The sequence below is a fragment of the Ursus americanus genome, chromosome 25 (assembly GCF_024610735.1).
Source record: "Ursus americanus isolate L20-20 chromosome 25, mUrsAme1.1.p, whole genome shotgun sequence".
NCBI classification, from domain to species: Eukaryota; Metazoa; Chordata; class Mammalia; order Carnivora; family Ursidae; genus Ursus; species Ursus americanus.
Genome location: NC_142151.1, coordinates 45,439,009 through 45,511,097, shown reverse-complemented (window position 1 = coordinate 45,511,097; position 72,089 = coordinate 45,439,009). Strand labels below are relative to the sequence as shown.

General features: G+C 44.8%; 1 protein-coding gene across 8 annotated transcripts; it reads left to right on the top strand.

Moving 5' to 3' along the window:
• The first annotated feature begins 13,677 nt into the window (after nt 1–13,677).
• TESPA1 (thymocyte expressed, positive selection associated 1) lies at nt 13,678–49,000 on the top strand. Of its 8 annotated transcripts, none has more exons than XR_015721702.1 (12): nt 13,678–13,834; nt 14,246–14,509; nt 16,630–16,781; nt 23,689–23,903; nt 24,931–24,973; nt 31,130–31,179; nt 31,749–31,802; nt 32,556–32,592; nt 32,862–32,960; nt 34,942–35,150; nt 37,040–39,005; nt 48,095–49,000. XR_015721702.1 is itself a non-coding variant. In XM_087855903.1 (12 exons), exons 5-12 carry the CDS (start codon nt 23,741–23,743, stop codon nt 37,996–37,998), a joined length of 1,614 nt encoding a protein of 537 aa, XP_087712029.1. In that variant the 5' UTR covers nt 13,678–13,834; nt 14,246–14,509; nt 16,630–16,781; nt 23,324–23,497; nt 23,689–23,740; the 3' UTR covers nt 37,999–40,075. The 8 variants fall into 8 exon arrangements, 7 of the variants coding, with proteins under 7 accessions (XP_087712029.1, XP_045656787.1, XP_045656788.1 ...); XM_087855903.1 differs by lacking the exon at nt 48,095–49,000 and adding an exon at nt 23,324–23,497 and having other exon boundaries at nt 37,040–40,075; XM_045800831.2 differs by lacking the exon at nt 48,095–49,000 and adding an exon at nt 16,232–16,375 and having other exon boundaries at nt 37,040–40,075.
• The last annotated feature ends 23,089 nt before the right edge of the window (nt 49,001–72,089 follow it).

Below are 72,089 nucleotides of genomic sequence, written 5' to 3'. Positions count from 1 at the left end.
TACATGTATAGACCAAGGAAAGCCAATGATGTTAGCAAATCACCAAAAAGTAAGAAGAGGAAAAATGGATTCCCCTGGCATCAGGGGGAACATGGCCTGACCGACATCTGGATATTGGACTTCTAGCCTCCAGACAATAAATATCTGTTGTGTTAAGCCACCCAGGGTTTGGGACTTGGTTACAGCAGCCCTAGGAAACAAATAGGGTGTCTTCCTCCACGCTTTTGCAATACCTTCTTTTTACGTATCTACGCATAAGTCTATCTTCCTCTAGACTGAATTCCTCAGGGGAAGGACTCTCTTACCATCTCTAGAATAGTGCTTGACACAGAAAAGGACTAAAACATATGTGCTGAATCAGCATGTACATGAATAAAGAGGAAAAGGAGATTGGTGACTGTATGAGAAGACATGGACATCCAGTCCAAGGTTTTTGTTTTGTTTTCTTCTATTTTTAGCAACCCTACCGCCAGCACTTTTCCATTCAAATCCTTGGAAATCTTAGCTTCTTCCTTAAATGCAACACCAAAGGAGATAGTCATCAAGAATGGGAGAGTCGGGGCGCCTGGATGGCTCAGTCAGTTAAGCCACTGCCTTGGGCTCAAGTCATGATCACAGGGTCCTGAGATCGAGCCCCACGTCAGGCTCCCTGCTCAGCAGGGAGCCTGCTTCTCCCTCTCCCCTTGCTGCTCCCCCTGCCTGTGCTCTCTTGCTCTTTCTCTGTCAAATAAATAAATAAAGTCTTTTGGGGAAAAAAAAAAAAGGAATGGGGTAGTTACGTGTGGGAGGGATTCTTGCACGCAAATTTGAAGAGCAAAGTTAATACAAGGCACCGCCCAAACTAGAGCAGCTCAGGACTTTGAGAAACAGAGTTGTTCTCCCTGAGTGAAGAAGACATGAATTTGGGACCCAGAAAGATCTAGAAATAAAACATTCCTCCACTTCCCAAGACTCACCGTCCTGGCTACTCCTTTTTGTCTTATTCCCCCTATGCTTGCAGGTCACAAAACTGCTCTACCTTCTTGCCTGTTCTCATCCTGTTGTTGTTTCTGAGCAATTTTTCAAAGCTTCCCTCGAAAGACCTCTTTAATGATGCCTTTTCTGGCTCCTATCCCAAGCCTCTTGCACCAGCACTGCACCCCGTACGGATCTCCTGAAAGGCCTGTCTGCACATCTACATATAGTTAGACCAATCATGAGGCCCTCCTCTTCTTGAGAACAGAAATTATGTCTTTATTTCTTTAACATGCGTCTCACTGCGAGGCATGTTAGTGGAGTAAAGATATGAAGGCCAGGTAAGCTGTGTCCTGGGCAAATGGCAACATTTATTATGTTGCAGGCATGAATACAGGAAGAAAAGCATTGGAGAGAGGTTATGAGACAGGACTCTTTAAAGGGAGCAGCATTCTTTTCCACACACAACAGAACTAGAAGAATCCCGCAACGATACGGCAGGACAAGCGGCAGTGAGTATTTGCAGGAAAGACCTAGGAGCTGGGAAGAGTGGAAGGACCAGGAGAGAGAACAGTAGAATCTCAGTCTTGAGAACGAGCTCCATTCTTCCTCCCTCGGCCTGATGATGGCAATCAGGCAGCAGAGTGGTGGGATTTAGGAAGGTCCCTCTGAGTACAATTCTCTCCTCTCATTCTAGTCTAATCTAATTCGAGGGGCCCAGATTGGTAGGGGAGGACAAAACCACCCAGGCAAGAGGAGTCAAATATCCTCAGCAAATATTGGCAGTGCTCATTTACTCTTCACTGGCCCAGTACCCCAAAGGTGGGGGAAGAGAATTCCGGGCCAGAAAATAGAATTAGTCAGCCTGCTGGTTTGGGCTCTAATTTAATCTGGACAGCTGTGCCAGGAGCCTGTATTAGCATGACACTGGGAGGCGGAGAACATAATTACGGAGCAATAGAGAAGGGGAGGAGAGGTGGGACAGTGACCAGTTTGTGCCTGTGTCCAGGGTGGGGGCGGTGGGAGGGTGATGTCAAGGGGGAGTGAGGATTCCCCTGGGAGAAGGGGATAGGAAATAGGCTTCTGTCAGTGGATGGATGGCAACCTTAATTTGGCTTTTGAGGAATTATGGATGTGGTGTATGGGATGCGTGTGTGTGTGTTGGTGTGTGTGGAGGGCCTGGGCTTCGTAGCTCGGGGCTAGTCCACTCTGCATGACAAAGGTGAGACTGAGGGTTGATGGATGGCCTTGTTGGTTACCTTGGAGGGGACGGCAGAGGGGGTGATGGAGCAGGTTATGGCTGAATTCTGGACCCATCTTAGATACTTTTTCAGTGGGTCCGTCTAAATGGGGAAAGCAGAAAAAGGGTTTTAAATTTGCACACTCATCTTCTTTTTGCCTTTGGCAAAAGAAAGGCGATTAAAAGAATACTTCTTAGGAAATTTCATTCATACTAAAAAGCGACCAGCTGCTAGTTTTACTTCTAGGGAGTCGACTTTGTGCTGGGATCTGGGTTAAGCAGTTTATACTTTATTAAGTAGTTCTTATAAAGCTCGACAAGGTATTTGGTATTATAATCCCCACTTAACAATTGAGGAAACTGAGGCTCGGAGAAGTCAAATAGGATGCCCCCAGTCACTCAGCTAGTAAATTGCAGAAGGGATGGTTGAAATCAGGCCTGGCGGACTCTGTTGACCAGCAACAAACTAACAACCTCAGTTGTGAGTTAGTATCACAATTGGAAATAGAACTTGGATCTCCCACAATACTGCCTTTCTGCATAGAGGACTTACAGGGGAAAGAAGCAGCTATTATTTGCCAGGTAAGAACTGGATACATTAAAGAAATAGAAATAGGGGCCCCTGGGTGGCTCAGTCGGTTGAGTGTCTGATTCTTGATTTCCGCTCAGGTCATGATCTCAGGGTCATGGGATTGAGTCCCATGTCAAGCTCCACTCTGAGCATGGAGTCGGCTTGGGATTCTCTCCCTCTCCCTCCGCCCTTGCTCCTGCTCTTGTGCTCTCTCTCTCTCCAAATGAATAAATAAAATCTGGAAGAAAGAGAGAGAAAAAGAAAAGAACGAAAGAAAGAAAGGAAAGCAGGTTTTTCTCACCCTCAACCCAATGCTTTTGTCACTAGAACTGAGAAGCATGATAACAACCGCGAAGTTCTCTGCTCACGTAGTGTGTCCTGGGTGACGCACCCTCCCATTTCATCCCTACAGCACTTGGAGGTGGGCACTAGTATCGTCCCATGTTTTGTGAGAAGACAAAGGCTTCCAGGCTACACCACTTGCCCATTCTCTTCATCGCTGTCTCCCTGTGAGCCACACTCTTTTCCATCAGGTGTCATTGCCCCCTTCCTTCTGTGTCCATGACGGAGCCAAGAGGTTTATCCATTCCATGAGGTGACATGAAACTTCAAGGACCCATAGAAATCTTCCTTAATTTTAAGCCTCAGCCGGTACAAACCACATTTCAGCCTATTTGAGGGAGTGGAAAGACATATAACTGTATTAGGGATCTTTTCCTTTACTCTCACAGTCAAGCTTCCCTGTTCCCTCCCCTGCAAGGACCTGCAAAACCGTTCTGTCCTATCCTGGGGTCCTCTTGTTGTAGAAAAACACGAACCCCAACAGCGGAGAGGCCAGATTCTTCTTTTTCTGTCAGTTCCATGACTCTCCCAGCTCTCTTTTTCCCAGGCCAAGGCCTCCCTCCAGGGCCTGGAGAGCCACTGGGAGTAGGAAGAGAGAGAGACCAGCTTCCTCCTCCCAAAGGAGGAGAGGAGGGACGCCGGGCTCGCCGAGGGACAACAGAGTCAGCAGAGCAGATGGCCCTCCCTGCCTGCCTGTCCTGCTTGCAGCTGCTCAGCACCTGCCCTGCACCCAGGACTGGGGTTTCTCTAGGGTCCCTGCCAATCTCCTGGGCTCTGGCAAAAGGAGCCAAAAAGGGCGCAGATGTGTCCTGCGTCCCGATGCCTAGAGGCACCGTTGGGCGGCTCCACGGTCCGTGTCTAGGAAGCCAGGAGAGGCATCCCAACCTCACAGGTCTCCCTATCCTCTGACATCCTCCACTCATAGAGCTTTTATTCCCTGTGTCCTCTCTGTCACTCCAAAATCTTCCCTGGCCTGCTCGGAAGAAGGCACACGCTATCATTGGAAAGAGCTTTTGGCTGAACCTCAAAAAGCTTGGGTTGGCCCCTAGCTGTGTGGGCACTAACCTCATCTGTAAAATGAGACAAATGGCATCTGCTCTGTATTTCTCACAAAGTGGTGAGAATGACAGGAAAATGTCTGTGAAGAACCGGTTATGTCAGTTACCGAGGCAATGACCGGGATTGCTCTCAGTATGGTCACCACAGTGAACGGGGCTACCCAGCAGCCCCAATGACACAGGTCTCAGAATCAGACAGACCAGGCCTGAAATCCTGGGCTCCTCCTGAGATGGCTGGAGCTCATTTCCTTTGTCTGTACACTGGGGATGAGATTGCCTGCCTTGCAGAATTGCCACAGGCTTCAGTGAGGGGATGGACGGTGACACCTCTAGAAGAGACGTAGGTGGCTCGTGAGAGCTTGAGACGGGTCTGTCCTCTCCCAGCTTCCAGTGTTCCCCAAATCCAACCCAGGGCTGCAGGCCCCTGCGCTATGGCTGTGCTGGCTGGACCTCGAATAAAGGTACTTCCCCGAGAGAGCAAATAGAACCAAGGCACATACTCTGAGACCCAGCTGCATCGTCCTGGAAGAAAGGTGTCATTTTTGCCCCCCAATCTACCAAGATTGTTATGTGCTAGACTCAAGCATTAAAAGGTTTCCTGAAGCCAGCTGGGACTCCAGTACCGGAGTTCCAGGCAGAAGGAGGACACCGTGCACAGGAGTTAGAGACAGTGAGATCAGCACATGCACCTGCAAGCACACGTGCTTTCAGCATGACACGGCCTCCAGGATGAGACGTCTGAGCATGGCTCCGATTACATCTTGCCCCATTCAATCTAGTTTTATTTTTGACTCTCCACTGTTAAGAAAATGAAATGCTAGAATGAGCAGGCGAGAACTGAAAGTTCGATAACGAATAGGGTATTTCATAGTCCTGCAATCTTTAGAAGTGCATTGTAATTTTAAAAAATTATAAGTTTACAATAAAAATCAAGAGAAGGAAAGTAGCATCTTATGTTGCCAGTAATGGGAAAAGTGGTACCACGTGCTCCCTAATGTGATGCACCAAGGGCACAAGAGAATTGTCTGACCCACAGCGACTCACGAGAAACAGCAAGCAAACCAAAGTGAGAGACGGTCTACAAAATAGAAGGACTGTGCTCTTTAAAGGTCAGCACCATGAAAGAGAAAGGAAAGTGGAGGAGCTTTTCCAGCTTAAAGGAGACGAGAGACATAAATCCCACATGCACTTCGGGGTTCTACGCATTCTTAGGAATATTAATGAAATCCGAGTTAAGTCTGCAGGTTGGATAATAATATTGTATCAGTCTTAAGTTTCCTAATTTTGATCATTGTACTGTGGTTGTGAAAATCAGTGTTTTTAGGTAAGGGTAAAGGGGCGTAACATCTGCAAATGATTCTCAAAAGCTTCAGGGGAAAAAAAAGGCAATGTAATAAAGCAAAATATTTTTTAAAAATCCAAGGGACAGGTGTACCAGAGTTCTCTTTACTCTCCTGACAATTCTTCTGTAAGTTTGAAATGATTTCAAAAGAGGAATTTACAAAATTAAACAGAAAATTCAAACCCTAAAAAGGGACATTCAAGGATTTCTTAGATATAATCTCAAACTATCTGAATAATCTTATGTTCCACTCATTCTTGGTCATAAAAGTCACATTTAGCCACACAGAGCTGCTTGACTTTTCCCAAACAAACCCTACGCTTTCCACCTTGGTTTTCACGCTCGCTCAGATCTCTGCCAGCAAAGACTTCTTTTTACTCCTTGAACTTTTGAAATCCTATTCAACCCTGGACATCCTTTAAAAAAAATCACCCAGGGGTGCCTGGGTGGCACAGCAGTTGAGCGTCTGCCTTCGGCTCAGGGCATTATCCCGGCGTTATGGGATCAAGCCCCACATCAGGCTCCTCCGCTGTGAGCCTGCTTCTTCCTCTCCCACTCCCCCTGCTTGTGTTCCCTCTCTCGCTGGCTGTCTCTATCTCTGTCAAATAAATAAATAAAATCTTAAAAAAAAATCACCCAATATTAAGAAAGAAATCCTCGTTAGCTCCTAAATCCATCCAGTCTGCTGGGTTTACTCCTAAGTCTGGGTTAAATCAACCTTCAGAGCAGGGTGGGCTCGTCTTAGATTCCGCCCAGGAAACCACACGCGGAATTCAGAGACCGAGTCTAGGCTGCCAGCTAGTGGTCATTAGGAATACATGCGTTCATCTGTGAGCCCGTTTGCAGGATGGGAAGTCAGGACACAGATTCTGCTTGCAGTCTCATTCAACCCATCTGTGGGTTATAAAAATCCACTTCATGGATTGTTTGGAGACTACAGTTAAATATGTTCATTGTTTTTCACAGAATATTTACTCAATAAATGAGAGCTATTATAATTAGAAACTTAAAATAGTATACTTAAATCTCAAAGACCATTTATTTCCGTTTTATCATTTTATAGTTAAGGAAAATGAAATCCAGGAGAGGTGCAGAGCCAGGCCTAAAAGACAGATTGCTTGGCCCCTCACTCCCTTAGCAAATGTAGGTCAGGAGAAGCAAGTTCGTTATGAGCACGGCAAAAACTGTGATAGGTAATCGTAGAACGCTTTGAGTGGTCTAAACCTTTCATACCCGACCCGTCATTTACTTCTACCTTCTAAGGCAGGCTGCCAGCTGCTAGCTCCGAGTGGGTAAGGGCAAGAGGGGACTCCAGAGCAGGAGGGAGGAGGAGGATGGTTGCGGCAGGGGCTGCTGCCCGGGGAAGGGTGCTATGTCTCCTCCGATGAGGTAGACCAGAACGATCTGGGTGGTTAGGCCTCACTTTCACTTTCTCTGGTGTGTGAATCTCTTCCTTTCAGATTCTCCCTCTGTGCTTCTGTCTGGTTCAGTGTCTCTTCTTTCTTCTTCTCCACCTCTTCCTCCTTTTCTCTAAAACTAGCAAAGAAATGTCTCCTTCGCGCCAAGACTCCTGCACAGACCAAGGGCTGGGGTTAACACAGACACCATTTCCCCTCCTGCAGCTCTCCCTCTGATCAGCAGACAACAGTTATCCCACTTCCTCTGATTAACTGACACAACACTGATGCAGCATGATAACATCTTTCCAGAAATCCTAGTTTGTTCTCCAGTCCATCACTGGGTTCTGCTCCACAACCTCTTTCTCCTGCCAGGGTCTCTAGTCCACTGTGACTGCAGAACAGTCTGACTTTGGTGGGATGGTCTCCAAGCTTCAGGGCTTCCCTTCTGGAGAGATGAGAGAAGGACACAGGCTTAGAAAAGAGCCACAGCTGCCTCCGGTCTATTCACCTCTTGCCCCGTCTCACCGAAACCCAAGGGCTTGTGCTCTACCGCCACACTGGACCCCATACTCACCCCACATTTTGTCCCCTTACACCAAATCTACAGCAGCCCCCGAATTCTATCTGCTGTTGTGGCTTTTCGTGCCTATCCTTTTAAAGATGTTAGAGTGTTGGACCCAAAGACCCCAGTTTTAAATGTTCCTCAAATCCATGAGGTCACTAACCTCCTGGCACTTATTCCATAATTCCTCCAAGGTTCAACCCACCTTAAATGCTTTTTTTTTTTAAGGGCAACTTTGTTTATTTACTTACTTATTTAGAGAGGTAGAGAATGTGTGCATGAGCAGGGGGTAGGGGCAAAGGGAGAGACAGAGAGAGAACTTTGAACAGGCTCCACGCTCAGCACGGAGCCCAACACAGGGCTCTATCTCATGACCCAAAGATCATGACCTGAGCTGAAATCAAGAGTCAGACACTTAACTGACTGAGCCACCCAGGTGCTCCCTTCAATGCTTTTTTACTCAAAAAGTTATATTGCTTTTCTCTCACCCTCTTTCTTTTCCTGCCATCAATGAAATCATTGTCATGAGTGTCCACTTTGTACCAGGTACCTGGTAGAGAGGAGCCCTACGGAAGCCCTCTTTTCTTCTAGACAGGGAGACCAAGATGAAAATTTTTCCACACTGCTTGTTCCTCGAGTCCATGGGGCTGACCTAGCCCCAAAAGAATCCTGACTCTCACCCACCTATATCCCCAAGCCCTTCCTCCTCCACTACACTTACACGCCATCCTACGGGCCCCAGGCTCTGTCCTCCTCAACCGGCTTGTAAAGCACTGAGCATTCACTATGTGAGTCACACCTGAGACCGCAGTGAGGCCCTGTGCTTCTAAATTAAACGGGCTTACTCTGGAAAACAGTATGGAGGTTCCTCAAGACGTTAAAAATAGAGCTACCCTACAACCCAGCAATTGCACTACTAGGTATTTACCCCAAAGATACAGATGTAGTGAAAAGAAAGGGCACATGCACCCCAATGTTCATAGCAGCAATGTCCACAGTAGCCAAACTGTGGAAGGAGCTGAGATGCCCTCCTACCGATGAATGGATAAAGAAGATGTGGTTCATATATACAATGGGATATTACTCAGCCATGAGAAAGGATGAACACCTACCATTTGCATCGACATGGATGGAACTTGAGGGGATTATTCTGAGTGAAATAAGTGAAGCAGAGAAAGACAATTATCATATGGTTTCATTCGTTTGTGGAACATAAGGAATAGTGTGGAGAACCATAGGGGAAGGGAGGGGAAACTGAATTGGAAGAAATCAGAGAGGGAGACAAACTGTGAGAGACTCTGGGCTACAGGAAACAAACTGAGGGTTACAGAAGGGAGGGGGTGGGGGATGGGGTAACCGGGTGATGGGTACCAAGGAGGGCACGTGTGGTGATGAGCACTGGGTGCTAGACACAACTAAGGAATCGTTGAACACTACATTAAAAATTAATGATGTACCAAACATTGGCTAATTGAACATAATAAAAAAAAATGAAGTAATTACTTCAACAGGCTTGATCCGAAGAAAGGTAGAACGCAGCTCACAGGATAGTCAAACGGTCTCCAACCATTTGAGTGTGATGGAAGACATGAATGTCACCATTTAATCTAGAGAAGACAGGACTGGAGCGGCTTTAGTGGAGGGCAGCTTCCCTGAAACTAATTTCCTTGGGATGGTCCTCAAGCAAAATAAGTACATAATAAATAAAAATAAAAAATAAATGTATATAGAGACAAATATGTTTGGGAACTACAAACTCCTTCTAGGAGAGTCACATTCTCAGCAGCTTTACCAGAATCTTCAGGGAGTTGTGCTTCAGTTTGTGTTTTCTTAACCATATGTTTCCCCAAACTGTTTAATCAGACTGGAGAGTAAGCTCTCTAAGGGATAGCATGTTATACTGCTCTCTTCACATGCCCCTGGATCTAGCTTCTTCCTGGTACTACGCAATAAAATACAACTTGGCTAGAATTCTAATTTCAGATCTCTGAAGGAATACTCTCGGCAGAGGCCTGTGACAGATTGCTCTCCCAGTCTGCAGGACTTAGAAACAGGGAAGCCAAAACAGGGCAGAAGGAAGGACTTTCCTGCGACTGAGTTCCCTCTGAGTGATTCAGAGGGCAGGGTGTGTTAGAAAAGTTACCAAATCCCATTTGTTGGAACCCTGAACTCCCAGAACACAGAAGCAAGGGGAAGGAGATGACCGTGGTGGACCCTCTTCCGTCTGCAGAAACTCTAGAAAGCCCTGGATTAGTCGAACCACAGCCTTCTCCCTGAAGGGTCTATCCACTCTCCCCACTTTTGAGCGTTTGGTATGGCAAGGAAACAAACTCAAACTCCCACATCAGCAATGTGAAGGAGCCAGACTCAGTGAAGAACGGGTGTTGGCAGAGCCTCGCATCCAAGAGAGGGGAAAGCTGAGGACGGAAATGAAAGCAGGTCACTCGCATCTGGGCCTGGGTGGAGGGGTCCAGCTGCGCGGCCGAGCTGGGCTTTGGGCTGCAGCTTCTCCGTCACCAGACAGCCTCTCTGAGCGGCTGTCCCAGGTCCGTGGCCCGCATCCTGCAGCCAGAGTCGCTCCCAACTCCAGCTCAGCTGTTGGAGGGGCGCGTGGGCATCCAGAAATCATTCTTCCCCATCAGTGTTGTCAGGCTTCCTGTCTGGGGGGCAATATCATTCACAAGCAAGTTTTACTTGGCTTTGTCATGGACAAGAGTTGTTTTCTGGTGCATCCTCTGTTACTTGCATGATGGTTTCTTACCAAAGGTCTGTCACTTAATATTTTCATTTTCCACAGGAAAGCACATGTAGTCAGGTGAGAGAAAAGAACACTAGTGCCTGTAGAGATGGGAGATGCCTAGAGGGAAGAGAATCTTTGAAAATATTTCTGTATTTGTCAGAAAAGGAAACTGATGTCCATGAAACTAAGTAACAGCCCCACGGTTAATGTTAAAGTCGAGGGTCCTTTCTACTCCCCGTCCAGAGTCTATGCTGAGTTCCTGAGCAGCCGAGGGAGGGGCTCCCGGAGGGACACACGCCCGGGACCAGGCGCTGTGCTGCTAATCGCAGGGCCGCAGAGCTACCTGCTGGCCTCGTTCCCTATAAGGATTTTTGCTTTTAACCAAGGGGGAGAAACGAGCAAAATCTCATTTAAAAACTCTGAAATCCGGGCCCCTCGGTGCCTCAGTCGGCGAAGCGTCTGCCTTCCGCTCGGGTCATGATCCCAGAGTCCCAGGATCGAGCCCCACCTCGGCTCCCTGCTCAGCGGGGAGTCTGCTTCTTCCTCTGCCCCTCCCCGCACTCATACTTGCTCTCTCCCACATGCTCTCTTTCTCTCAAATAAATAAAATCTTAATTAAAAAAAACCAACCAGAGGCGCCTGGGTGGCGCAGTCGTTAGCGTCTGCCTTCAGCTCAGGGCGTGATCCCCGCGTTCTGGGATCGAGCCCCACATCAGGCTCCTCCGCTGTGAGCCTGCTTCTTCCTCTCCCACTCCCCCTGCTTGTGTTCCCTCTCTCGCTGGCTGTCTCTCTGTCAAATAAATAAATAAAATCTTTAAAAAAAAAAAAAAAAACCAACCAACCCTGAAATCCAAAGGGCAGCTGGTTCAGGACGCACGTGGGGTAGGTGATGGGAGCGTTTCACAGCGTCGGCGGTGTAGAGGCATTTAATGACTTCAAACACCAGAAAGAGTAGATGGGGGGCGGAGAGAAGCGGACATGGGGGGGAGTGGGAGAGAGAGAGAGACTGTGGGAAAGGAAACACTCAACAACTGAGAAAGAAGACCATCCCACAATGTGAGCATTTCCTTTTGCTCCTAGGAATCTCTGCAGGCTTTATTTGCATCTGCCAGCCACTGCTGGTACAGAAGAAAACAGTTTTTAAAATCCCACACAAATAGCAATTTTCTTTCCTTAATTAACAAAAAAAATCTCTAGAAACGTGCTTGGAAAAGGGCTTACTTAAACAATGAAGTGATTCTGATGTATAAAAGTACATAACATGCTGGATAAATTGGAAACAGTATATAAAAGATCTATAAAAAATAGCTGCGATTTTTTAGCATTTGTGGTGAGTAAATACTCTACATTCCTTTATTCCTATAGCTTTGCAGCCTTTCCTTTAGGAACATTGTCCCCATTGCGCAGACGAGGAAGTTGAGGCCGGGAGTCGGCCGGTCCTGTGCACAGGACTACAGAGCCACCTAGTAGCAGAGTCTGATGCTGACGCCTGCTGTCCTGACCGTGACACTACCTATGTCGATCAAAACGTTAGCATTTTGGACAGGACAGCCGACCGTTCATTCCTGTGCTGAAAAGTCCTGTACCTTCAGAGGCACTCAGCATCTCTGGCCCTCGGGCACTAAATACGGGAGCGGCTCGACTGCCCCTCTGAAGATTAAATTGCCCTTCCGTATTCACAAACTGCCTCTGGAGGTCTACTCTCTAGACCCCAACTGTTAAGGAAAATATTGCATTTCAGAAGTGCAGGGCTGAAAAGAATTTTAAAGAGCTCCACTAGTTTAGTTGTTTTTGTCTTTGTTTTGTGCTGTTGTTTTTATTCTTGTTTTTTTAGAGAGAGAGAGCAAGCCAGAGAGCAGGAGGGGCCGAGGGAGAGAGAATCTCAAGTAGGCTCCATGCTCAGGATGGAGCCCAACGCAGGGCTCGATCTCACGGTGACTGAGCCTGAACCAAGAGTCAGAAGCTCAACCGACTGAGCCACCCAGGCGCCCCTACTATAGTTTTTGTAGTTAATTTGTACAGAAAAGAATAGTGATAAAGAGACCATGAGAATGCTGAGTTTGGTTTTTTTCACTTGTGGACTTTGAAGGAATTCTCCAAAAAAAGCACCTACTATGTACTGGGAAACGGTCAGACGTTTTCATCCCCACGTGTAAATACATGCTGTGTGTGTGTGTGTGTGTGTGTGTGTGTGTGTGTGTGGACATATTTGAAAGAAAAACAGAGAATTATTATTTTGCTAATATTGTCCTTGAGGAAAATAATATTTAGAGCACTTCATCTGCTGAGCAGGAATTTTATGTAGGCTTCTCTCCACCACACTACAGCTACACTGTGGATAGCCAGTGAAGTCGTCCCACTGGCAATTGGAATGGAATTCGGGGACGTGGTGAAAAGAGACCCAAGTGTAGGTACAGCCATACAATTAGAAAGAAAAGAATGGATATGTGGAAACCTGTCTCATTCAGAACATTCGAGGTGTGCGTTGTGCACGAATATTGTGATAAATATTTGTAAATAAATGCTACAAGGAAGGGAACAGAATAGGTTTGAGAGAGAGGGATGAGAGACAGCTGGAACGGAGGGCATCAAATGGAGAGCGAGGGAGGGCGCAGTCTTGGCAGGTGTTGGAAAAGTGGGGAGACAGCTGGTCACCAGTGCTGAATGCTAGCCAGGGGTGACAGTGGTTGAAGGTTGGGGAAAACCTTTCAGAGTTTAAGAAAGCTTCTTGGAACTGAAAGCCAATACATTGGAGACATCTCCAGGTTGTGACCGAGTTTTAAAAATTCAGCTTTAAAAGGTCCTTGAAAAAGCAATAATTTATTTATTTTTTTGTTTAGGAAGGAAGGAAGAAAAGAAAAGAAAGGAAGGAAGGAAGGAAGGAAGGAAGGAAGGAAGGAAGGAAGGAAGGAAGAAAGAAAGAAAAAGACTTTAAAGTGGTTTGAACATAAAAACAAAGGGCTAATAAGTCAACCCCAAAAGAAATTGTCCACGATGGCACACAGTATTTGAAAATAAGCTCCTAGAGAATTTACCAGAGTGTGAAAGAATTATGCAAACTGATCAGTTGTGGCTCAGAGCTGTCTCAAGTGCGATAGGCATTTTCTCAGATGAATGTGAGATAACTTTTAGACACCCCTCCTCCTGGGGACAGAAAGCTCTATCGCAGTCACGAGATTCCAGTAACATGGTAGGAAGACTCCTACACACGCCTAGTTCAATGGGTTGTACCTTTCCCTTAATAGGAAAAGATCTCTTGTTTCACAAAGGCCAAGGCAGCCCTCTGACAGGAAGGGCTCCTTACTGGTGAGCTCAGTGACTTCAGGTCTTTTGTTCTTCAGTCTCCTGAGCTACAGCAAAGGATGTGGCTGGGGTAGGAGGCGGGGACTACGCATGTGTGTGTGTGTGTGTGCATGTGTGTGTGTGTGTGTGTGTGCGCGTGTGTTCTCATTTCCGCTTCCCCTTTCTGAGCTGGCAACAGCAGTTTAATGAGGACAGAGAGAAAGGTACAACATGCAATATGATATTTTGTCATTGTCCTCACTCAGACCCCGATACCTGGGAAGGGCTTGGCCCGACTTTGCTAACTGCTCTGCCTCAAACTCTGCTCTCTGCCTGCAGACCCGTGAGTATAATTTCCACCTCGATTTTAAGACTATACTGATTTGGGACAGTGCCGGGAGATAGAGAAAACAGGTAGGAGAGAAATCAGGTTGCCAAGAAAAGGGAAAAATCAGGAGAAAATCTCCCACATCCCTGACTTCAATCTTAAAAAATTCATCACTGTGCCTCTTGGAATAGAAAGGACACTTTACTTTTTTTTCTTCTTCTTCTTCCAATTACAGGAGAGGTACTCTATTTAGGGCCACAAACTCATGGGTTCTTCGGATGGTCCGAATTACTATTTAGGAATGTTTCACCTTTCTCATGTGGGAAGTTCCTCTCTGTGTCTTGCTATACTCCCTTGTGCTGTAATTTCAAGCCGATTCTAACTTTGAAAGATTCTCAAGGAGACAAGTTTCTCACTTCCCTGCAGGTCCCATTCTCGTGCTTGTAACTGTGAACTAGTGGAAAGACCCCGCCTAAACCGGTGCTGCTTTGTGTGGGGGGACTACTGTCCTCCGAAGCTGCAGGAGAAAGCTGGCCAGGAGATAAGCTACAGCAAGACAGGCTGGGCGTCGATAGGAGGGAGAAGTCACACGCTGGACGGTGCCAGGCCAGCTTCACTGGAAGGCTCAAGAGTGATAACCATCTGTGGGGGTTGTCTCTCAGGCTGTACATCTCAGAGGAGGATGGAGGGGTATGTTGACCACTTAATGACTTACGTCATCTCGGGTGGGGGAGGGTCTGTGCCCCTCCAGCATCCCTTGTCTTACTGGCAGCCGGGCTCAGCATGTCACCACCTACATGACTTTTGGGGAAGGTAGAGGAGTGGAAAGATGGTCCACACTGGGGTTTTCCCAGGCCCCTGCTATGCTGCTGAGCTTTCCAGTGGGTGGAGAAGAGGCGGGTCCCCTACACAGAACAGCGACAAGATAAAAGAGCCCCCCAGAAATGGTTTGATAAGATCATGAGCATTTATAAGTACCAGTGACTCTACCACAAGTGGCTGCCTGTCTAGGCGAGAGGACTTTTGAGACAGTATGTAGCAGGTGCTGAGGGCAGGAAGTTGGAGGTGGGAGGCTTTCAGCTTATGTGTCTGAGCTGCAGATTGCCGGGTGTTGGGCTTGAGTGATTGGAGCTGAAGATCTGGTATGATTCTCCTGTAACGGGAAGCAGTACTAGGAGGAGGGTAGGCCAGGTTTATTATCTATCTCTACTAGAATATCATCAGAGATAACAAGCAGAAGATGTAGCAAGAGAGATAGAAAGAGACCTAACAAATGATTTCTTATTCACGGGCACCGCGGGGAGTTTAGAAACTCTTTACAGCCCTACTCACAGCTGTTTCTCATAACTCCCCTGGCCCCTGAAAGGAGGATGGAGCCCTGGGATTAAGCATTACGTAGCAGCCCTGGGAATCAACACAGTCATTTTTAGTTCAGGGCTTCTAATAGAGAATGGAGAGGAAGTTTTGTCCCGCCTTAGACCATGACTCATGGGTCCACCCTGGGCTACAGTAAGGGAAAAAGATCAGACACTTACACCACTTGATAACTGGCAACTATTCTGCTTTCCACTGAAAGGACAAAACCAAAGTGGTTATTCTAGTACCCACAGTACTTTGTACCCTGCCCACACCCAAGCCCAATGCAGAAACAAACTGAGGGCTTCAGAGGGGAGGGGGGTAGGAGATTGGGATAGGCTGGTGATGGGTATTAAGGAGGGCACATATCGCATGGAGCACTGGGTGTTATACGCAAACAATGAGTCATGGAACTTTACATCAAAAACTAGGGATGTACTGTATGGTGACTAGCATAATATAATAAAAAAATTTTTAAAAAAAAGAAAAAGAAAGAAAGGCCTAAACACAGATTCAGAGAAGAGAGGGTGTAGATCATTGTGAAAGAAAAAGAGGGGAGAATTAAAATGAGCACATGAGGGAAAGAACTGCATTCCCATGGAAACAGCACTGAAAAATTGAAGACATGGAGTCACAGAGCTAAGAAATCTGCTCACGCTCACTCCTGTCTCCAGACCAGGCCATCTGCAAACCAGGACAGGTTAAACGTATGTTTCTTCGCCCTGCTGTCTTTGTAGCCCATCCAGGTGAAAAAAATTCCATGCCTCCCAACACTGAGAGCACAGGATTACTCTTTTCCAAATGTATACCTTTAATGTTTCCCATGGCACTTTATGAGGCTCCCATAAAACTCATTCACACCGCGGAGGTGGGCATAGGGAAGAAAAGGAAGGAGAGAGAAAGAGGTTTTAGATGGTCTTCTTTCAGTATTTTTCAGCTGAAATTATTTATGGGAGAGAGAGGGTAAGAGCGGAGGGTAAAATAGTTATATTCATTCATTGGAATTTTTCTTCATATTGTTTATCAAATAACATCCCCCTTTTTTCCCTGAAATAGATTGAACGGCTGCTTTAGACCATAGGAGTCTCGGAATGCTCCAATGCTAGGCTCAGGGGAATTTTTGTTCTGAAGATCTTCCCGACTGCAGTGACATGGACGAGAACTAGAAATTAGGAATGTATTTCCTATCTATGAAGGAATGTGAGAACATTTTGCAGGTTGGGGTGTGTGCCGAATGGGGTGCAGTCAACCTGGCTTGAGGTGGAGGTTGTCCCATCTGCAGCAAAATGGCGGTCCTGGGGTTTCCCACAGCCCTTTGCAATGGAGCTGATATGTGCATATCTTGGCTGTAAATGGGGATAAGATGCAGAAGGTCTTGTGGGCCCCATCATGGAAACTCTGTTTCCTTCTTCTCTCCTCCCACGCTTGTTTTCACTCTCATTCCCCGTTTACAGGCCCTGCTTGGGTGTAGGCACAATACAGACAGAAGAGAAGAGAGGTCTGTCTGATACATGTTCCCGGGAGGAGGCCAAGAGTGGAAACTACAGGGGCATGAGGAAGGCGCTGTGGTGTAAAGGAAAAAGCAGAGACCTGGGGCTCAGATCTTGTGAGTTTCAGTCCCATTCATAACCTTAATAGTCTATGTGATTTCAGATAATCCTCCCCTTGTCTCTCCCTCTCCCTCTCTCTCCCTCTCTCTTTCTTCTCACTTTCTCCCCCTGCCGCCCTTTCTCTTTTTCAAAATGACTGACCAGGATTAGATGATCTCTCAGGTCCGTCTGGGCATGAAGGAAGAAGGAAGGAACTACTTACAGTTTATGTTTTATCTCTGCCCAGCAGCTGTGTCCCTCTTTCCCCATCTGGATTTTACTTTATTATTATTTTTTTAATTTTAATGTTTTTTTATTATATTATGTTAGTCACCATGCAGTACATCCCCGGTTTCCGATGTAAAGCTCGATGATTCATTAGTTGCGTATGACACCCAGTGCACCATGCAACACGTGCCCTCCTTACTACCCATCACCGGTCTATCCCATTCCCCCACCCCCCTCCCCTCTGAGGCCCTCAGTTTGTTTCTCATAGTCCATAGTCTCTCATGTTTCATTCCCCCTTCTGATTACCCCCCCTTTCTTTATCCCTTTCTTCCCCTACTGATCATCCTAGTTCTTATGTTCCATAGATGAGAGAGATCATGATAGTTGTCTTTCTCTGCTTGACTTAGTTCACTGAGCATTATCTCCTCCATCTGGATTTTACATCCGCTCTTATACCCTGCTGCTCACTCCTTCCTTCTTATTCCTGAGCGTGTTCTGACTTTAGTGAATGGCTTAGACTGAGGGAAAACTAATAATAATAATTGCTATCGTTTATTAAGCACTTCCTTAATATAAGAGGGACTTAACATCCATTACCTGATATTAACCCCCAGTAGCCCAACAAGTTGTGTGTTACCTGTTTTACATATGAAGAAACTTAGGTTTAGGGGGCAGGTGACTTTAGCAAGGACACATATGCAGTAAGTAGATAGAACCGTGATTCCAAACAAGGCTAACTCTGATCCCAAGGCCCTTGCTCTTTCTACCGTTTTCCTTCTCGAGAGTTGGCCATCCTTACTGGGCCCCTGAAAAATATCCCCATGAGACACCTGTGAGCAGAACTGATATTTGACAGGTACAAATCGGTAGACCCATAATGATGGTTAAAATATTTCCATACCAAGTTATGATAAATATCAATTGCCCCAAGCCCACTGAGTGCCCATGACTAACCCAACTATCCCAGCTCTTCCCACAAGGTTCCCAGACTGGCACCAGAAACTCAATGCCATAGACTTGTAGGATCCAGCTACAGGGCTGTGACTGGTGTCACCTATGATTGGTCAGTGCTGCTCTAAAACCATCCTTAAATGTTCTGAATGGCCCAACAATCTGAAAGCAATGTGGAATCCCAGGCAGACTTTCTCCTCTCAACTAGAACCTAGTTGGACCCTTGCTGCTGTGAGCCTGACAAAGGCAAAACTGCTTCATAATCTAGTTGGACTTAAGAAGGAGAATTATGCTAATAACCAAACAAAGCAACATTTCCTTCCCTAAGATTGTCACAAAGCCAAGAGCAAATTAATTTGGGTTTATGCTGCCTCTTACATAAGATGCTATGAAGTGGAGAGAGTTTATGTAGCATGTAAAATGGAGAATTTACTGAAATAGTTTCTCCTTTCTTTTATCCCAAATTACATGTACACTGATACTTGGGTGGAAATATTAGGTTATTTTCTTGTTCTGTAATTGATGGAAAGACCATACAATTAGAGTCAGACCAACCTGAGTCTAATTCTCCACATTACAAGATCCTGAATATATGACCCTGGATAAGTCACCTATGTCCCTGAGCTTCACGTAGCCGTAGTTAGCGCAAAGGTGATTGTCAGGATTAAGTGAGATAGTTTACAGGAAGGTTTCATGGATAAATATAATTGTACTCTGTAATCCCAGTGATTTTAGCACCTATCACTGTGACTGGCCCATATCAATATACGGGAACTCTCTGGCTACTTCCCTTAGGACACGGACTGGCGGTATATGGTGCACTCGGTCCAGTAACAATGACAGACCCGTAGAGGTCTCCCCCTGCCACTACTCTTGCTGCTTCTGCTGATGATTTTTGCTAGAAGACACTCCTTTCAAAGCTCTTAACACCCAAATCTTCTTTGTCTAACTTCGATCCTGTCAGCTGAAATTTCTATAACATCCTTGAAACAAAGAGGATTCCCTCCTGCTCTATTTGTTGAAGTCAGATTCCAGAACATTGGCCAGATTGCGGAGAAATACTTAGGGAGTGAACCTCTAGAGAGATGTAGGAAAGAGGAAAGGACGAAGGGCTGGAAATGAGAGCAGAAGGGAAAAGAAGGCATTTAAAGAGTGATCCAGGCAAATAGCAATAGAGTCAGTGTGGAGTTTTCTGGGTTGGGGGGCGGTCAGTTAGTAGGAACATCAGAGAAAAAAATACCGGCAGGCTAGGACTTCCTTCCTCACAGGGTTAGATTAAATACAATAAACCAGCATCACGAAAGATGGTCCTCAGATTCCAGAAGGAGCTTCTGACCAAGGAGTGGAAACTTTGCATGGAAGACTCCGGGAAAATATTTTTTAAATAGAGAAGAATTTGGTAGTTTAAGCTTTATAAAATTCTGTCAGACTTGTGTGACCCCTATGTTCCATCAGCAAAAGATCAGCGTGACTTTGCCCCAAGCCTCTTTCCCCTTCGCGACAAGGTATATAAGTATACGTACATTAGGGTTTGAGCCCCTGTGGCGAGTCGGGAGCCCCTGTCCCACAGGCATGTGCTAAATGAGGATAGCTCTTCAGCACCGGTAGGGTTCTCGCTCTATGCATGTACAGCGTTTGCTGAGCCCCTCCTGCTGCAGGTACCCTGCTGGGTCTCGAGATGGGGCTTGGGGGAGGGGTTACAAGGAAGGGGGCGTGATGACGAGACAGGTGACCTCTTGCCTCTTGCCGCATGTGGTGTGAGCATATGTGCTGGTTGCCAGAGGTGGGGAAGAGAAGAGATGACTTGAACAGGCCTTCAAAGTGTAGACAGAATTTGTCTGGATAGAGGGGAGGTGGATGAAATTGCATAAGCTGAAGAAAAATAGCGGAAGTGTTCAAACAGTGCTGGAGCTCAGTGAGCACTGCCTAACACAATCACACTCCTTTGGGCTCCTTCTGGGCCTCCCCCGTTCAAGACTCAGCGCTTTCCTGAGTCCACGGAAGTTGGAAGTGCAAGCACCTCATAAGTCAGTGTCTCTGGGCCGCGGGACCGTTTCCTAACGCTTCTGGGGAACATCGTACCAAAGCATTTTCTTTTGCAGGCATTATCCATACAGATATTTCAAACTCGACTAGAGTACATTCAGAGGCATTGGCATTGAAGGCAAATTTGTACAACACTGACTCCCACCAATTCATTTTCAAGAGGGTGAAACCCCTGCCCAAGGAGGAAACCTAACTGACGTGCCAGAAGTCCATGAATTGGACCAAAAGGTTGAAAGAATGCCCACGTCTACCCTGATTCCCGGTCACTACTCTTTTCACTGCTCCCAAGTCTGTTGTACATATGGGTGTATGTGTCTGTGTGCTTACCTGAAGGAACTGTGTCCAGGCCCTTCTCTCTCTATCACAAGGAGCCCCAAGACCCTCAAAGTTGCCATCTGCGTGCACCCATCCTGCAATTCTTTCTAACGCCGTCACTACTGATGTTCTTGCCTGATACCATTTGCCACTTCCTCCAGATTCCCACAGAGGATACCAGTTTCTTATCTCTCAGCAGCACAGCTTCCTCCTGCGATCTCTGACCAGACAGTTCTACTCGTCCCTCCCTCATAATATCCCTGCGCTCATCTTGTTCCCACATAACACCATGAACAGGTCTCTGCGGCAGAGACTGGGGGGAAACGAACTTGTCCAATTCCCTGGGCCCATGTCCAGTCCGCCACAGTTGAGAAGATTAGCGGAGATGTGCCTTGCATCTTTTCTTTCAGAACCATGTTGCTTTCCTAAGGGAAGAAATTATTCCATTCTCACCCACATTGCTTAGAAAATGGCTGCCATTCTCAGTGGGCGGTAGAGTCCTTAACTCGTCCTGCCTTTTTGTTGCCATAACCATAATAGCCATTTATTTATAAACCCTTCTTTGGAATTCTTAGGCGTTGAGCATTCTGTTTCCATAGGCTTTTTCCTTTAGGTATTTGCATTGAGTAAAACCTTTGCGCATGGGACAGAACAGCAAATAGGAATAGTTAAGAAAATACAATGTCTGGTCATAATTATAAGAACTCCTAGAGCAGAAATAAATCTTAGGATAACCTTCAAATTCATCTCTTTTCTCTAGCTTGCTGCATGAAACATTGTTTCATGCTTGGTAACACACAGTCACAGATTACTTGTTAACAGTTTCAAAAACTGCTCTCCCTACATGTGTTTATGGTGCATCTGGAAGGCAGTGGGTTCCTGAATATTCTGAGTCTCCTGAATATTCATCCGTTTAGAGAATCAGTATTTACAAAGCAACTACAATGAGTGTGTTTCTGTTTTAGGCATTAGGGATACCGCAGCGAACAAGGAATAACGCAGACAAAACCCCTGTCCTCATGGAGCTGATATTCCAATCAGAAGAGCAAACCATCGATTAGATTTACAACTAAAATATAAAGTATGTTAGTGATAAGGACTAAGAAGAAAAAAAGATCAAGCAGAGAAGGAAATCAGTGAAAGTGGCCACTGTGGGCTGTAGGAGCCAGGCCTGGCTTCACGAAGAAGGTTAGCTAAGAGCTGGGCTTTGCAAGTGCGGTGTGTCAAAGGCCAACGGTCAAGAGGATGGAGAGGGAAAAGAACAGGAGAAAAGCACAGGGTTTAAAGGAGATAAGCATTTTCAGGGGGCAAAGGGGAAATTAGCCTATATGTGTGCAACATAGTTTCAAAGATGTGAGCCGAAGGTAGAATAGATTCGTATCACAGAGGATGTCGAAACCCAAGTAGAGATACCTATCTACCATCTCAATTAGCAAGATTCTGGCACTGCACTGGGCACTGTGGGGGCTCAGCTATAGAACGGCACAACCGGGAGCTTACGGTACCAGAAGCATCAAACTGTAGGGCATAACGTCCCAGTTGAGAAACTGAGACCAGAGAAAGATTGAATTTTCCAAGGTCGTACCACTAGCAGAGCGGCAAAGTAAAGTGCAGGAGTCACGTCCTCCCTCTTTCCTTCTTTCCTCCTTTCTTTCTTTCCTTCCCCTCTTCCTTCCCTTCTTTCTTCCTGCCCTCCTGCCTTCCTTTTAAATTCCCCTCATTACCAACAAAGTCCTTTTTCGTGAGCTGAAGAGTTCTGATTTAGATGAGGTCCATTTACTCTGGGCGTTAAAGACAGTAGGCAAGTCAGCCTTTGACGTTTTCTTCTCTGGACCAACCGACACCAACCTATTCTATATTTGGAAGGTGCAGAACTAGGTAAATAAACCCTGATCAAGGCCTTTTAGATTTCCTAAGTTCTTTCTAGTGGCTGTTTCATCCTCTCTCTTATCACCTCGCAAGAGCTCTGATTGAAGGACAAGTTTCTCTGCCCCTCTTTGTGGTTTTCCCGCCTCACTAGCTGAATTTATTCATTTAATTGCCCTTAAAAGGCCCAGACAGTGGACAAAGAACCAGGTGCTCAGGGTTTACAACGTCTCAGAGCGCCAACTGCTGTCTCTCCTTGGAGAAGATTAGGCGGTGGGCTGGACCCGAAGTGGAAGAATTTAGATCCAAGTAACAGTAACTATGTGCTGTTCTTCTCTGGCTATGTTCTGTCTGTAGCAAGCAGAGGCATCCAAAACAATTTTATTGCCCTAGGAAGGCACTGTAGGTTCAGGACGGCCTTTTCAAAAATAGCTAGTTTAGTCTTTGAAGAATAGAAGTCCCTGGACACCGGCACTCTTCTTATTTTTTTTCTTCTTGCTTTCCCTTACTCCGACAATTAAAAGCATTGCTATGAGGACGGAGCTGTCCAGGGCAGCTCCAGGGAGCAGAGGGTGAGCCGGTGAAGAGCACTGGTCCGGCTCCCGTGGCCACTGTAAGCGGGTTGAGTGTGGCAGGTGAGGGAGAGGCAGGAGGACCGAGCATCAGCCGATGAATGCACATTAGCCTCAAGGCTTTTTAAGGTCTATTCAGACAAGATTCTTCCCCCCCCCCTTTGAATAAGTGGCTAGTGCCATCAGAATGTATCTTTTGGAAGAACACAGAGATGTTGAGTGGGCCGTGTTAAATGAAATATAAATGTATGGACGAACTGAGGAGCTAACTCCTAGCAGTGCAGAAACCCACGCTGACAAATTAGAAAGGAATGATCCTGAAGGTCGTGGCTGCACATTGCATAAGGCAACGTCTCCCTGTTGTTTGTATTATGGGATTTTTTTTTCCCAAAAGAAATATTATGTGGACCCCTATATATACAGGAAACAAAACAAAGCAAACGACAGACTCAGAATGACTGTAGTTGGACTGACACCCTGGCTGTGGCACGTTTGAGATCTGGAAATTCTTCCTATATCTTTACGAAGCCCAAATCAAGTGAATTTTATCAATTGCTGATTTAAAGATCTTCTAATTTTAGTGGAAGAGTCTGAAAGACAACATTCTTGAGGATTAAAGAAAGCTGTTTTCTAAGACAGTACGCCAGCCATCGTGAGACATAGCAATTCTTTAAGTTAGAAGAACTTTCTCAATATCCCTTAAATCATAAGATGTTTGAAGTTCTGAGATTTGCTGATTTGAAACACTTGCCCTGGTATGTGTCAGAGCATGGAGGGGAGAGGGGTGCGGGGTGGGGGTTGGGGGGACAGAGGAAGGGCTGGACAAGTCCTCCCCCTTCCAGAAGGGGCAGAGGGATTATGCTCCTTCATGCTGAGTGGGAAGATGTGGGGGCAGCCCTGGGGTGGTTTCTGGACAGAGCACAAGGGGGTGATCGCTGTATTTCAGCTCTTAGAACGGCATTCCTGTGGCGGGAGGCCCTGAAGTCTGACCTGGGGCCATGGAGGGCTCTGTGCTGAGCCCCACCTCCTGGGAGAAACGGCGGGCCTGGCTCCGGCAGAGCCGCCACTGGCAGACCCAGGTCCTGGAGGAGGAGGCCGCGGCTGCCCTGCGAGATGTCTCTGATCCTGAGCCTTCCAGCCTGGATGATGTTTTCCAGGAAGGTAAGCGGCAGTTAGACAACACGACCTCGTGCCAGGGAAAACGTGCCAGCACGCACGGGTCTGCTGAGCGTCCACAGTTGAGGCTCGGCTTCAGGGAGGCTCCGTTTTGATGGGTTTAATGCGTTTAAGGGAAGAGTAAAGTAATACAAAAATGTAAATGATGGGGGAGAGAGATAAGCATAAGATTAGGAAAAATAAATTACATTTTTGCATCATCCCTAGAAGCTGTCTGTAAGGGCCTGAGGTCGGGGTTCTCTTGAACACATTGGGGTGTTTTTAGTTGGTCTGTCCAAAAAGTAACGCTCAGTTTGGGCGCCTGGACTCTGGCTGCAAACGTGCTGCTGGCGAGCTGTGCGACCTTTGGAAGGTCCCTTACCCCTCAGACGCGTATTTGTCTCGCGGCAGTGGGAGCAACCGAAGTCGCAGTAGTACTTTTCATCCGTGCCTCTCAGAGCTTCTTTGAGGTTCGAATGAGACTACAAACACAAAAGTTAAAAAAAAAAAGAGAAAGAAAGAAAGAAAGAAAGAAAGAAAGAAAGAAAGAAAGAAAGAAAGAAGAAAGAAAGAAAGAAAGAAAGAAAGAAAGAAAGAAAGAAAGAAAGAAAGAAAGAAAAGAAAAAACCCTTATATATATAAACCCATCCTTGCTTATCTGGCCAAAAACACAAAAGCACGAACACAAGATTGTGATTTTGTTGTTGTTGTTTTCCTTTTTATTTATTTTTTATTTTATTTTAAGGAGAAGGATCCACCTCTGTTCCCAAATCTTGGGGAGAAGGGAGCAGTGGGCCTGCCATCCTGGGCATTTTCCAGGTTCTGGGAGGAAGGGGGCGGGAGGCAGAGAGAGAAGCAGCAGCCACTATTTTTATACACGGGTGTATTCTTCTCATGTCTTAAAGAAAAGTGTATGGGGGGAAGTCTTATGACGTGGCTCCCAGAAGGGTACACTCGCGGAACGAGGTGGGTTGCAGGGAGGTAGTCTGACCCCCTTCAGCTCTCGCAGTGATCCGACCTCTGACATTTCCAGGGAACCCAATCCACAAGATTGAAGACTGGCTGCAGGAGTGCGGGTAAGAGCTGGAGGCCCTGGCAGTGAGCGTGCTGGTGTTGGATACGCCTGCAGGCACCGACTCTTGGGAACAGAGAGGGGAATCGGTTTGATTTGGGCCTAACGATTAGAAGCGAGGTTGAAAAGGTGGGGGTGGGGGCAGATTATAAGGGTTTGGGTTGAGTGTGGGCACTGGGCCTGGGCTGTAAATGAAGCTTAACTCTGGGCTGAGATGAAAGTAGGTGAATATCTGGAAATCCAGGCTGGATGTGGTCTAAGCCCAGAGGGATGGAAATCTGCAGCTCTGGGGACTGTCTGGGCTGAGTTGCAGAACCCTATTCCATCACTCCTCCTTCAGACTGGAGTCTTACACTGTGTAACAGTAGAGGAGTTGGAAACCTCGTTGCTCCTATGATCACAACACAGGACGATGGGCTAAGGGTTTACCTCAGTTATCCAAAGCAGTGGAGAACTGGAACAGTTACTTCAAGGCAAAACGCAGTACCTCCCTCCTCAGAAACACGAAAAGATGAGGCCCCGCACCCCATCAGCACCATTTTAGGGTCAGTCTACCCAGACACAGAGGGAAAGCTTCTGTGCCCTATTTAAGCCTGATCATTTGTGTGATAATTCTGAGAATTTATGACTCTTGCCTGTTCCCCTCCTTCTTTCCCCTCCAGGAATGTTTCAAACTTTATATAGCCTTTAATCTGAACTCATCCATGAACTCATAAATAAACCCATCCGTGTTTATTTGGTAGGAAATAAATAGCACTGAATCATCTAAGGTTGTTTATTTCAACTCTGCCCCAGAACGTAATGCCAGGAAGGATTTATTCTGTGTTTTTGTGGGTTTGCAAAACATACTTGTCCTTGTCGTCCTAACCTGGTTCACAAGGCATTGACTTCGCAGTCTGAGAAGGGGCCTCAGAGTTCAGGAAGCGAAAGGATGGTGGTAATAGGAATGTTTGCACGTTTTGGTGCGTCCCAACTAGCCTAGGATTTGCAGTGCCTCACCCGATACCTACAGGAGAACCAGTCAGCTAACGTCCTTCCATCATTAACTACGCTTGAGTCAGTTTACATCAGTAATGGTGGCCAGTGCCTTTGCTGATGTCTGAGTGTCTAAATGGCTTAGAAGGGGGCCAAGGAGTTTAAAATATGCTCCTTGACTTCAAACTTACTACATTCCAGCTGAAAAGAAAAAATTCACAGAAACACAAGATTGTAGACCCCAAAGATTACGTTTCCCCACTTAGATTCTACACCAAAACATGTGCTGAAAAAGTGGTCTGGCGAGTGCACAGGCTCAGAGAGCTGGGCGGACACTTGTGCCAACTCTCTGTGTAAGCGACTGTAGGAAAACAGCCCAAACGCCTTCTCTCTCAGACTCCCCGCCTATGAAGTGGAGACTTAGGATCACAACATCTCAGAGTTTCTTGTGGGGTTTAAACGGTGTAATATGTGCACAGGGGTTGTCTGCCCGGTACTAAAACATGGGCAGGGAGGTTTATAGTGTAGGGGCTTTGGCCACTTTAGAAGAGCTCTGCCTACAGACTTAGCATCTGTCTGTCTAAATCTCGTTATTTCTGGGAAAAGCACGTCCAGAAGTGACAAACACCAGCTACGTCTGCGAAGGAAAAAAATAGGAGAGAATGGGAGTAAAATGAGACTTCAGTTATATTTTTAGTATTATTTTTATATTTTTATTCACAGAGATCAGAAACGAAAATGACAAAACATTTACATGTGTGAAAACGGGGTGGCAAGTGCAGGGGTGTCTGTCGCATTTTCTATCCCTTTCTATGTGTTGAAAAAATGTTAATATTTACACTTTGAAAAGCCCACAGGAAAGTCTCTTAACACACCTTTGTCTCTGCAGGGGGAATTTAGGTTCATAAAGTATTTCCAATTTTCTCCCATATATATTATATTATATTATAAATATATAAATAAATATGTAATAAATATATAACATAAAATATATAATATATAATATAACAAATATATATAATATATATAACAAATAACAAATATATATATAATAACAAATATATATAATATATTATATATATAAATATTTCTCCCTAATATATATGTAAACTTTTTTGTTATATGGGAAAATCAGAAAAATTTGATGATGGTTGATGGTAGCGAGAGATCACTGGATTGTAATAATAGACGATGAAGAAGAGGGGGAAAGGCATTGCAGACAGGCCGTTCTGAGTCAGTTCTTGGGCTGTCAAGACCACAGGAAAGAAGATGAACAGGAACCTGCATTCACTGGACACCTGTCCACTCTGTTGACAGGTGCCTGGGAGGCCCTTTTCAACTTTTACTTCAAGACTGTATAGCTTCCATTTTCTTTCCAATGCCAAACAGACATCCTCTAATATCGAGACAGCTTTGCTTTCTGACAAGCTGTCCAAGAAAGCCCACCAGCTTCCTGGTGACTGAGGGTCGGTGTCTCTCAGTGTACTGAAGCTAGTGGCAGGCCCTCCTGCTGCAGGTCAAGATCACGTATACTTTTTTTTTTTTTAAGATTTTATTTATTCATTTGTCAGAGAGAGAGACAGCCAGCAAGAGAGGGAACACAGCAGGGGGAGTGGGAGAGGAAGAAGCAGGCTCCCAGCGGAGGAGCCCGATGTGGGGCTCGATCCCAGAAATCCGGGATCACGCCCTGAGCCGAAGGCAGACGCTTAATGACTGAGCCACCCAGGCACCCCAAGATCATGTATACCTTTACTCACTATGCCTGTCCTTTTGCTTCCTCCTCTTACGGCTCTCAGGGGGGTTTCTAGGACGTGAATGTGTTGCTCGTGAATCATTGGAGGTAGGGTTAGGAGCCCCAAAATCATCTGTGTGGACTTAGCTTAAATCTCTGCAGGCAAAATCCATGGAAATTGCTGGAAGAAGCTGAAAATAGTCACATCCTTCTCACAATCTGATCCTCCTTCCTCCTTTTGTTTCTGAATTGGGTATACAGGAGGGGCAGTTCCCTGGCTCTTCTGTCACAGACTTGAAGTGATGCTAGGGGATCTTTCAGTGGAAGATGGAGACAGACGAACAGCCATAGATCTGGTCCCTAGTCATCATTTTATGTCCTAAGCAATAACCCATGAAAGGCCTGGGACTTGGGTGATGGCATGAAGTTTTCAATCAATGTCAGTTTGATCAGTAGATTCAGGCGCATGTCCGCGCTTCTGGGGTAGATTCCACACACACAGCCCACGGTCCCAGAGCTCCTCCCGGGCGGGTCCTCATATAAAGAATACGCGCATGCCTGCCGGGGCACAACTAGAGAAGAGAAACGCAGGACGAACACCCAACAAAGACTGGTGTCTAGTGAAGAGTACTGGGTTTTGTTTGGACAAACCAGAAATTTTATCAGAGGTATTTTTTTTTTAATTTCAGAAGGAAGCTTTCCTTCATTTTTTTAAAGGTTTATTTATTTATTTGAGAGAGACAGAGAGAATGAGTGGGGGAGGGGCAGAGGGAGAGGGAGAAACTCAAGCAGACTCCCAGGTGAGCACGGAGCTGGAAGGGGGGCTCGATCTGATCTCACGACCCTGAGATCATGACCTGAGCCAAAATCAAAAGTCGGACACTTAACCGACTGAGTCTCCCAGGCGCCCCATCAGTGGTATTTTTTAACGTAAATTTTATTGAAGTACAGCATACATATCAATGGCGTTTTTCTTTTTACTGTACCTGTAGGACAACTCAACAGGTAGAAGTTTCAGGTCCGCTGGGTGGGTCAGTTCTGTACGACACGGTGCCTGGGGTTGACGATGCAGTTTGCGCACTTCAGAACTTGTTGAGGGTAGCTCTCATGTTAAATGTTCTCACCTCAGGGGGAGAAAAGTCTAAGGGAAAAAAGGAGATTCTGGGAGATGCTGGATGTTGTGACCTTAACTGGCAACGGTACCACGGGTGTTCGCATATGTCCAATCCCGTAACACGGTATACTTCTTCACATGGCAGTTTTACCTCAACAAACCTGTTAAAATAATAGCCATATTAGTTATATTGAAAAATAAAACACTTACTGAAAAATAAGCAAGTATTAAATATAGAGCTCCATGAATTTTCTCAAAGAGGATACATACACCCACGAAACCTGAAGCAGGACATGGCCAGCATTCCAGAAGTCTCCTTCTGGAAGGTCTCCCTCCATTCACTAGCCTGCTTCCAAGGGTAAACAAAACCCTGACTTATAACATCATAGAAACATTTTGCACTTTTTAAGCTTGATGTAAATAGAATCATACAATAGGTGCTGTAGTATTTTTATTCCAATTTTTTGTTGAAGTTTACTTGGCTACAATATTATATTAGTTGCAGGTGTACAGCACAGCGATTCCACAGCTGTCTACGTGATGAAATGCTCACCATCTGTCACCAGACAAAGTCTTTACAGTACTATTGACTATATTCCCGAAGCTGTACTTTTCATCCCTGTAACCTGTTTTTTTATACCTGGAAGTTCGTACCTCTCTCAGTGTATAGTGTTGTACGTCTGTTTCTTTTACTGAGCATTATGTTTTGATGTTCGCCCGTGGTTTCACACGCAGGGACGGGTCGTTCTCTTTTATTGTTGTGAAGCAGTAAATTGTATATTTATCATACAATTTATCCATTTCACAATACATACTTGGTGTCTCCCGGTTCTGGATTATTATGAATATTATTTCTTTTAGTGAACGAATACAGGCATTTCCATTGAGTGTAGACAGTGGAACACTACTGTGTGTTAGTTGTAGTTATAATAACAGTAGGCTTTGGCCCTTGCATTAACGTGTAGCTGCAGCCCAAGCATTAAAGCAAGAGTAAATCTCAGTATTCTGATAGTTGAATATATAAGTTAGGACTTTTTGGAGTAATAGCAAATATAAATTTATACTGATATTTGTAATGGTATATAAACTAACATTTATGTTTGTGATATTATCTTAAAATACATTTTTCTGTAATTATCTGTTAGGAAAAGAAGTACACATTCATGGTTCTAGTTAACATTAGTAGAGTTACCCCTTCTTAATTAGCTTGGGTATCGTGTCACATGTTGTAATGTACCTTGATGTACAGGGGTTTTTTTCACGAAGACATAAAAGTCCAGATTTTGGAAAACATGGTTGATGTTTCATTATTGAAAGAAAGGCATCAATAAAAGATGTCTACACATGCCGTGATTTATTTTGTAAAACTTAAACACAGCCTGATCTACAGATGTTCAATTAGGAAACCCGTCGCTATTACTAAACGTTTCATTGAGTGATTACATACTGAGATTACATTCAAAGCCTCATGTGCAACTTCCCTTTAAAACCTTTCAGGAAAGTGAACTCTATAAAGCCCATAACGCATTAGTCCTTGAAGTGGGCTTAGATAATGATCACAGCTAGGCCTCCCGGTCCCTCTGCGTACTATCTGAGGCCAGAACAGCAGCCAGGAAGCAGGAGTGCCAGCCGGGCGCTCTGGTCCGGGGTCACCACTTTTCATAGACTGCTCTGCTCACTTGCTTTACACACAGAATTCTTCCCTGCTTGTAACACTGCGTTGTTTCTTGCCATCATGGATGCTGATGTCCGTCTGTTCCTCTTGTGGAGACGGTAACAAGTTTGATAAGGCCCCACCTTAAAATGTAAAATTAAAATCTGTAACCAAGATGCAGTTTCCGCTGCTTCCTGAGAGATACGGTCATGAGCAAGACCCTGGCTCAGAGGAAAGGAAGAAGGTGGGGGAGCTGAGCTGACCCCCTCCAAGCTGAGAAACATCAGTATTTGTGCTGGCCCCCAAACCCCTGCTCGTATCAATGTATTTCTCCGGTTTTGTGTCTGTTCTGTCTTTCCTATCTGCCCAAGCACCGGCGGACTTGCTGCTCGCCGAGCTGACTGTGCGCAGTGTGGTCGGTGCAATGGCAGCCCCCCTGCAGTGCGGACACGTGTACGCACAACGCAGCCCCGGGCAGCACAAAACCCAGTGCGCTCCGGTCCCACTTCCCCTGGCCTCCTCAGGGAACTTGTCAAGTAACTACTCTTGGTTTGCTGCAACGTAAAAGCAATTAAATACTGCTGAATCTCACCCGAAAATTATGTGAACTTGTGGGACACATTTGAGGAGGAGCTCCTTGGAAAACGTAGTGATTGCAACCTGTAAGATTATTTCTAATCCTCAGATACTCTGAAGAAGGGTTTTTTGAGGAAAGTGGACAGTCGAGCTACAATGGTGAGTACAGGCTCTGTTCTTTCTTCTGTTGTTCTACGTGGATAGTGACATGGCTGTGTGTGTGTGCACATGCGTGTGTGTGTGTGTCTTTATGCACATACGTGGGCATATGCAGGCATAAGAATGCTGACTGCCTTTTAACTGTCTGCAAAACACCTATGAGTGGTCACAAGGCAGTGCAGGTGGTCCAGAAGATGGAGTGAACGTTCGCTCAGAGCTGACAGGCTGACTAGCCCTCGAAGATTATCTTCTGTTAGCGGTTGACCACCGCTGCCGTGGGGAAAGAGCTTTAAAAGACGTGTGTGAGTCCACACCCCATGTGCTCACTATCTGACACAGGACTGTGTACACAACTATATGACATAGGGCACAGGGTAATTGTAGGTGATTGCTTATGTCTTTCTGAATCAAAACATGAACATGATTTCTGAGGTAGGGTGTGTAGAGCTGGGGAAAGTTCTGCACACGTGATGTCTGACGTGATTACGTGGTTATAGATATTCATACATACAGGTGTGTGTGTGTGTGTGTGCAAGCCTATTTTCTGTGATCTGTGCCTTATTTGACAGGGTGCCTCAGCCATGGAACCAGCTTTGAAGATGACTTGACCTTAGGAGCAGAGGGTAAGTGGCACAGCCCTCTGATGTTGGAATCAGGAAGAGGCTGAACGAGATGAATTCGGGGTAAAAGGAAAGGGAAGAACTGTAGAAAGAAGCAATCCATTCCCTGGGGTCTTACCTGAAGGGAAAGAGCAGTCTCGTCATGATCTAATGTAAAGTTCATACAGCTTCATGTGCCCAGAAAAACTTCCTCACCAGCCTGACATGACACCCGCCCATCCATCACTAGGGCTCTCATGTGGCCCCTGGGGAGACAACATATAAAATCACCATAACATTGGCTGCCCAGACAGCTTTGAAACTGTTGTCCGTATAGGAAACCCAAAGCAGCCTGAACCCTGGGAGTAAGCAGGAGACCACGCTGAAGGAGAGAAGAGCTTGAATAAAGGATGGAGATATAGCAAACTGCCAGTGTCTCCTGGACCTGTGGAGACTCAGGCTGTGGGCCGAGAACACTAGCCTGGAGGGCTGAATGGTGTTCTCCTCCTCAGGACAGAGAAACTCTTGCTTCAACACCAGTCATGGTGTGTAAGTCCAGAGGCTCAGGCCCACTTGTTCCTGCCACACCTGCCCCCTCCAGGTCTATGCCTGATGAACTTGAGATCCTCCCACAAAGAGCAGAGTTCATGGGGTTCAGGTAGCCTGTGGTAGTGGCAGAGGGGAGTGAAGGGGGCTAGTGTTACGCTCCGAGAAGCAGCTTAGGTGATTTTCATTTTCCCTTCTAACTTTCTCTTTGCCTTTCTGTTCCTTGTCCAGCCACACTGTTGGCCACCAATGGCAAAGTCTTCTCCAGGTAAGTGTTAGGTCCCCAGACGGAATGGTGTCTTCTTTAGGAGCTAGTGAACTGCTGGAGGTGTCAGAGGCAAAGAGATGAAAATGACCAGCTCAAGGGTCACAGGAGAGAGTGAGATTTTCCAACTAGGAATGAGCCCCTAGACTGGGTTTTCCCAGTAGACGGTAGACGGTACCCAGCAGGGAGTCAATATGCCCAGCAGAACGTGTCTTAGACCCAGGGTGCGGACTGCTTACAAGCTTAGTAGACATCCTCTCTGATCCGTGCAGGAGTTTCCTGGACACAGCCCGGCCCTGCCAGCTCCTCGATCTTGGCTGCAGCTTGGCTTCCAGCAGCATGACTGGTGGCACCAACAGGACTAGTTCAAGGTAGGTACTGGGTTTGGCAGGGGTGTAAGGGTGGGGAAGAGGAGAGGCAGAAGAGAATGGAGCCAGGGACCATTGCCCGTTTTTTCTGGGCTCTCTTACTGGAGGTTTTATGCACTCACGTACTCGAGACGTATGACCATATTTGCTTCAAGAACACTGGGGGATGCAGAGGGACCTACTGCTTAGAGCTGGGTGCTCTGTAAAGGGAGGTGACCTTGGACCCCAGGAGGTGTAGCAAGGGGCTCATCACAGTCCCTGGACTTACAGTAAGTGCTCAATCAATAGTCAATGAAGGTATTGATTGATTGATTGATTTGTTGATTGAATGAAATGAAACAACAAGATATTAATTCACTAGGGCCATTTTGTATCCCGTAATGCAGGCCAGGCATTACCATGTGGAATTGGAAAAGTTGAAGCAAAGTGCTTGCCCCCAGGAGTTCAACAATCTAATAGGGTGGACGAAAGGCCCACACAATAACTCTAAAACAAGACGGAAAGTGGTGGGAACTAATGCGGTATAAGAAGTATTTGGGGGGCGCCTGGGTGGCTCAGTCGTTAAGCGTCTGCCTTCGGCTCAGGGCGTGATCCCGGTGTTGTGGGATCGAGCCCCACATCAGGCTCCTCCGCTGGGAGCCTGCTTCTTCCTCTCCCACTCCCCCTGCTTGTGTTCCCTCTCTCGCTGGCTGTCTCTATCTCTGTCAAATAAATAAAATCTTTAAAAAAAAAAAAAGAAAAATTATTTGGAATTTGGTTCAAAGTTTGCATTTGAGACCCGGTTCTCAGATTTATTAGCCATGTAACTACCCGTAGTGATTTGCCCTCACCGAGCCGCAGCCCTGGCCGCACCCCACTTCAATTACGTCAGAATCTCTGGAGATGAGACTCCGATATCTGCACGTTTTTATTGATGTATACTCGACATGCAATGTTATATTCATTTCAGGTGTACAACATAGTGATTCGACAATTGTATACAATCGTATGCTGTGCTCACCGCGATAAGGGTCGTCACCATCTGTCACACGCAATGTTATTACAGTGTCACTGCCATATCCCCCATCCTGCACTTTCATCCCCACGCCTTACGTCTGTGCAACGGGTAGTTACTGAGCTCGCGTGTCACCAGCTTGCTGGTACCCGGATTTGGGTGTAGACACATGTGAGTGCCATTCCGAGAGAGACAGAGAACTTGATCTTCCTAATGCAGGGCTTCTGTCCTGAAAATACTGCTACAGAGGAGTCTACCTCTCAGAATTCTGAGCATACCTACATTGGTTCATTTTTACCCTCGGGGTAAGAATAAAAAAGAGTTTTGTGTTTCTGACATACTTCCTGCCTCGCTGTCCCACACAACCGTGAGGCGGAGCTGGGAGCAAGCTGCAAAGCCCTTGGCAAGAGCCAGCCAAACCACAGTGTGTGCAGGTGGGAAACGACCGCTTAATAACACAACCACAGGATTTCTTTAAATCTAGAATGCTTCGGGTTTTTCGGATCCCTCTTATAGCAAATTCTCATTCATCTGTAACGGTGTTTAAAGTACTGCAGTAGGGGCACCCGGGTGGCTCAGTCAGTGAAGGGTCTGCCTCCGGCTCAGGTCACAATCGCGGGGTCCTGGGATCAAGCCCCGAGTCGGGCTCCCTGCTCAGCTGGGAGTCTGCTTCTCTCTCTACATCTCCCCCTCCTCGTACTCTCACTTGCTCTGTCTCTCTCACTCTCTCAATAAAGAAATAAAATATTAAAAAATAATAATAAAGTACTGCAATAGAATCTAATTCCATTTTAAACCAGCGCTGGATTGTAATTCCCACGTTGCAGACGAAAAAATGTAGTTCACAGAAGTGAAAGCTTTTCTCAAAGTCAGAATGGAAGGTAAAGAAATGATCAGAAATGCAGGTCAGTCTCCTGACACGTTTATTGAATACTCTGGATGACCCTGTCACTCGAAGTTGCCCCTATTCACCAAACTCCCTCTTTTCAGCATCTCTGAGATTCTGGACAAGGTGCAAGAAGACGCAGAGGATGTCCTCTTCAGTCTGGGCTTTGGCCAAGAGGACCACAAGGACACTTCGCGGATTCCTGCCCGATTTTTCACCACCCCCTCTCAGGCCAGAGGCATCGACTTCCAGCTCTTCCTGAAGGCCCAGGTGCGGAGGATTGAGATGGAGGACCCTTGCCTCATGCTGGCCAGTGAGTGTTCCCATGGACCCATTGCTCTACTTCTCTGCCATTCACGACAGGGATCAGTGGCTCCAGATCCTACTTTCTCTTGGACAGTTTCACTCCACCCTTTGTCTCCTCTGTCTATGTCCTGGCACACTGTTTTCAGTGACGATGGAGAACTTTGATGTCTGCTTCTTCCTCTTAAAGAAATAGTCATCAAGAGACCTCATATCACTGTTGCTTTCTTAGGCCTTCTCTCCTTTCATGGAATCAAATGAGAACAGTGTCTTTAAATCTTACCCCTGTCTTTATTTCTCAGTTGGAACAATAGAATGTTCCTCATTTACAGCCACTGTTTTGTTTGTTTGTCTGTTTTTGTACAGTCCCTGTATTAAAGTCATTTCCTTTCAGGGCAATGTTCTCAAAGTTCTCAAAGTTAAATACGTTAAATTGTCTGGGAACTTTATAAAACATTCATATTCGTAGGTTTTTTCCCACAGAGAGAAAGGCTCACGAGAATTTATTTTAAATAAGGTTCTTATGTATAATCCTTAGACCATATCCAGGGAAACGATGATTTAAGTTGTCCTGATTTCACACTAAGGAAAGATATGAGAGGGTTTCTCTAGCTGGATGAGGCATGAAAGACTCTATTTGATTCTACATGTTAGAATATGTTTCCAATTACGTTCTGCTACACCCCCAACCTGGTTGTGTTTCTGACAGTGTTGTTTTAGATTCTCTTCATCGGATTCAACTTGAAATAACCTTGGTAAAACCACGCTCCTGAGCTCTACCTGCTGCAACAAGGACTTTGGGTTGGAGTATTTTCACAAACTTAGATGATTCTTATACACACTAAAATTAGAGTAGAATTGATTGAATTTATTTTATGTGCCAGGTACATAATTAGGTGTTAAATTCTGGAAGAACAGATGAGACAAGAGAAACAGGATTCTTTTTTTCTTTTTTTTAAGATTTTATTTATTTATTTGACAAAGCAAGAGACAGCCAGCGAGAGAGGGAACACAAGCAGGGGGAGTGGGAGAGGAAGAAGCAGGCTCGCAACAGAGCAGGGAGCCTGATGCAGGGCTTGATCCCAGGACCCTGGGATCACGCCCTGAGCGGAAGGCAGACACTTAACGACTAAGCCACCCAGGTGCCCCGAGGGACAGGATTCTTCAGCCTTTTGGAAGCTTACAGTTTAAGAGATGTGTGGCTTATCACAGTGCTTTTCAAACATGGATGTGCATATGAAATCCCAAATGATATTGTTAACATGCTTGAGATACAGTCAGAGATTCTCCATTTATTTCAAGTTCCTAAGCAAAGCCAATGCTCCTGGACTAGTGACCACACTGTGTGAAGCAAGGTCTAATAAAATGATGACGTCGTGGTGCGAGCCCCACGTCGGCCAGAGAGTTTACTTAAAAAAAAAAAAGACATCAAAATTTCTGCATCCTAGTCCATTGGTTAGTAATTGCCATTATTCCAATTTGTTGCTGCTCCGAAGCCTTCTAGAATCCTAAGGTTCTGTTGCTAAGAAAATGAGGTGGGTTTTGCCCTTTTGTGGCCATGTTTGTTATCCAAAGCAAACAACAATCAAAGCCTTTGTTTAGAATATACTGACAGCAGAAAAGATATGTGAAATCAAGATATAGGAAAGTTCCTCGTCCCATATAGAATTAATTTTTGGATGAAGGAAAATATCTATTCAGGATAGGGAGTCAAGAAGTCAAGAAAGTCAAGAAAGGGGATCCTGGGTGTGAGAAATCTAAGTGGGAGAAACATTGGTGGGGAAAATAGCATCTTCTTTCTGAATTTTGAGCCTTAGGAAGGCTATTGACGGAAGAGATACAAGAGACATCTGTATGCTGATGACCCCCAGATTCACCATCTTCAACCCTTGTGCCCAGGCAGGTTTAAGCAGGTGCAAACACTGGCTGTCACTGCTGATGCCTTCTTCTGTCTCTACTCCTATGTGTCTAAGACACCTGTCCAGAAGTTCACACCATCCCACATGTTCTGGAATTACAACCCAAGCGATGTGCCATCCATCAGGATCCTGGCTCCAGAACCTGAACCTCACTCCCCCAGGGAGCGCCTCCGGAAAGCCATCTCCAAGATGTGTCTGTATACGAGCCCCCGAGATCGGCTGTCACCACCCCAGAATATCCCCAAAAGGAACAGTTTGGACCAAGTGGTGAGGGAAGTGATGGACAGAGTGAGAGGAGAGAAGCTTGTCTTGCAGCAAGACCCTGGGCTTGGGCCAGGCTCAGAGGAAGATCCTGTGCCCCTCATCAAGGATCCAAAGTTGCCCACTTCTGGTCCATGTGCCCTTTGCCCCAAAGAGGAAACACAGCAGGGGATGTCCACAATGCAAGCACCATCGCAAACTCTGGATCCTAAACCAGAGACAACCTGTTGCACACAATCTCTGCCCAGAGCAGATCTACAGCGGAGCACAGACCCCGCACAGATGAAGAGACAGCTGTGGGGTCTACAGGCCACCAATAAGGAAGTCCATTTGGCCAAAGATGAGACTTCCTGGAAAAGAAAGAGCAGAGCAAGAAAGAGCTTGTTTCAGAAGAATCCCACGAGCAAGACAGTTAAGTCACTGGACCTGTCCGTCATCCAGCAGAGTCAGGAGCAACCAGCGCTGCACCCATCTCCAGCCCAGCAGCTGCAGGACACTTGTGTCTTGGAGGAGGTGAGCGGGTTGGGGGCAAGAGAGAGGCCGGCAGAGCAAGGTTCTGGATTCTTGCCTTTCAGTAAAGGGACTCCAGGCCCCCTGTCCTCACCAGATATACCAATTCTTGAATTACATTCAGAAACTTTGGGGAACATGTTCGTAGAGAAGAAAAAGGATAAATAGGCTTGGTTCCCTAAGAGCATCCAGGTTTTCGGGGCTTTTCTAATTCCTCATCCTCTCTGATCCTCACGGAAGTTCCTCATCACGCACACCTGGCTCATTCATTTGTGGGATCCACCCCAGGGTATAAACAGAGGGTGGTGATACACTAAGCTAAACACTATTAAATAGAATATGCTGTCTGCTACCTTAATACACATGTAACCATAAACACCTAGAAGTCCAGGTTCAAAGCTAATACTCTCAGACTCTTCGGACTTCTGTGCTAGAACACGGCCGTGCGGGCAGAGCCACTCCCAGCTCTGGCCTGTCCCCTGCTCTTCCCAGGCCCGTACGAGGCTTTGCACATAGATGTGCGAGCACCTGGCCTGCATGTCCAGAAGCTACACACCCTCCACCCACACATCCTCTGGTCATCGCTCCTGCCTGGGGGTGCACACCCTAGTAGAGAGGCCGACCCTTGAAGACGACAGACACCAGGCGAGACCAGTGCAAGTCCCTGAAACAGACTCGGGGGCATCCGAACAGCGTATCTGGGTATCCTGTGTAACCGAGCATGTTCTAGAAGGGGCAGCGCAGGATCCGGGCGGGCACGACCTGTCGGTCCACCAACTCCTCATCCTGTGGACTCTGAGAACTCAAGACTCCTCTTGCCTGGGACTCTAGACAGTACTGCCATCCAGTGCTGAGCTCTCTTGGAAAAGCTCTCAGATCCTGGCTGTGATGATTTGCATGTACGCCAGCTCTCATTGGACATAGAGCGGGGCCTCAGCTGCTGCCTTCCTCACCACCGCATTCCTGCCACCGCAGAAGAAGCCAAGTCTCTCAAGTACACTCAGCCTCTTTCCCCTACGGCCACCTGCCATCCGACACCTTTCCCCACTGGCTCCAAGTTCCGCTGGGATCTTGGTTACAGGTGCAAAGCCACAGTGAGGAGGACGAGAGCTGCTGGCCCAACAGTCCCAGACACCCCCACCTGTACTAGACTTTTGCTGGCAAAGACTCAAGAAGTAAGTGGGTCTCTCTTTCCTTTCTCTCTCTCTCTCTCTCTCCCTCCCGTCGTCCTCCAGGCAGTGATTCTCAAAACTGGCAACATATTATAATTGCCCAGAAAGAATTTTTTTAAAATACCCACAAGGAAGGGTCCCACATCCTGTGATTCTGATTTCATTGATATGGCATGGAAATCAGTGCCTGATTTTTTGTTTGTTTGTTTTTAAGCTCCTTGGGTGATTCTATTATGGCTGGTTAGACACTTGTCTAGATCAGTGATCCTCAGATTTTAGCCTCACCTGGAGGGCTTGTTAAATAAAATGCAGGTGTCTGGGCCCCAAATCCCAGAGTTTCTGATTGAGAAGCTCTGGACAGGGCCCAAGAAGCTGCATTTCTAACAAGTTCCCAGGTGACGCTGATGCTGCTGGTCTGGCGATCAGCACCTGAGAACGTTCGAGTTCTAGAAATGCATGACCTTCAGACTGTAGTCTGCGGGCCGGCAGCAGTAGCATCACTTGGGATTCTGTGAGAAATGTGGCATCTCAGATCCCATCCCGGATTTAAAGTATTTTATCAAGATCCTTAGGTGATTTGCTTGCATGTTGAAGTTCGAGAAGCAGCTGCTATGGTTTTTTAACAGGTGACAACCAGCCATAAAGAGCTTCATCCCAGCTCCTGCTCAAGGGGAATCCTAATCAGCCCACATTCTGATCAGCCCACTCGCCGCATGGGGAAGACCCCGGGTGTCTCGCAGCTATGCTCCCTTAGGCTCTGAGTTCCTTCCTGCAGCGAGGGTCTGATGTCTATAGCTCTCCTTCCCTCGGGGAAGGACAGGGAATCTCACATAGGTGGTTACTGAAGCTAAAATGTCTTTCCTTTTGATATGAGTTTTGAGCATTAACTGTATCAGAGATATCCCTTATGCCTCTGAATATTTTTACTAAAGACTTGTTAAACTAAGTATAAATGAGGCTCCTGTAGTTTTTACCACCTACCCTCTAGTACCAGAGAGAAGATGGCATCAGGAATAAATGAATGAATAAACAAACAAACAAATAAACAAATAAATTTTCTAAGATAGTAGAAATCGATATCCTTCTTGAATCAAGTCAATGAGTCTTGCTTAGAGTTCCCTCCATTTCGAATATCTTAGTTTCCTGCACGTCCTGGCCCAAGAGTTGTTTTTGGTCAATACCTTTAATGTGCAGTGTTACGTGTCCAGAATCACCAAGATCTTTATACTTCTAACTCTTCTAATTTTAAATCTCTGTGATTTTAGGGCCCTAGTCACTCTTCTTTCTCGCTTACTCCTCACTTTCATCTCCAGGTGTATAAATTGTTTGTATACAGCAGTCACAAAGGAGGTAAACATCAGAAGGCAGCAATAATTATACATAGCTGGGAATGTTTAGGATGTGGGGTCAAATGACCAACCCTATACTAATTCCATGATCTTGCAAAAATCACTGGACTTTTAATTTGATCCTACATAACAGGAGAATAATAATTCCATTTACATATATGTGGACTGGCCTCTCTGTAGTTTCAACACCTTACAGGGAGTGTGTGAAGGTAATATATTAGAATAATAATGATGTTGCTGCAGCTGTTGCTGATTTTAGAAAAGGTAATCGGGAGCATAAAATACTTAGATCAGCGATTCTCAATCCTACAAGATTTTTTTGATTGCTGTTGTCTGGACTCCAACCAATAGGCTTAAATGCAAATCTCTTAAGGTTTGCACTCGGGCATCATCGTTCCTTCTTCTCTTAAAACTTTCCTCTTGCTGCATAGCAAACCCAAAATGCAGTTGCTTAAAGAAAAAGTTGTTTCTTTTTCGTCACTATTTTGTGGGTTTACTGGAAGGTTCTACTGCTTGTCTCACCTGGGCTCCCTTATGCAGCTCTTTTTGGCTGTCTGGCTGTCCTGGACTGAAAGGTCAGAAATGGGCTCCCCGGCAAGTCTGGAACGTTGGTCTTGACCAGCAGGGGGCGCCCTTTCCGGGCGCTGTGTCATTCCTTACCAGTCTTGACTTGTCTTACGTAAATGTTCAGCAAAAACTGAAATTGCAGTGCTTCCTTTTATGGGTGTGTTACAAGTTTCATAATGTCCCCCCTACCACATTACTGGTTAAGTCACAAGGCCAACCGAGATTCAAAGGGAAGGAAAACAAACTACGTTTTAACAGGAGTGACAATGTCACAAAGCAAAAAAGCCGTGTAGAATGGGAGGGTTGTCGTGTCATCTTCATAAACGGTCCATCACCTTGACTCGGGTGCACCATGGGGGTGAAGAATAACTGTTTTAGGGGCGCCTGGGTGGCTCAGTGGGTTAAGCATCTGCCTTTGGCTCAGGTCATGATCCTGGAGTCCCTGGGATCGAGCCCCATGTCAGGCTCCCTGCTCAGCCGGGAGTCTGCTTCTCCCCCTCCCTCTGCCCCCTCCCCTTGCTCCTTCTCTCTCGTTCACTCTGCTTTAATCAAAGAGCTTTACCCTCACATATTAAAGATACACTGAGAGTAAGCTTTCTTGCTACCGTCATTCGGACTGAGCCACAGTGTACGAATTTGAAAAGGAAATTAACTGGTAGTCTTATCATATTCAAATAGAATATGATACTTTGCCAATAACCCAAATTTACTCTAAAATGCGAAGCTTTGCTCCTGTGTTATTTGTCCAGCAGATGTCAGCCTCACACAAGAAAACATACCAAGATGTCTGGCAAAGCAGGCTGGGCGCAGGACCTATCAGGTTATACACCTTTCTGGGCAGTACCTGCAACACCCAGGACACCAGTTCCTCTCTCACACCGGCCCCACCTTTGGCCAACCGTCAGTGTACAGAAAGATTAGAACTGAGTTGCCAGGGAGAAAGTATTGCTAGGAGCTATACATTTCAGATAAGGAACGACATTCCATTTTCCTCCAGAGTTATGGGATCTCATCACAGCACAAGAGATTGCGGTTAGAAATGCTGTGTCTCAATTATTCTAAGGCATGCATTTTTCCACATTTTCATATCTCTGAGATAGAATGGGTCTTAACAATTGGCATTGTCAGCTAACGTCTCTATTTTTTTCCTCCTTAATGAAATACAAAATAATTGAGTCTTGCAAAAGATGGCTTATCAGATTCAATGAAACACAGTAACTTTAGAAATTAGATGTACTTATTCTCTCAGGTAAATGAGGAAATGATTTCGCAGATTTCCCTTCTATGATTCCCTAGAAGACTAAGAGACCTCTTCTTCACTGACACAGTCTTTGGCTGAGACAGGGGGTCACAGTGGTTCCCAATTTTTCAGATGTTCCATATATTTGTTTAATCATCTTTTCACAAAGCTATGAATTATCTCTCTCAATCCACTCCTCCATCATCCGTTAAGAGAGCACAAGAAGGGGGGAATACCTATGAAAGCACCTCAGGACTAGCAAGATTAAAGGCCATGTGATAAATATGGAGGGGAATTTCACTTACTACTATCGAAGGCAGAGTGAGCTGGGGCAGTTCCTCAGCACGACGGAGAAACAAGTCCTCTCTGCCTCCTCCAGGGTCTGTGATTATCTCCTGGGGACTAATGATCTCCCAGGAGCTCTGTAGCAAGCCCCCTGTTCACCTATGACTTGTCACCAGGCATGAGAGGGGTGTAAGCATGGGTAGGAAGGGGTAGCAGCCGCCATCTGGCCATGGGGTCCAGACGTATAGTCCTCATGTTGCACAAAGACTCTCAAAGAGACAAAGGGGGTCGAAATCCAGCTCTCTGTGCTTACCATCCAAAATCTCAAGAGTCTTCATCTCCTAAGAGGGAGTTCCTTTTTTTTTTTTCTTCCTAACTCATCTACATAAAGTGAGTGCCTTTCTGTGGTTAACACAAGGGGACCTTCTCTTAAAAGAGGACCTTGTCCCCAGCTACCAGTTTTCTTCCCTTCCACTCTCTCGTTTAGTCTCTGCCAGAGAAGAGGTCTTAATCTTCCTCCCAGATCCTGGGAAAGGATGACCCTCATCATTCCTCATAGTTTGCACCCTATTCAAAAATGTCAGATGCACGGCCCTTTCTCTTAGTGCCCCGTTGCTGAAATGTAAGCCATTTGACTTTTATCAAGTTTATAAGAGGCGGGGCCAAGGTTTTATTTTTTGTTACTGTGTGTTTCCTTTAGCAGATCTGAGGTAGCACAGGCTAACCTGTGTTCTGTTTGCAAAGTGATCACATCAGACACAAGAGTTGCATTTTCTGGGCAACTCTGATGGTGGCAGTGGGAGGAGCCGGTGCAGAACATAGGGTAAAGAAGGAGACTAGTCTTAGATAATCCCAAATGGCAGGTAATTCAGAGCTGTCTGTTGGCACTTAGTGGAACCTCTGTGACCCAGGTAGCTACGGACTTGCTCTTTGCTGTAAGATTTTCCACCGTGACAATATTAACCACGAATGTTTCTATATAGTGCTTACTACATGTCAGGCATAAGCCTTGGCACTATGTGGAAATTAATCATTTAATCCAATGATACAACTTTTTTATTGTTCCTCAGTTTATAGATGATTACACTGGCATAGTCTCTGAAGAGAGACTATCAGACAGGAGGTGTGGGGAGGGATGGGGAAAGGGAGAGGGGAGGCAAGAGGGTATCATGAGAATGTGGCCACTATTTTTTTTGCCTCATTTGGAATTCTTACCAAGATTATTTTGCATCTATTGAGGAAATATAATTTAAAACAAAATCTTCTGGGGCTCCTGGGTGGCTCAGTCGGTTAAGCATCTGACTCTTGATCTCAGCTCAGGTCTCGATCTCGGGGTCGTGAGTTCAAGCCCGAGTTGGGCTCCATGCTGGTGTGGAGTCTGCTTTGAAAAAAAAAAAAAAAGTGTTCTAAAAACAAAATCTGCCACTGCAGAAAACCTCTCCAGAAAAGTTTAAGAAAAAGAAAAGAGTTTTATTTTTTAATATGATGTGTGTCAGAGGCTATCCACTAAAGAGATCGCAAAGACAGAAGGAAATCCCACCCGCGTCTATAAGCAGGCAGATAAAACCCCTTACGTCCATACAATAACTAGTCCTCAAGGAAGAGCACTCGCAGGACCATTTGTCACACACACGTTCATTCTAGATGCACCTCAGAACTGGGGTGGCCAACCGTGTCAACTAATTGCCTTTATCCAAAGGAATAATACAACTTCTTGTATCTTCATGGCACAGGTGGTTTTGCCAGGGGGAGCCGGGCCCCTCAGTTACACTCCTACCCTCTCATGGGGACTGAGAGACGAGGGTCTTTGATGATTACATTTCAAAGCAATGGCTTCCATAATCCTTGAGAAAGACATACCAGGGTGGTAAGGTGGCAAGAGGCTTATTTGCGTTTTAAAAAGATGTGTATAAATTTCAAAAAGACGAAGAACTTGGAAGTTTTTTAAAGAAACACACTTTCCGAAAAGGAGGGGAAGCCGTTTCCACAACAGGGGAAATGAAGCCTCTCATTTTTCATTCTATTTGCCATCACACCTGTGTGTGCACCTCTTCTCTCCCTTGGCCCTCCCTCTACCCATACTGCCCCGTTCTTCTCTGGAGCTCTGGAAGGAAGCAGGATCCTCTCTCCCTGCCCTGCATAATGCCCATTTTCTGAGTTACATTTCAGATGTTTCTGTGGAATTCCAAAGCTACACCCGAGGCTGTCGAGCCCCTCAGCTTCAGGGGTCAGCGTGCACATAGCCTGCAGTGCAAACATTGTTCGTGGAGATGTGCCAAGCAGAGGCCCCGGCTGCATCCACAGCGCCCGACCTAGCCCTTCAGGTGGACGGGGCCTCTCCTGATTATATAGCACTTTCAGAGCTATTACCTCAATGTCAGTCTTTTAATCATATAGACCAGATGAGAAAAGATTTACTTTGCAGGATCACATAACTAGTTAGTTAAAACTCAGATCTCCTGACTCCCAAGCCAGTGCTCTTTTCATCAGAACACACTGCCCTGGGTGTGCAGGAGTTCGGGCTGTAGATAGGGTTCAGAGCAAGCCTCACGATGTGTACTTGAGTCTGGCCATCGCTGACTATGTGTCCTAAGCCTTTGCACTGAGCACCCATACCCTCACTACCGTTGTCACCCCTGGATTTTGCATGTCTTCTTAGAAACTCACCGACAAGAGGAATGTTGTACAGATTAAGCTGGAATGCTCGCAGCTTAGCAAAAGACATGACAAAGAAAATAAACAGTTACTTTTATTGAATTTCATTAAATGCCACAGGGACATAGAAAAATGAACTTCCTAGAGGTTGACATGCGCAGATGAATCTGGACACATGAGGAAAGGTCGAACAGGGGAAGAATAGTGGGGGAAGTAGAGGAAGCAGCAATAGTCTATCCGTGGATAGACCAGACAGAGAGATAAACATGTTCAAAGCAGAGAGAAATGGAATATCATAATATCTTCAGAAACTACACCTTGTGCCACGTGGGAGAACGGCGATATGTGGGAGACCAAAATTAAGAATAGGAAAGATAAATAGAAATTAGATATGAAACAAAAGTCATCAATTGTCATTTAAAGTGTTGTGATTTAGTCTAGAAAGATAAGGAGGCACTTAAAAATTTACAAAATAAGTTATACGACTAGATGTGTCTTTCGGAAAGATCATTCTGGCAGAAATATGGGAGATGGATAGAATAGGGAGCCAATGGAGAGAGGAAGAGCATTTAAAAGCCTACCACAGGGGGCGCCTGGGTGGCGCAGTCGTTAAAGCGTCTGCCTTCGGCTCAGGGCGTGATCCTGGCGATCCGGGATCGAGTCCCACATCGGGCTCTTCCGCTGTGGGCCTGCTTCTTCCTCTCCCACTCCCCCTGCTGTGTTCCCTCTCTCGCTGGCTGTCTCTCTGTCACATAAATAAATAAAATCTTTAAAAAAAAAAAAAAAAAGCCTACCACAGAAGACCGAGGAGAAATGTGACAGCCAGAGAAATAAGACGTGCGTACTAGGAATGGAGGGGACCAGTGGCACTTAGATATTTAATATGCCCAGTGGCAAAATGGAGGCCCGATCAGATTTGTGTTTGGGGGGAGTGGGTAGGAAAAGAAAAAAACCTAGGGAAATTTCCGGGTTTCTTCTTGAGTGACTAAGTGAATATTGATGTCCTTTTATTAAGAACAAAATACAGGAGAAGTAGCAAGTTGGAAGGCAAATATTTTAAAGTATAATTTTCAAAAAGATAAAATAATGACTCTCGTGTTAATATAAGACAAACATGTTCAAAGATTTTATTCATCAATTAATAAGAATTCCAGTAATGTGTTTGAACTGGTCCAAAGAATATTTAAGGAGCTAGTTATAAAGACACAACCTGAGTTAGCTACAAAACCAGCTACCAAGCAGCCACACCACAGACTCTCGTCTCTGAGATTATTGGTTACACCGGAGATAAAGTCCTTGCGTCTCTACTCAACATACATTTGTGAGGCGACCTCTGCCCCGACAGAGTAGTAAATAGCCCTGGAAAGAGGAACTCGAGACTAGCACTGCCCTGAAAGAACGTTCGGTAATCTTGTTGGTCTGTTTCCAAGTCTAGAATAATTTGATGAGTTAAGATTTAGATACGGTGAGTTTGAGGTAGTTCGGAAATACTAAACTAGAGAAAGAAGAAGAAAGAAGAAGAAAGAAGTCCATCAGGCAGCTGGGTATATGGGCTTGAGGACAGAGTTTGTTGGATTCAAGGGTTACTTCTAGTAGGTGAGGCATGAGAAATAGTAATTTGCTTCAGGAAACTATGCAGAGTCAGGAGTCGAAGGGTAAAGGGAACCCTTAGAAACGTTAATATTTAAAAATCAATCAAACACAAGATGGTCATAAAGGAGTAGCCATATGGATTGGAAAGTTTCAGATAGAAGCCAAGTGAGATTTGTTCAAGAAAGAGGGAGTCGTCGTCAGTAACATGTCATAAAGTATCTAGAAGGAAGGAGAATGCGAAGATACCATTGGATTTGCAACTACACGATGATTAGAAACATTGATAAGAGAATTTTTATTTGTATGACAGGGCTTTAAAATATTAATGTGAAAAGTGAATAGGAAATTGTGCAAATAAAGTAGATAAGCGGGTCAAGAGACGTTAAGGAGTGCTCCGTTTTTTCTAGGATGGGGAAGGTTTAAGCTTCTAATTTGCTGAAGGGAAAGAATCAATAGGGTAGGGGAGGCCATGGTTCAGGAAGGAAGAGAGAATGATGATATGAAGTCACTGGAAAATTGGAATGAGTTGAGATCCAAATCACTTTTGAAAACTTAATTTAAAAGTAAAAACAAAGTGCTTTTGGAGGGCTTAGCCATGACCTAGACGTACAGATCTTTGAGATTAGAGAAAAGGAAAAAGGACAAACGTGAATACAATTACATTGGCCACCTGGAGAAGTCAAGAAATTTCTGCCTATTGGTTTCTCTCTTTTTCCTAAAGAAAGGATCATCCCTAAACAGTGTGAGGCAGGGAACTTGAAGATAATAGTAAAGGTCTGAGATTGTCACTATGAAAAATAAATGAGAAATGTTTATTAGTAGAAGCACATATTAATAGTTGAATAGGTGAATAATATTAGGGTTCAGCTCAGGTGCAGAATATGTATTGATGGGGATTGAAGAGTTTTCTCCTGGGCACCTGGGTGGCTCAGTCCATTACGCATCTGCCTTCGGCCTAGGTCATGATCCTGGAGTCCCGGGATCAAGTCCCGTATCAGGCTCCCTGCTCAGCGAGGAGTCTGCTTCTCCCTCTCCCTTTCCCTCTGCCCTCCTGCGCACTCTCCCTCACCCAAATAAATAAATACAGTCTTTTAAAAACAATAATAGTTTTCTCTAGCCGTGTTCAGCAATCCACGTCAACAAATAAGGATAAAAGTATATCTTTGTAAGTATAAAAACATAAGAAGCGAACCCCTCCAGGAACCTCACTTCATGGTGAGCACAGCAGAAACTCAGTTACATGAGGGTTTCCTTGCTGCCGCCGTCGCCACTTCTAGTCACTCTACATGTGACTTTCAGCAGTGAGAAACATTTCAACAGGTGGGGTAGGAACCATCCACCAACCCCAGTACCCAGAGTTGTCTCAAAAATGCATGATGTGTTTCTTTTCATCCCCATTGCAGGCTTTCTCCACCACCACAACCATACATGCTCTGAGAGCCCTGGCTTCAGAGACGAGCCTAACTTCCACCTCCTCTTAGAAGGGGTTGTGCTGCCCCCAACACCCAGCTCCCGCTCCCTGCCCCTACAAACCCCTGAACTCGGTAGGAGAAAAGCAGCAGGGTACACTGGAAAGAAGACCAGACTGAGAGACTTGGAATCTTCGCCCTGAGGCTATGGTGCACGCTGCATGCACAGAGAAAGACCTGAGGCACGTCCTGTCATTTCTCTGTGCTTTGGTTTCTCTATCATGTAGGCATTAGAATATGCAAGGTGGACAGTGGTAATCTAGACAAAGACTTAATTTGCTCCCGAGCTTTGACACTGCCTAGGGCGGTTAGAGGATTTAACGATGGTCCAGTTTGGGCAACAAGGATTGCTACTGGAATATTCTGAAAGGACCCAAGCTAAATGAAGAAGGAGAAATCCCACCTCAAGCCCTGAAACCTTGGTGCACCCAGCCCTGGGGTCCTTCCCTTGGAGCCTCTATATATCCTGATGTGTTCCCAATTAAATTCGAGGAAGTCTTCCACGACACCAGAGTCCTGCTCTTCTTCTTGAAATCTCACCTGAAGAGCCTCCCCTTATCCCAAATTTCTTCCTCTAGCTCAAATTTTACATCTTCATAGGAAAGAGATGAGTGGGATTCAGCATTCTTCCTCTTGGCCATTGCAATACAATCACAGTATTTTCTGCTGGCAGAGAACAAAACACAAACAAAAATATTTTTAAAAACTTTGGCATGTTTTGTTTTTTTTTTAAGATTTTATTTATTTTTTTGACAGAGATAGAGACAGCCAGCGAGAGAGGGAACACAGGCAGGGGGAGTGGGAGAGGAAGAAGCAGGCTCCCAGCGGAGGAGCCTGATGTGGGGCTCGATCCCAGAACGCCGGGATCACGCCCTCAGCCGAAGGCAGATGCTTAACCGCTGTGCCACCCAGGCGCCCCAAACCTTGGCATGTTTTAAAAGAGAATTAACAGTTGTGGTTTGTGTAGTAGGGAAAATATTTTGTTAACAAACAAGACTTGAGCCCCTACCACACTCTCGCAGGCAGTATGTGGTACAGAGCGTTTGGGGCGTGTTGCTGCCCCAAGAAAACATTAGTAGAGCAGGAGAGATAACACACACACACACACACACACACACCCCACACACACATATATTTCTAGTAATGTAGTACTCAGTTGCCCAATAACTTGCAAGACAGCAAAGACCAGGAGAGAGGGATTTGAGGGAAGGCATCACCGTGAGTGTCAAAGAAAAAAAAATCATACCAGATATGACGAAGAGACAGAGGTAGATTTTATTTCAAAAATATTGCCGGCTGGAGGGGAGAACGTGCAGAGCATTGGTGAAGTCTGGCTGTCAGGCTAGAACACAAAGAGCTCGAGAGCTTAAGAGCTGGGCTGGAGGAATCAGACCACCTGGGTTTGCCGATCGGCCTTATCTAAAGGACAAGTAAGCTTTCTGGCTTCGTTGTGACCACGGGGAGCTAGCCCCCCCCCCCCAAGTTAAGTTCCACCCTTTTACCGAACTTGGGAGATAGGGGCCTATCTTCCTTGATGTTTACATTTCAGAGAGATGACTCTCAGATCCCAGAGAAAGACCTGCCTGAGTTGTAAAATTAGAACGAGGCCGGGAGAAGATTTGTATCTCAAAGGATCTGAGAAAGGATTTACAGTACAAGCTTTCTAAATTAAACGCTGTAAGAAAACAGAGAGCAGGGCCTAGAGTGGGGTGGGGAGTCCAAACTGCAGTCAAGCTGAGAAGAAACTTAAGGCCATCTTGGTCTTGAGAGAGAACAGAAAGATCTGAGATTATTTCATTTAAAGAGCCTAAAGGACAGTATATCTGAGCCCATCTCATTGAGGAAATGGGCTGGGGCTGCAGGAAGAGGCAACCCTCACATTCGGCTTTGCCGGATTCCTTGCAGGACTGAGTTACTGAAGGCTTCTAGAAAGTGCGTCTGGGGGAGATGGGGCTCGCATTCTGGGGCAGGGAATGGACAAGATAACCTCCTCGGGGCTGTAACTGATGGATCCGCAAAAGCAATAACTGAGAGAAGAAAAAACAGTGCATTTGCCTCCTGGTCCCCTCCCAAGCAGACTCCCAAGAACTCGGACAGTACTCAGAATCGTTTGGGTAAGGTTCCGTGATTAGTCTGGGCAACAAAGGCTCCCCCCGCTCCGCTCTCGCCTTAGCTCTCTCCAGCGTCTGCCTCGCTCCGCCTCCTCCCGTTTGCTGCTAAGGACAACCTGGCAACACAGCCCGCGTCCCCCGTCACAAAACGTCCCCACAGGGACGGGGGCGGGTGGGACCAACCCGCAGTCTTCGCCTCTCCCCTCTCCGGTGTGGGTGAGAGGGACGGAGTGGCTACCAGGGCGGGCGCCCAGTTTGGGAAAAACGGATTGGAGGCCTTAGCAGTTCCGCGGCTCGGCAGGTGCAGGGGGAGCGCAGGCGCCGTAGTCTCAGTAAAGCCCCTGGAGCCCGATGTACCGCCCCTTACCAGCTGTCCCCACCGAGCTGCTACACCCCAGTGAGTGCCATTCCCACTGAGAAAGTCGAGGCCTGAGACTCACCGAATGGCACAGCTTGAAAGGACTAGCTTAATTGTCTGACTGTAAAGAAAAAAGGGCCCCGCGAAAGGGAATGAATGTAACCAAGATCACAGTACAGGCAGCCAGGACTAGACTTTTTTCCATTAGATCCATTCTCTGTGCTGTCCAAGAATTTCCACGCAATCCTCTTTCACCAACATCCTTTCAGGGCTGATTTATCTCCGCCACGACTACTCTTGCCCCACCCCACCGTCCCATTGCCTCACTGCCACTCTGAATTACCTAGGAAACCCCGGGTAAGGAAGAGAGGCCAATCTGGGAGATGGGACCTGCAAGAATCAGGCTGGAGCTCATGCTGGGGACGCCCCCAAGGCAAAGTGACAAGTACTTATATTCAAATTAGGGTTCCTAAGTAAATTCTAAAAGGATAGGGAATGCCAAAGTGATTGCAGCAAGCAGGTTCAAAGGAAAGTAATGTGAGTGGAAAAGCCTGTAGGAGATGGCCTTCCTGAACTACAGAGAGGCCTCTGAAGGCTGCTGAGTGAACGAGGGGAGTTGGGGGTACTATTGGAATGGGGAGGGAGGGACCAGAGGTACTGAGCAGGCTTGGAGAGGGTATAGACTTCCAGAGTTGCTAAGATCCGAGACTCTGGTGGTTATGTCAAGTTAGCCCTTCCCAGGTATCTGGCTCTAGTCAGATTCACAGCTCCACGAACCCCAAAGCTCGGGTTTAGAAAAAATAACTCAGAAACATACCTGGGCGCCCGGGCGGCTCAGTCGGTTAAGTGTCTGCCTTTGGCTCAGCTCATGATCCTAGGGTCCTGGGATCAAGCCCCCCCATTAGGCTCCTTGTTCAGTGGGGAGACTGCTTCTCCTTCTGCCTCTACCCCTACCCCCTACTTGTGCTCTCTCTCTCTCTCTCTGTCAAATAAATAAAATCTTTTTTAAAAAAAAAGAAAAATATATTTACTTGGATTGTTCACTACCCAGCTGTGTGAATAAGCAAAGTGTTTAATATCCCTAAGTTCTGAACTACAAAGATGCAATTACTTGCCCTGTCTAGTTTACTGGGTTGGATCAAATGAAAAATGGAAAAAAAGTGCTTTAGAGACAGTGATATTTATTCGAGGTAGGATTCGATGACACAGAAAATCCCGATTCATGGCATCCGTATGTCAGCAAAGTGAGGGGGTGGTACTAGAATCAAGCCACTCACTAACTGGGTGATCGTAGACAAGTGCCTCAAGGGCTCTGAGCCTCGGGTTCTTTAATCAGCACGTTGTGGATAATGTCGAAGTAAAAATGGCGCCGATGAAACAGGCAAGAAAGACTTCACTGTGGCTCTTGCAGTAAGGGAGAAAGGACAGCGCTAAGTGTGACGTCTACTCTGCCAAAGCAGGGATAATAGAATTGTTTTTTAAGATTTATTTGTTTATTTGAGGGGGGAAGCATGAGAGAGCACAAGTGGGTGGGAGGGGAGAGCGTGAGGGAGAAGCAAGGTCCCCACTGAGCAGGGAGCCCAAGGACACAAAGACCCAGGCTCCACCCCAGGACCCTGGGATCCTGACCTGAACTGATGAAAGCAGACGCTTAAGTGACTGAGCCCCCCAGGCACCCCTGGGTGATAGAATTTTTAAGAGCTGGACTGAGCTAATGGAAAAGCACTAGAGGACCTTAAGAGGTAGTCCTAGGCCATCTGTATTTGCTAACTAGCTTTATCAAAGGAAAAATCTCTCTCATATCTTTATAACAGGAGATGCTTTTGCTTGAAGCCAGGCATGCTCTAATGTTAGGCTCTGAGCCTCCCACAGAAATTAGGAGATAAAGGTGCTAATCTTCTCTGATGACTGTATTTCAGAGAGATGGCTCCCTGTCCTGGAGAAAGGCTTGAAGGAGTTATAAAACTGGCCAGGGCCTGGGAGGAGATTTACATCTCAAAGGCACAGAGGAAGAATTTACAATGATGATAAGTTCTCCAAAGGAAACACTATAAGAAAATGGAGGTCAGGGGCCTAGAATCTGGAAGAAGCCTGCCTAAAGCCTAGTCAAGTTACAGAGAACATTAAGGTCACCTTGCTCAATACTACGCCATTCATAAGCTCGCTGTGGGCTTTGAATGACTTATTCTCTGTAGGGAGCAGAGAAGCATGCCTTGCATTTATTAATCACTTTGGGTAAGATTCTATTATTAGCCCAGGGAACAAAGGCTCCCCTTTGAAATTATTAATGTTAAAAGTGATGTCTCAGATTTCTTCCATTTTGAGCTTCATTAAATTTTTAGAACACGCTGACTTTAAAACAGGAGAACAGTATTTTTCGCATGAAACAACTATCTCAATTACCTGGTCATCAGCTTGTACTCTGGCAATTTTCCAACATGCATTTTCTTTTTCTTTTTCTTTTTTTAAAGACTTTATTTATTTATTTGAGAGACGGAGAGCAAGAGAGAGAGTACAAGAGAGAGGGAGAAGCAGACTCTCTGCTGAGCAGGAAGCACAGTGTGGGGCTCAATCCCAGGACCCTGGGATCATGACCTGAGCTGAAGACAGATGCTTAACCACCTGAGCCACCAGGTGCCCCCCAAGGTGCATTCTCAGTTTGCAGCCAGTTTCCTGACCTCCCTCACTACATATTCTCCTGCCTGTTCTAAAACCTGCACAGCCTCTAGGTCCCAGGAAACATGAACTAACTTCACAGTCTTTATAAACCAAACCACATTAATGACATGAATTTTATAGGGGCAGAGAAGTCTGATGGTCAGTGCTTGTTAAGATCTAATTCAAAATTGCTGTCGAATTATCTGCTGATGCCCATGATCATTTCCCCTAACTGCCTCTTTGCTAGTGTGAGGATTGGAATTCCTAGCATGGAGGTGGCCAGAGAAGACCCCTCCCTTTGATCCATCTTTCCTTACTTCTGTCTCCAGGCAGAGATGTTTCCATCAAGGGCTTTGACAAGAGACCTGAACTGAGATGACGAACGGCTCTGAACAATGCCAAAGAAAATTGTTTTATAAAAATTTTTCTCGGGGTGCCTGGGTGGCTCAGTCATTAAGCGTCTGCCTTCGGCTCAGGTCATAATGCCAGGGTCCCGGAATCGAGTCCCGCATCAGGCTCCCTGCTCAGTGAGTCTGCTTCTCCCTCTCCCTCTGCCTGCTGCTCACCCTGCTTGTGCTCTGTCTGTCTGTCTTTCTCTGTCAAAAAAAAAAAAAAAAGATCTAAAAATATTACAAATTTTAAAATTTTAAAAAAATAAATTTAATTAATTAATTGAAATTTTTCTCTCATAAGAAAATTTCTTTCACTGTTGTTTAGTGCATGACAAAATCATGATTCCTTAATACAACTTTCTCCCTCCAAACACATCGTTAGGACTCTAACTGGTCAGTGATAAAGAATCACATGAAAGCAGATGATTTCTGTGCGTGGAAGCGAGCAGACGGTGTGGCTGCATGGGTCCACAGCCTTACACACTTTGCCTGGCACACATGTCGTACCTCAAACAGGTTGATGAGGGCAGAGTGGCTTTGCCCTGCCCACAGAGGACACACACTGCCCTGTGAACTTTAGAAACTGAACTTTATCGCTTACTCTCTGTGGGCCTCCGTTCCTTCATCAGTTAAAAATGGGAATAATAATGTGGAAGCAGCTTTTCTCTCCAGTTATTGTGATGAGGATCAGATACAAGAATAAAAGAGTGCTTTGTCTACTGAAAATCATATACATACTAAAGCATATTGTTTCTTCTTGTAAGCTACCACTCCCCAAACTGACCTATAAATTCAATTTTTATGCTATAATCACAACCAAGATTACTGTAGCTGTATTCTAAGAAAAGTGCACTGTTCAGCCTTTGTCCCCATTGGCTTTCATCAGTGGCATCAGGATGCAGTAGCTTCGCAAGGGCACCTTCTGATCTCGGCACGTGCAGGAGGAATAGAGGCAGGAACACAGGGCTGTCAGTAAGAGACCTTGGCTCCCCCCCTCCCCCCCCCCACTGCCCATCCCTGGACAAGGCTCTTTCCCTCTCTCAGCCTCAGAGTCCTCATCCAGGTCTTCTTACACCTGTAACAGCCTAGCACCCCTCAATCCATAGCCCCCTTCCCTGCTACAATGTCTCTCCACAGAATTATACTGTTTGACATTCTAGGTTTATTTATTTAGTTTATTTATTGCCTCTTTCTCCTGAAGACAACGTAAGCTCCATGTGGGAAAGCATTTTTGTCCATTTTCTATCCTCAGGACTAGAAAAGCCCCCGATAGATGACTCACTCACTTTGTTAAATGAATGGATAAAGACTGAGGCTATGTTCTGTATGGTCACTACCATAACATAGCAATAAAAAAAAAAAGGACAGAGAATATGAGATTAGATGTCTCAAATCTACCAGTCTTAACTGTTTGAATCTTTGATTTAGTCATGAGATAATCTCACCATTTGGTCTCATTACCCCAAGTGAACTGAAAATAACTTCCACCATCTTGTGAGCTTAATAAGAGCAACAGAGGTTCCGGTTAGAAGGAAAAACTTTCTGATACATAAAAATTAAATCTATGTTAGCTCTTACACCACAAATGGCTCCCAATTTTTCCATTTATATGTAATTTATCTTCCATTGTATGCTAAAATTGGCGGAAGACAGAGAACTTCTCTTTATCTCTAGACCCGAAGGAAGAAGGTAGGTAAATTGAAATTCAGTCCTTAGTGACTCTCTGAAGGAACTGTATGAGGGAATCCTGGAACTCATTCCCTTTCCTTAAGGATCCTAGCATTTCTTTTTTTCTTTTTTTTTTTTTTTAAGATTTGTTTATTTATTTATTTGAGAGAGAGAGAGTGCAGGGGAAATGGGGGAGGGGCAGAGGGAGAAGGAGAGAAAGAGAATCCTCAAGCCAACTCTCCCCAGAGCTCGGAGCCTGATGCAAGGATCAATGTCAGGACCCTCAGATCATGACCTGAGCCAAAACCAAGAGTCAGATGCTTAAGTGAGTGACCCAGGATTCAACCACTTCAAAACAAGAAGGAATGTGCTCTGCCTGGCAGGAGGTCAACCTGCCCAAAGCCAGAGAGATGGGTCAGATGAATTTTCTAAGTTCTCTGTTGCCCAAAGTGCCTTAAGATTGGAAGGTTTCAGTCTGTCCAGTGGACATTAGAAAGATTCAGCTAACGAAGAATAGACCAGGGGAGTAATGAATGTTGCCTGCACGTCAAAGCCACATTGTTACCTGTGGAAAATGGGGAACAGAAGGAGTTAAAATGGTAGAGAAGTAGGGGGACCTGGGGCTTTCCTCATCCTTTGAACACAGCTGCATGGAGGTCAGATCACTTGGAACACCCAGGAAATTGATCTGAGTATTTGAAGAAGGATTTCCATGGTTGGAGAGAGACAGTGTGGCTGGTGTAAGGTGCGTGGAAGTGAACTGGGGGAGAGAAAAGTTGCCATGCTGCAGAGGGGAGGGAACCCTTTCCATGGGGAGAGAAAAGATAGAGAGAGGGAGAGAGGGGTTGAGAGAGTGAGCACTGGGTTCGCACAAGAAGAAAAGTTCTCAGACCACAGACTGGGGAGTTGGGGGAACTGAATGGCACAAGTCTTTTGCAAACAGTGAGTGTAGCTCAAACTCTGAATTTCTGAAAGTGCATGACTTTCTCCAGAGCAGAGCTGTAGGATACAATCCTGGTGAGAAGGACTCCTCTGGCCCAGGAGCACGCACTAAGTGGTGTAGGGATTTTAGGGGTCGCACTGGGAGAGATCGTTCCCCTTCCTGGAGTTCATTTGGAAGAGGGCATATGTCCTTTCCAAGGACAAAAGCAAATATTCTTTCATCTGCGAGGGACTAAGGCATGTGCAGAGCAGGGATAACCTGGTCACTGCTTTTCATGTTGTTCAGAGCATAGAATCCGTGCTCCCTGCAGGCAGGAGACTGTTCTTCTGGGACAAAGAGCATGAGTCAGAGCGCAGGGAGCCTCTAATCCAGAGGGGGGAGCAGATCCGAGCACTGCTGGTTCCTTTAAGATTTGGAGTTTTGAATTCCAGCCACTCCAGGAGAGCTGGGCACTGGCCCGCTGATGGCCCTCACTTTTCTGTGAGGGCTTCCTGAACAGAGGGGAGTCGAGATGCCCTGTCCAGGTTGAGAGAGAGTGGAGTGTGTCCATTTTGCCCCCCACAACCAACACTGTCAGATGGCAGAGAGCACCACAGCGGCTCCCAGTAGAGGTGGAAGTGCTTACATCCATACACACACCCACACCCCCACATCGTGCACCCCTCCCCCCATGCTAGGCAAGTGCTTTTTTCTTGGGTTGACTCTGGGCCAATGCAGCAAGGCTCTCCCCCAGAAGAGCAACACAGGCAAGACTCTTCACTCACCAAATGTACTGATCATATAATGACCCACAGCATCACCTTCAGTTCTGGTAGAAATAGGATGAGGTGGTTGGTTTTTGGTTTTGGTTTTTTAATTTTTTTTCTCCTACTCTTTTCTTTTCCTTTGGAATCAGAATTATAGTTTTTTGTTTGTTTGTTTGTTTGTTTTTTCATTTCCTTTCCCTTTGTGGGGGAGATAAGGCTTCTTTTTTTCTTTTCTTTTTCTTTATTATTTTTTCCTATTTTTCTTTGGAATCAGGCTTATAGGGTTGTTTATTTGTTTGTTCATTTTGTTTACTTGTTTTTGATTGTCTGGGGTTGTTTTTTTTTTTTTCATTTCTTTTCTGTTTCTCTTGTTTTTGGATCAGGCTTTTTTTTTCTTTTTCTCTTTCTTTCTTTCTTTCTTTCTTAACAGGCTTTTTTCAAAAAACAAATCAAAGCACACCTAGATAAAGGTCCAAACACTCCCTACTGCAAATAAGAAGGAAATCTGTCACGGACGGGCCAGTGGGAAAGAGCAGCCAAAATGCAACAGCAGAGTGCTCACAGCATACTCCAGAAATATTCCCTGAAATGCCAGGCCCTCAACAGTGTATGACCTTTCTTTAAGATAGCATTACTCTGAGGTGCAGGAAACATAATAAGCTTTCATAACACACAAAAGATAGAAACTCAGCCAAAATGACAAGATGGAGGCATGCTCCCCTAAGGAAAGGTCAGGAAGATATCACAGCCAGAGACTTGCTCAAAGCAGATATAAGCAATATATCTGAACAAGAATTTAGATCAACTGTTACAAAACTAGTAGCTGGACTTGAAAAAAACCATAGAAGACACCAGAGAAACCCTTGCTGCAGATGTAAAAGACCTAAAACCTAGTCAGGCTGAAATAAAAAATGCTAAAGCCGAAACGTAAACTACAAGGATGCAGAGGAGAGGAGAGGTGGTATGGAAGGGAAAATTATGGAAAATAATGAAGCTGAAAATACGAGGGAAAGAAAACTATTAGGCCACAAAGGTGGACATAGGGAACTCAGCGATTCCATAAAGCAAAAGAATATCTGTATCATAGGAGTCCTAGAAGGAAAAGAAGAAAGAGGAGGAGGGAGAGGAGGAGGAGGGAAAGGGGCGGAATGTCTATTTGGACAAATTATAGCTGAGAACATCCCTAATCTGGGGAAGAAAATAGGCATTCAAGTCCAAGAGGCACAGAGAACACCCCTCAAAATCACCAAGACTAGGTCAATAGCATGCCATATCGCCATGAAACTTGCAAAATACAAAGGTAAAGAGAGAATTCTGAGTGGCTTGGGAGAAAAAGTCCTTAAACTACAAGGGTAGACACATAAGGCTGGCAAAAAATCTGCTCACAGGGACCTGGCCTGGCAGGCCAGAGAGGACGGGCATGACATAGTCAACATGCTAAATGGGAAAAATAGGCAGTCGAGAATACTTCATCCAACAATACTGTCATTCAAAATAGAAAGAGAGATAAAGAGTCTCCGAGAAAAAACTAAAGGAGCTCATGAGCACTAAACCAGCCCTGCAAGAAATATGAAAGGTGACGCTTTGAGTGGAAAGAGGAACCAAAAGTAACAAACACTAGAAAGGAACAAAGACAATATACAGTAACAGTCACCTTACAGGTAATACAATGGCACTAAACTCATATCTTTCAATAATTACTCCGAATGTAAATGGACTAAATGTTCCAATCAAAAGACATAGGGTATCAGAATAGATTTTAAAAAATAGGCCCATAGATATGCTGCTTACAAGAGACTCATTTTAGACTCAGAAACACTTCCACAATGAAAATGAGGGGGTAGAGAACTATTTATCATGCCAATCGACATTAAAGGAAAGCTGGAGTCGCCATCCTTATATCAGACAGACTAGATTGTAAATGAAAGATTGTAATAAGAAATGAATAAGGACACTACATCATCATAATGGGGTCTATCCAACAAGAAGATCTAACAATTGTAAATATTTAAACCCCTAACTTGAAAGCAGCCAAATATCTAAATCAATTAATAACAAAGTTAAAGAAACTCATTGATAAAAATACAATAATAGTAGGGACTTTAACACCCCACTCATAGCAATGAACAGATGATCTAAGCAGAAGATCAACAAGGAAACAAAGGCTTTGAATGATACACTGGACAAGAAGGACTTCACAGATATATTCAGAGCATTTCATCCTAAAGCAGGAGAATACACATTCTTTGCAAGTGCACATGGAACATTCTCCAGAATAGATCACATACTAGGTTACACATCAGATCTCAACCAGTACAAAACATTGCTATTATACCATGCATATTTTCAGATCACAATTTTATGAAACTTGAAGTCAATCACAAGAATAAATTTGGAAGAACCACAAATACGTGGAGGTTAAAGAACATCCTACTAAAGAATGAGTGGGTCAACAAGAAACTAAAGAAGAATTAAAAAATACATAGAAGCAAATGAAAATGAAAACACAACATTTTAAAACCTTTGGGTTGACACAAAGGCAGTCCTAAGAGAGACGTATATAGCAATACAAGCCTTCCTCAAGAAGCAAAAGAAGTCTCAATCTAAACTTATACCTAAAGAACCTGGAAAAAGAACAGCAAATAAAACCTAAACCCAGCAGGAGAAAGTAAATAAAAAGATTAGAGCAGAAAGTAACAATATAGAAATCAAAAAAACAGTAGACCAGATCAACAAGACTAGGAACTGTTTCTTTGAAAGAATTAACAAGATTACTAAGCCCCTACCCAGACTTATCAGAAAGAAAAGAGAAAGGACCCAAATAAATAAAGTCATGAATGAAAGAGGAAAGATCACAACCAACACTGAAGATATACAAACAATTATAAGAGAATTTGATACGCAATTATACGCCAACAAATTAGACAACCTGGAAGAAATGGACAAATTCCTAGAAACATATGAACTACCAAAACTGAAAGTGGAAGAAATAGAAAACCTGAGCAGATCCATAACCAGCAAGGAAATTGTATCAGTAATCAAAAATCTCCCAACATGGGGCACCTGGGTGGCTCAGTCGTTAAGCGTCTGCCTTCGGCTCGGGTCATGATCCCAGCATTCTGGGATCGAGCCCCGCATCAGGCTCCCCCACTGGGAGCCTGCTTCTTCCTCTCCCACTCCCCCTGCTTGTGTTCCCTCTCTCGCTGGCTGTCTCTCTCTGTCAAATAAACAAATAAAATCTTTAAAAAAAAAAAAAAAAAACTCCCAACAAAAAGGAGTCCAGATGCAGATGGCTTCCCAGGGTAATTCTACCAAACATTTAAAGAATGAATATTTATTCATCTGAAATTCTTCCAAAAAACAGAAATGGAAGGAAAACTTCCAAAGTCATTCTACGAGACCAGCATCACCTTGATCCCAAAACCAGACTAAGATCCCACTAAAAGGAGAATTACAGACCAACATCCCTGATGAACATCGATGCAAAAATTCTCAACACTAGCTCATTGGATTCAACAGTACATTAAGAGGATTATTAACCATGACCAAGTGGGATTAATTACTGAGCTGCAGGGGTGGTTCAAGATCTACAAATCACGGGCGCCTGGGTGGCACAGCGGTTAAGCGTCTGCCTTCGGCTCAGGGCGTGATCCCGGCGTTATGGGATCGAGCCCCACGTCAGGCTCCTCCGCTATGAGCCTGCTTCTTCCTCTCCCACTCCCCCTGCTTGTGTTCCCTCTCTCGCTGGCTGTCTCTATATCTGTCGAATAAATAAATAAAAAATCTTTTTAAAAAAATCTACAAATCAATCAGTGTGATATAGCACATTAACAAAGGAAAGGATAAGAGCCTCTTAATAGATGCAGAAAGAACATTTGACAAAATACAGCATCCTTTCTTGATAAAAACCCTGCACAAAGTAGGGCTATAGAGAACATACCTCAACCTCATGAAGGCCATATACAAAAGACCCACAGCTAACATTATCCTCAATGGGGAAAATCTGAGAGCTTTACCCCTAAGGTCAGGAACACAGCAGAAATGTCCACTACCACCATTGTTGTTCAACATGGTAGTGGAAGTCCTACTGTCAGCAATCAAACCACAAAAAGAAATAAAAAAGGCATCCATATCAGCAAATAAGAAGTCAAACTTCCACTTTTCACAGATGACATAATATTCTATCTAGAAAACCGAAATACTTCACCAAAAAGTTGCTAGAACTGATACAGGAATTCAGCAAAGTCAGAAGGATACAAAATCAACACAACAAAGTCTGTTGCATTTCTATACACCAATAATGAAGCAACAGAAAGAGAAATCAAGGAATCTATCTCATTTAAAACTGCACCAAAAACCGTAAGATACCTAGAAATTAATTTAACTAAAGAGGCAAAGGACCTGAACTCTGAAAACTATAGAACATTTATGTAAGAAATGGAGGAAGACACAAAGAAATGGAAACACATTCCATGCTCACAGATTAGAAGAACTAATATTGTTAAAATGTCTATGCTGCCTAGAGCAATCTACACATTCAGTGCAATCCCATCAAAACACCACCAGGATTTTTCACAGAGCTTGAACAAACAATCCTGAAATTTGTGTGGAACCAGAAAAGACCCTGAATAGCCAAAAGAATGTTGAAAAAGAAAAACAGACTTGGCAAGATGGCAGACGAGTAGGGGACCCCCTTTCAACTGGTCTCCTGAACTTATCTGGGTATCTCCCAAGCCATTTTGAACACCCATGAAATCAGCCTAAGATGTAAGAATATATATCTGGATCTCTACAAGCAGAAAAGCGAATTGTTTTTTGCAAGGTAGGACATGTGGAGTCATGAATCTGCGGGGAGATTTGGAAGAGAAACAGAAGGGGGAGGGAGCCTCCATAAACTGGCTCCTGGAAAGTGATATGACACCGGAGCACAGAATCGGAACCCTCAGAAATCTGCTCCAGTGAGAGACAGTGCTCTCTGGAAGGGGCTCCGGAAATGAAATGGCAGAATTCTAGGTAGGGCATCGTGGTCTTGAGATCCAAGGAGCCACGGGGCAATAGGGGCTTCCTGAGCCAGTAGAGAGCCTGAGCGGTGGAGCCAGGAAGCAGGCTATGGTCAGCGAGCCCAGGAAGGGACTCCCAGCTCCAACTGCTGCAAACCTTGAGCCGAGCAGGTGGATAATTGCTCTTCTCTTGGGCAGCCTGAAAAAATCTGGAACCTGCACCCGCCACCAGGCAAAAACCCGCAGAATGGTAGTGGCCTGGAAAGGGCATCAGAGAGGCACCCAGACGGGATCCAGGAGCTTGGGTGTGCAGGCCAACCCGCAGCCACTGGCAGTTTTAAAATCACAAAGGGCAGAGGCACTCCCAGTCCCCTGGGACTACCTCTAAGAGAGTTGCTGTGGGTGCGCAGCGAGGGAGGCTGCGGTTTTCTAGGGTGCCTACAGAAGTGGAAACTGTTTGTCCTGGAGGATTTATTAAAGGGCAGACTGTGAATTTTCTGCTCTGAGCCAGAGGTTTGGCTGCAGCCAGTTTTGCTCTGATTTTCTGAAGAGGAGCAGTAAGCCGCAAGGGAACAAAAGCCACACAGAAGACCTGTTTCCATGGAGCCCATCCCCCTCACAGGGGTGGGGCAACTCTTCACAGGCAGGGTTACCTGAGAAACAGTGGGGCAGGCCCCTCCTCCAGAAGACAGGCTGGAAGAACAGGTGGATGACAATTCCACTGTAAAATCCCAACGCCAGGGGAAAATTGGATACTGAGCTCCAGGTGTGGCTTCACAACTTTGTTTTTCAGGTAAAATTTTCCTTTTCTTTTTTTTTTTTTTCTTTTTTTCTCCTTCTTATGCTTTTTCTCTGTTTTTTTTTTCTTTTAACCTTCTCATTTCAACTAGATGTTTATCATATCAACTTATATTTCATAGTAGCTTTTTAACTTATATTTTTTATAGATATATGCTTTATTGTAGTCCTTTTTTCACTGTTCTGTTTTACCTTTATATATACACAAGTTTGACTTTCCTTGTAATTTGGGGATGTAGTGTCCTCTAACACACAGGCGAAAATACACCTAGGAACAACTGAAACACCCTGCTTTGTCCACACTGAGAAATTATAGACCCCTTGTCCTCCCCCCAACTTTTTAAAAATTTTTCAATTTTTAGATTTTATTCTTGTGTTTCATTTGGGCTTTTTTTTTTCGGTGGAGGTGTCTAACCACTCTGGATTTTGCTAGGGTGCACTCAGCTTGGATTGTGGTTGATATTTTGGACTCTCTTCCGCTCAACCATCCCTTGACAGAATGACTAGGAGGAAGATAACCAGAGACAATGTCCTCTGCCATAGAACTAATGGATATGGATACAAGCAAGATGTATGATTTAGAATTCAGGATAGCAATCATGAAGTCAATAGCTAGGCTTGAAAAAAGCCTTAGTGACAATATAGAATCTCTAAGGGCAGAAACGAGATCTAATCAGGCCAAACTTAAAAATGCTGTATACCATACTAAGAAAAGAAAGACTCAAAAGAAAGCTGGGGTAACAATCCTCATATCAAATCAGATTTCAAACCAAAGACCAAAGCAAGAGATATAGAAGGACACTAGATCATACTTAAAGGGTCTATCCAACAAGAAGATCTAACAATTGTAAATACCTATGCCCCCAACATGGGAGCAGCTAATTATATAAACCAATTAATAACCAAAATAAAGAAACATATTGATAGTAATACATTAATAGTAGGAGACTGCAACACTCAATTCACAGCAATGGGCAGATCATCTAAGCAGAAGATCACGAAGAAACAAGAGCTTTGAATGACACATTGAACAAGATGGACTTCGTAGATATACACAGAACATTCCATCCCAAAACATCAGAATACTCATTCTTCTCGAATGCACATGAAACTTTCTCCAGAATAGACCACATACTGGGTCACAAATCAGACCTCAACCAATACCAAAAGATTGAGATTATTAATACAAATAAATAAATATCAAAATACCTTGCTAAAAACAAAAAATTAAAATTAAAAAAAAGAAGATCTACAAATGGCCAACAGACACATGAAACAACGTTCGACATCACTCAGCATCAGGGAGACACAAATCAAAGCCACGATGAAGTACCACCTCACTCTGGTCAGAATGGCTGAAATTAACATCTCAGGAAACAAAGGATGTTGGCGAGGATGCTGAGAAAGGGGGACCCTCTTACACTGTCAGTGGGAATGCAAACTGGTGCAGTCACTCTGGAAAATAATATGAAGTTTCCTTGAAGAATTAAAAATAGAACTACCGTATGACCCAGCAATTGCACTACTGCTCTTCATTCAAGGATACAAAAATAGTAATTCAAAGCGGCACCTACACCCCAATGCTGATAGCAGCAAAGTCCACAATAGCCAAACTATGGAAAGAGCCCAGATGTCCATCGACAAATGAATGGATAAAGAAGACATGGTAGATAAATATAATGGAATAGTACTCTGCCATCAAAAAGAATGGAATCTTGTTTGCAACAACATGGATGGAACTAGAGGGTACTATGCAAAGGGAAATAAGTCAGTCAAGAAAGACAATTATCATATGACTTCACTCATATTCACTCATATGCGGAATTTAAGAAACAAAACAGAGGATCATAGGGAAAAAGAGGAAAAAATAAAACAAGATGAAATCAGAGAGGGAGACAAACCATAAGAGACTCTTAATCATAGGAAACAAACTGAGGGTTGCTGGAGGGGAATAGCAGGATCGGGTAAGTTGGACATTAAGGAAGGCTTGTGATGTAATGAACACTGGGTATTATATAAGAATGATGAATCACTGACCCTACCCCTGAAAGTAATAATACATTATATGCTAATTAATTGAATTTAAATTTTAAAAATTTCCAAAAAATTTGAAATGGCGCACCCTACCAAGTTTGGTCAAAGATACAGAGAAACTGGAACTTTTATGCAATGCAGGTGGGAAAAGAAAAAAGAATAATCTCTTTGAGAAACTGTTGGCAGTTATTTCTTTAAACATTATAAATTCAACTACCATATTATCCAGCCATCCCACATATAAGAGATTTATCCAAGATGAATGGAAGTATATGCCCATGCCAAGATTTATATATGAATGCTCATATCAGCTTTATTTGTAATTACCAAAATTGGAAAATCCCAAATGCACATCAACAGGTGAACAGGTGAACAAATTGTGGCATACCGCTTCCATGGACTACTACTCAGCAATAACAGGAGTACACTGCTGATACGCGCCCTGCGTAGGCGGGTGCTGCACAAGAGAACACAGTACACTGTGTGATCTCATTTGCATGCCATGCTCTCAAACGCACGGAACGCAACAACAGAAAGATAAATGATTGCCTGGGGCAAGGGTGGCTTGTGGCATGAGGGGAGGCGAGGGCAAAAGGATTAAAAATGGACACAAGGAAACTTTTTGGGGTGACAAATATTCATTATATAATTTGTGACAATGGATACATGGTTCTATGCATGTGTTAAACTTCTCAAGCTGTATATTTTAAATATGCATAGCTTATTGTATGCCAGTTAGACCGCAATAAAACTGGTTAAAAAGAAAAAAAATAATAAGTCTCCCAAATGATAACAGATAACTAGCAGTGAACTGTGGTTACTCGTCAACTGTGGTGGAACCAGACAAAAGCACGACCACTCCATAACCATGGATGAAGCCACAGTCACAGGATACTGTTTAACTACAGAAGTAATCAAAAATCCCCCTCCAATGGTGAATATGTGTAACTACAGCCCCTCTCTCAATAACAAATCTTTATGCCAAATTCATTCTTCTCACTCCTTCGATGAAAAATTTTGAAATACGTGTAACTGTCAGGGTCCATTGAGGAGAAATAAACCAAACAGTACATAGAACAGGGATATTTAACTATTATCGAGTAAAGAACATATAGAACACGCAAAGATATACGACGTTTGAAATCTATGAAATAGAATTCAATGGAAATTCAAAAATAGCAGATACAGAGAGCAACCACCCCTGCTGCGGCTGGAGCCAGACACCCAAGGAATGAACAGAGTAGGAAGAAGGATTCTGAGGCTGAAAAGTCAGATCTCATCGGAGAAAATATGGACATGTCTCACCGCATAGCAGAGAGAGATGCTGAACTGGTACAGGAAGTGAGCTGCAGGCAGGAAACAACCCACTGGGCTGATGGAACCGCCTGGGAAGCCAGCAGTAGGGGGAGGGAAAAGCATGAGCTACTGGAAACTTCTAGGAAGCTACCACTGGGGGGACAGCGAGACCTGGTGGGATGCTGGCTAGGGCAGGACTCACCACAAAGCCTCACTCCAGAAGTTGAATTTGCAGTTAGAAACCTCAGACAAGGAAACCTCCAGGTTGAGAATTCCTCCCTAGGACATTTCAACAAACACATTCGGGATAGTTTATAACAATTCTGTATTTAGAAACAAACAAAACCTCTTCAAGAAAATTGAAGAGGGAAAGCTTCCCCAGTTGTTTTTATGAGGCTAACATAACCTTGATCCCAAACCTGATAAAAATACTAAAACTAAATAACATCAACTACCAATATCCCTCATGAATTCAGCCCTTTATAGTCACACATAGGTAGACAAAATAAACAGCTTTAACGAAATATAACATGAAAGGGGGAGCAGCAGGTGGCGTGTACCCCGGAAGGCAAAGCGCAGTAACATTTGAACGTCAGCCAGTGGATCCACCAACTTAACAGAATAAAGAAGAAAACACATGAAATCTTCCCAACTGGTGCACAAAAATTGTTTTAAAGAATCAATGCCTGGGTGGCTCAGTAGGTTAAGCATCTGCCTTCGGCTCAGGTGGTGATCCCAGGGTCCTGGGATCGAGTCCTGCATCAGGCTCCTCTCTCAGCAGGGAGCCTGCTTCTCCCTCTGCCTGCTGCTCCCCCTGCTTGTGCTCTCCTCTCTCTCTCTGAAAACAAATAAATAAAATACTTTTTTAAAAAAAGAATCAAAACAGTCATGTTGAAAAACAGAGGGAGAAAATGAAAACTCTCCATAAATTCCAAATAGTAGAAATTTCTTCAGTCTACTCAATGGCCTCAATAAAATGCTACAACTAATAATATATACAACTGAGAAGCCCTACATGCTTTCCCCTAACAACAGGAATCCGAATTTGGTAAAGTTCTCTGCTCTTACCACCTCTAAGTAATCTTTATGAAGGTCCTAGCTGGTGCAATAGGCTAGAAAAACAGAGAAGACATGAAAAAGCTCAGAAAAAATGAAGTAAACTGAGGTTCCTTGCAGATGACATGGTGGCACACATACACACACCCACACAGAAACACCCACACAGAAACACACACACACAGAAACACACACACAGAAACACACACACAGAAACACACACACACAGAAACACCCACACACAGAAACACCCACACAGAAACACACACACAGAAACACACACACACAGAAACACCCACACAGAAACACACACACACAGAAACACACACACACAGAAACACCCACACAGAAACACCCACACAGAAACACACACACACAGAAACACACACACAGAAACACCCACACACAGAAACACACCCACACAGAAACACACCCACACAGAAACACACACACACAGAAACACACACACAGAAACACACACACAGAAACACACACACACAGAAACACACACACATACACACACACACAGAAACACCCACACAGAAACACACACACAGAAACACACACACACAGAAACACACACACACAGAAACACACACACAGAAACACACACACACACAGAAACACACACACAGAAACACACACACACAGAAACACACACACACAGAAACACACACACATACACACCCACACAGAAACACCCACACAGAAACACCCACACAGAAACACACACAGAAACACACACACAGAAACACACACACAGAAACACCCACACACAGAAACACCCACACACAGAAACACACACACATACACACACACACAGAAACACCCACACAGAAACACACACACACAGAAACACCCACACAGAAACACCCACACAGAAACACACACACAGAAACACACACACACAGAAACACCCACACACAGAAACACCCACACAGAAACACACACACAGAAACACACACACAGAAACACCCACACAGAAACACACACACAGAAACACACACACACAGAAACACACACACAGAAACACACACACAGAAACACACCCACACAGAAACACACACACAGAAACACACACACACACAGAAACACACACACAGAAACACACACACAGAAACACACACACACAGAAACACACACACACAGAAACACCCACACACAGAAACACACACACACAGAAACACACACACAGAAACACCCACACAGAAACACACCCACACAGAAACACACCCACACAGAAACACACACACAGAAACACACACACAGAAACACACACACACACAGAAACACACACACAGAAACACACACACAGAAACACCCACACAGAAACACACACACAGAAACACACCCACACAGAAACACACACACAGAAACACCCACACAGAAACACACACACAGAAACACACACACACAGAAACACCCACACAGAAACACCCACACAGAAACACACACACACAGAAACACACACACAGAAACACCCACACACAGAAACACACACACACAGAAACACACACACACAGAAACACACACACAGAAACACACACACACAGAAACACACACACACAGAAACACACACACAGAAACACACACACACAGAAACACCCACACAGAAACACCCACACAGAAACACACACACACAGAAACACACACAGAAACACACACACAGAAACACCCACACACAGAAACACACACACACAGAAACACACACACACAGAAACACACACACACAGAAACACACACACAGAAACACACACACATACACACACACAGAAACACCCACACAGAAACACACACACACAGAAACACACACACAGAAACACACACACACACAGAAACACACCCACACGTAAACAAACATCTGCTAGAAAAAAATAACGCAACGTCATAAGATAGAAAGTCTTATATAAAAATCAATTATATTTTCCACATGTCAGCAACAATCAATAGGAAAATGAAATTTTTAAAACACTATCTAAAACAGCATGGAAAATATGTATTTATTTACGGACAAATTAATCCAAACTACGCCAGACCTCTGCAGTGGAGCTACAAAACATTGATGACAGACACCAAATCACTGTAAATACGTGTAGGTATATTAGGTTCACGTCTTAGAAAAAACAATAGTGTTAAGGTATCGGTTTATTTATATCCTCAATCCCAATTACAGGGTTAAGGGTTGGCAGGCTTTTTTGTAAAAATTGACAGATTCCACAGTGTGCATGACAACGTAAAAGCTGACAGGCAGCCAAAAACATCTTAAGAAAGACAAAGTTGAGAGAATCACATCCCTCTCTCCCTCCCTCCCTCTCTCTATATATACATATATATACTCAACCATCAAAAAGAACGAACTCTTGCCATTTGCAATGACGTGGATGGAACTTGAGGGTATGATGCTACGTGAGATAAGTCAGTCAGAGAAATACACCATATGATTTCACTCACATGTGGAATTTAAGAAACAAAATTCATGAACATAGAGGAAGGAAAGGAAAAAATAAAATAAGATGAAAACAGAGAGGGAGGCAAACCAGAAGAAACTCTTAAATATAGGGACCAAACTAAGGGTTGCTGGAGGGGGAGTAGGTGGGGGGATGGGATAAGTAAATGAGGGGCATTAAGGAGGCCACTTGATGGAGTGAGCACCGGGTGTTGTGTGCAACTGATGAATCACATATTCTACCCCGAAAACTAATAATACACTATATGGTAAATAAATTCAATTTAAATCAAAATTTTTTTTAATTTTAAAAAACAGAGAATCACACCACCTGATTTCAAGCTGGTATAGCTACAATCAAATCACTGAGATATGGACTTAGAAATAGAGAAATGGGTCTATGACACAACAGAGTCTAAACCTACACCCACACATATTCACTTAATTCATTTTTGACAAAAATGCTACAACTACTCAATAGAAAAAAGGAAAGTTTTCAGCAAAGTACACTGTAAAAAGTACTACTACCTGTCCAATAAAGGAAATAAACCATGATTCATACCTCATACCATACACAAAAATCAAGGACTTCGTTATAAAACCTAATATAAATCATCTGAAAGACCTAAAAGTGTACCTTTCAAAACTCAGGGGAAGGTAACATTTCTTAGACATGAAACCAAAAAAGGCCAAAACAGGAAAAAGAAAATTGAAAAGCTGTATTTCATCAAAAACAAGATGTTTCATTTACTATCTCAGTCCATTAAATAGTGACTCCTAGTAGCAGTAAGGTTTGTAACGTGAGAAGAAATACATCCAAGTGGACCAAATGGATGAAGAATTGGGTGTTCCAAGGGTTAATTCCACCTCCAGGGTTGCTCCTTTACAAGCAAATCCTAGAGAAGAACAGGTTCCCAGTTAACGCCAGCACATACACCCAGTTACAGAATCGTGGGCTACCAGGAGGGGTGTGATGTGATCCACTTGCACATAGCAGCTGATTTCACCCACAGCTGTTATGAAGCAAACCCTTTCCTGTAAGTACTGGATGCATTTTCCTGTGCACATCATTTCCCTTTGCTGTGTTCAGGGGACTGTGTCCTCTCTAGCCCATGGCGAGCTGACCTGAGCTTCCCCGTGCATCTCCTTTAGGACCCAGAGATGTCTAAGGAGCTGTGTCAGCATTTCAATCCTTTGCTTAGCCAACAATTTATTTTTATTTCATATCCTCATGATTTTAGTACCTCTACTAAATTCCCAAAGACATTTCCCTCATCTGAGTGCATCATACAAGTACCTTATTTTCCTGCTTGCCTGGGGCCCATTTGCCTGACTCTTGTCTACAACCCATCAGACTAATAGCTACGTGCTTCCCTAGGGACAGGAGCCTAACACTTTGTCCACCGCTAAATGGAGAGCTTTCAACTCTACTCTTAGGGTCAGCCTAACCTTGCACTCTTTCATCAGGGTTTTGGTATCAACAGAGCCTGCTGCAAACTGACGTCCAAAGAGCAACATGGGCCTCAACTCAAGAACTCCCATTGGAAATCCAGTCACCCTTCTCAGCACACCCCACTCAGCAATGAGGTCAGGGATGTCCTTGCAATTCTACTTTCCACTCAACAAGTAGCAACACAGCTTGTGTCGTGTGGGACTTTCCCTGAACTTCTTCTGCTACAATGCACCTAAAAATAAATTGCCACTCTATGAGTGAACGTTCCCATGCTACCCATCACATATTTGACAGTTTCTGGCATCATCCAGGGCACAACAGGAAACCATAGGTCACCTGATGCTCTTCAGTGGAAAGGCTTGTTTTAATCAAGCACCACCGACAAGCTAGCAGCTATTTTGCAAATACTCTGGGAGAATCGGCCTCAATTATTTTTCAAATGCAAAACGCAAGACTACTTTGCAGGGAAATCCTCTGCGATTTCTGCCAAAGATTCCAGATACAGCATCTGTATGATGGCAGAAACTTCTATCATATAATCACATCCTTTGGGCTCATGGGGACTACCCAGGTTAAATTTCAGTAAATGTACTAACAGTTTCTTTAAGCTCAGGGTCTTCTGAAATTCAGATAATTCTGGTGACTTTGTAAAAAGAGGCTAACAAGATTTCTACATAACAAGTATGATTTTGCCAAAACCAGAATAGGCTCTGATGTTCCTGCTTATTAGTATGATCTGAAAAACATGACAACATGTTGCGAAGTTTGAGCAGTATCTCTATTGCTCCAGCTGAAGGAATTCTCAGGAATTTCACAGATGGCACTGAGCCTGGAATTTCAACTATCCTCCAGGTGTTTTATGGATGCTAAAGGATTTCCTTCTTTTGAGTTTATTTCTCTGAGGAAAGAATAATCGCAACATGTGCCAATTTATCCCTAGTGGTCATTAACTCCAAATCCTGTCTAACAT

Coding starts and splice junctions, on each gene's coding strand:
- TESPA1 (XM_045800834.2), top strand. CDS start 23,741: ATGGAGGGCTCTGTGCTGAGCCCCACCTCCTGGGAGAAACGGCGGGCC. Junction 23,904..24,930: donor GGATGATGTTTTCCAGGAAG/GTAAGCGGCAGT, acceptor TGACATTTCCAG/GGAACCCAATCCACAAGATT. Junction 32,961..34,941: donor ACCAACAGGACTAGTTCAAG/GTAGGTACTGGG, acceptor CCCTCTTTTCAG/CATCTCTGAGATTCTGGACA.